This window comes from Paroedura picta, chromosome 9, assembly GCF_049243985.1.
Source record: "Paroedura picta isolate Pp20150507F chromosome 9, Ppicta_v3.0, whole genome shotgun sequence".
Lineage (NCBI taxonomy): Eukaryota > Metazoa > Chordata > Lepidosauria > Squamata > Gekkonidae > Paroedura > Paroedura picta.
The window spans coordinates 35985867-36057955 of record NC_135377.1 but is presented as its reverse complement, the minus strand read 5'-3'; the positions used below and the strand labels follow the sequence as shown (position 1 = coordinate 36057955).

At 41.3% G+C, this 72089-nt stretch overlaps 2 protein-coding genes across 4 annotated transcripts; one reads left to right on the top strand and one right to left on the bottom strand.

Annotated features, from left to right (window-relative positions):
- Positions 1-21827: 21827 nt before the first annotated feature.
- On the top strand, positions 21828-46054 carry UBXN2B (UBX domain protein 2B). 3 transcript variants are annotated; one of them, XM_077352341.1, is made up of 10 exons: positions 21828-21845; positions 31380-32063; positions 34279-34379; positions 34755-34826; positions 35767-35929; positions 37529-37615; positions 38057-38166; positions 38724-38861; positions 40938-41099; positions 41446-46054. In XM_077352341.1, exons 2-10 carry the CDS (start codon positions 31941-31943, stop codon positions 41456-41458), a joined length of 969 nt encoding a protein of 322 aa, XP_077208456.1. In that variant the 5' UTR covers positions 21828-21845; positions 31380-31940; the 3' UTR covers positions 41459-46054. The 3 variants fall into 3 exon arrangements, with proteins under 3 accessions (XP_077208456.1, XP_077208454.1, XP_077208455.1); XM_077352339.1 differs by lacking the exon at positions 21828-21845 and having other exon boundaries at positions 41357-46054; XM_077352340.1 differs by lacking the exons at positions 21828-21845; positions 34755-34826 and having other exon boundaries at positions 41357-46054.
- A 10699-nt stretch (positions 46055-56753) lies between these two features.
- On the bottom strand, positions 56754-64854 carry CYP7A1 (cytochrome P450 family 7 subfamily A member 1). Its single transcript, XM_077351199.1, has 6 exons — positions 64766-64854; positions 62225-62465; positions 60386-60996; positions 59369-59499; positions 58498-58673; positions 56754-57571 (listed from the first exon to the last, which is right to left on the bottom strand). The coding sequence occupies exons 1-6, from the start codon at positions 64852-64854 to the stop codon at positions 57272-57274; spliced, it is 1548 nt and encodes a 515-aa protein (XP_077207314.1). The 3' UTR covers positions 56754-57271.
- Positions 64855-72089: the final 7235 nt, after the last annotated feature.

Sequence of the window (72089 nt, the reverse complement as noted above, 5' to 3'; positions counted from 1 at the left end):
AGAAGTTTCCCAAACTGGAACTGTCAACCCTAGCCTTCCATCTGCCCCAGTGACCAGGGGAGACATCGCATCCCTAATTTATTCCATATGTAGTTTTTGAGGCAAGCAGCTAAGTAAGCAGTGCAATATGGAACTGGAGATCCCTGGAATTATAGCTCCTTTCTATATCCAGGGATTTAGATACCACAATATTAATCTTGGTATCCTTCATTAATCTTGAAGGACATGTGGAAATATGTGGAAATGTTTTTACATGCAATTATTAAGGCAACATCTGTTTATTTATTTATTTATTTATAATTATATTTACAAGAATATAATTTATATATTCCCCAACAATACCCTTAAAATATAACAATATAACATCACTAAAACAAGATGGCAAACGATAAAACCTTCCCCTTCTGTTCAGCACGTAGGTCAAGAAACTGGGAACGACGATCCTAGCTGATCTTCATTGGTGGATATCTCAGATGGTAACACTAGGGATACTGCCCTAACCTCAACCATATGCCTCGTGGAAGAGCTCTGTCTTGCAATCCCTGTGGAAAGCTGACAACTCTGATAGGGCCCTTAGCTCTTCAGGCGGCAGTAGCCGGGAGCCCTCACAGGAGAGCGTGTTTGTTTGTGGGGGGGGGGAGGCAGCAGAGCCCATAAGGTGCACAGACCAGTGGGGTGGAGTGGGGTGAGAAAAAACCTTACGTGTGCAGCCACTAATGTTGCTAAGGTCAACACTTTCTCACTATAGCTAACTTGGGGCAATTGGCTGCTCAAATGTATGCATTTAAGAAAAAATTAGCGAGCATCGGTGGACCTGACTCATTGAGAAAGGGGATTGGCTTCCTGGCATGATTGACAGGCAGAAGTGAGTTGCGTGTAAAGCGCGTTGTCCTCTTCCACCATTTCCAGCAGCACTTGTGGAGGGGGAGAAATGCAAAATGGCAGCAGATAAAAGTGAGACAGCAAAAAGGTGAGTAGGAGCCGGGAGGCATGATTATATTTAGCGTTACACCATTCAGCTGGCATAACATTATTCTTAACGATGTGTGGAAATGCCCCCAGATTCTAGCAATAAAATCTGTTTCCCTGTATTCAGTTTGGCTACTGAGGGTTCATCTGTCCATCTGAGGAATTTTTGGAGATCTTGGAGTTTGAACAGAGTAAATGATAAGGGAAACAAGAATCGACTGAACTATCTACAAAACTTCAGGTCATAGTCGAAATGTTCACTTTTCTAGAGTTGCCTCTTTGTAACTTGAAGGGTACTCCTGTGATCTTCAATAGCTTTGTGTTCTCCTTAGTCCTTCTGTGGCATTAGCTTTGTCTCTTTCTGCCACATTCTTGCAATCATGGAGAAAGACACTTGTGACACCTGCACTAAACCCAGTATTGCCAGTCTCTTGCTGCAGTACAGAACTTAGTAGGTGAGTAGTGGCTGTTGTGGGATTTCATCCTTTGGAAAGGAAACCCGCAGAAAACATGGGAAACAATTATACTATCTAACTGTCAGTAGGAAAAGTTTGGAGAAGTTTTCACCTAACTGGACCCAGGCCCTTGTCAGCAGTCTTTAGACTGTAGGATGCAAAGTTGTTCCAAGTAGCCTTTCTGCACTCTCCATCTTAGAGTGCCTAAATTAAAGAGATTGGCTTTTATCTTTTTTTAAACAGTCAGTGTCAAAGGCAGCAAGTTCTGAACAAGTAAAGCAGCTCCAGGAAGCAAAACAGCCAAGTTGATGCTTTTCACTAGGAAAAAGGAAATAAATCAATAACAATGGAATGCTTACAAAGGGTGTCATCTCACTGGACAAGGCAGTGTAAAGTAGTGTTATATTTAGAACTGCTGCTCGCTGATAATACTGGGAATTGACACAATATAGAAAACAAAGAATTTCGGTGTAAGATCAAAATTCACAAATTCACAGGACCCCAGCAATTGTAAACAACCCTGGTCTTTGGGATAAATAAAGAGTCCCCTGAAGATCTATAAATTGACATAAGGTGAGCAAACTAATGATACCAGATAGCAAAAGACTTTTGATCTAATTTAATGCCCTAAAATAAACATAATGAAAAAATAATATTCTTGAATATGCTAGGTAAGAAGAGCACAAAAACTGGGTATTAAAAAGTAAAACATTTTTCAGATAACGTGTTGCTGTGTTGAGACAGCCATGCATAATTTGAGTTATCAATATATCTAATATATATTACTATGTTACTAAATCTGGATTCTTCAATCATGAGACTGGAACTGTGACCAGAAAATACATATCTTCAAGCCTGAAAAGATCCCAGGTCTGCAGGTTCAAATGTCCAGTGTGCCATGGAAGGTCACATAGACTAATTTACCTCACAGTGTTACTGAGATGATAAAAGGGAGAAGTGTGGTGTAACTGTTTTGGGTTCCTATTATAGAGAGATGCATGGTATAAAGTAAGATGAAGATAAATACAGATGAAAATGGGAGGCAGATAAAAGATAGGGTTGTGGGTAGGGTGGAAGGAAAGAAGGAAGCAGGGGAAGGTGAGGATATAGAGATTGACAAGAATATGAAAATAGCATGAAGTAGGAGATACTGGGAGAAAGGAGTTAAGGCTGTAACCCACCCTGAGCACTGGAAGGGCAGGATATAAATACAAATGTATTATTTTATTATTATCTTACCCAAGTCCTTTTAGGTTCCTCATCATGCAACTGGACTCAGCCCTGAGGCTACTTCTTCCAGGCATAGGGAAAGAGAAACAACTGAAAGCAGTGAAGTATATTATGGTAGGTTTGCTAGTGGATGGGAAGGAGAGGAGGCAGGACATGTGGAGAGTCTATAAGTGCTTTCAGGAAAGGGGAAGAGGCAATAGTGGGGCAGTGGAGAAATGAGATTCCCCCCCCCCTAATCCTTACATGTCCTCATATGTTCTTTTCTAAATATAGGCTGAGGGGAGTAGCTTAGTTATCACTGGTAACTTCATTCACTCTATTATGAGTGTCCAGGACTTTATTGGCTATACTAGCCTTTTCAACCTTTTGACTGTGGGGGTACCTCTGAAATATTTGTCAGGATCTGAGGTATCAGGAAGTCATGTCAGCTGGATATGCTTCCCTGCCACATCCCACTGAAGTGAGAGGAACCTTAGCCAGCAAAGGTTTCACTTCCCATCCCTACCCTCTCCAGGCCCTTAATTGGACACTTTTGGGAGGGGGGGTGGATCAACCTGCCCATGCCACAGTACAATTGAGGGGACTTCACAGTAGCATATGGTACCATGGTACTAGGCGATACTATTGAGAATTAGTTTAAAGCTTTTTTAGACTAAAGACCACTGCAGGAATTTTAAAATCAAAGTTTTATAATTCAATCAGTGGTGATCATCTGCAGGTTTCAGAATCTGTGACAAAAAAAAGGAGATTGTAAGGTATGAAATCAGATTTCCATCTGCTTATCCTCCTCTACAAGTGCCTCATCCAGGTGCCACCTCAGCATTGGTGGAAGGGGGCTTGGAGACATCATGTTTCCCTCATAATATTTAATTACATGTAGTGTTCTTAGATTGGCTTCTTTTAACAACTGTTTAGAACTCAAAGCTGAATAGCAGCTGCACACTATAATGTTTGCCAAATACACAGTCCTACTTCATCTGTGGAACAAGGAACCTATTCAAATGTTCAAAGTCTCACAGGGATCATTATGTTACTGCTAAGCATAGGAAATGTATTTATGACAAAGCACATTGAAGCACAATAAAGAATGCCCTCACTCTACAGAAATTTACATTTTGTTAATCCTGGAAGTCTGTATAAACTGTTATTATTTGTCAGATTAGGAGATGCTTTTTCTTAAAGCTTCTAGCAGTGCAATCCTTTACAGAATTACTCTGGTCTAAGCATATAGATTTCAATGAGCTTAGACTGGAGTAATTCTGCAGAAGATTCCACTATTAGTGACCCTCAGTCTTAATAAGACTTTAAAAATACACCTATTGAGATATGTGAATTTCAGAAATAAGTCATATTTCCCAGTGATCAAATTGTGGGATCTGCATGTATTTCTCTAAATGATGGACTCAATTGCTGTTTAAGCACTCAGGGCTTGTAACATGTAACATATGTAGCAACATTATGTATATATTAACACAGTGGTCCCCAACCCCCGGTCCGGAGACTGGTCCATAGATCAGTCAGTACCGGGCTGCGGCTCCTCCCCATCCTCCTCCCCAGCTGCTGCCTCGGGGGCTGCCCTGCCACTCTGCTGCTGACTTACCTTTGGTGCTCTCCAGCGGCTGCCATGGCTGGGGCTCCACCTTGGCGTAACACTGCACAGCTGCTGCTGGCAGCGCGCCCCAGTGGGAGGCGGGAAGTCAGGGGCACCGGTGGGAAAGCAAGTGGAGTAGGGGCTCAGGCGGCGATGGTGACGTCCCTCGGCAAAAGACTACCCCCCCCCCGGGCCTCAGTAAAATTGTCAAGCGCTGACCGGTCCCTGTTGCTAAAAAGGTTAAGGACTACTGTATTAACATATTCAACATATGTAGCAACATCATTGCTATAGAAAATAAAATTACTTCTTTTAAATTCAACTGCTATAGTTACAGAATTTTACAGAAGCCCTGGCAGAGCCCATTCTGATGTAAACGTGAGTGATTGGTTCAGCATAACCATAAATAATCAATTTTGGGTATTTATAGTTATATAAACAAGTCTTTTTGTTGTTACTAGTCTGTGAACACCTAAAATGTGTTGTGGTCTATTTACTGCTGGAGGCAGTGGGTATATCCAACTGGCTTTTCTGCTAATGAAAGAAGGAGAAAAGATTCCCTTTGATTATCAAAAAAGAACATGGGGCTTTCACGTACCAAAGCAATGTGAGATGGAAATTATGGAAAGGCATAGGAATGTCCACCAAGAAAAAAATTGGTACAGTTTTGATTTAGATGGATTTGTGAATACCCAAATCACATTATTGGTATAAGGATTTAGATTTGGGTTATTCGTCTACAGCCAAATCCTTTGGTTTCAACCTGACAAACAGCTGATCCACAGAGATAAAGCCTTCTCCATGAAGCAGCTGTTTGGGATATTTAAATGCCTCTACCCCCCAGTGCAAAGGTGAGAGAAAAAGCATTTAAATGAACATAGGACAGTTTAAATGCTCCCCCCCCTCCTCAGTGCAGGATGTGATAAAAGGCTGAGGATCAGTTGGGAGGGGAGGCTTTTTGGTGGGTATTTTCCCCCAGCTGTGTCTGAAGCTGTGAAGAGCCTGTTCTTTGCAGCTTCAGAGGGGGTCTGCTGGAGACACATTTAAAGGCCCCACCAAACAGCAGATCCTCGGGAACAGTTGTTAGACAGAATCTTTCTCCTCAGCAGACTCCATCTGGGGCTTTGCACAGCCTGTTCTTCGCTGCTTCAGAGGGGTTCACTGGGAAGACATTTAAAAACCTCTGAGGATCAGCTGTTTGGCAGGGTCTTTCTCAATCAGCCAAATCACAAACTAGACACTGACCTGAGTATTTTCTGTCTTAACCAAGTCAAATCCCTAGTAAAGAACAGAACTGGGTGAAATTGAGTGAAATAGCTGGCAGAATCCATCTCAATAAATTGTTCATTTTTGTATTGCTAATTTATTTGCTTTTCCCTATTATCTCCTTTTGAGCTGAATGGAAGGGGAAATACTAGTAAGGATAACTTTAGTTCTCTGTCTATTTATTGTTGTAAGAGGTATTTTATGGAGTTTTACTGTATTGTTACTGTTTTTATCTTGTGTAAACCACTGCAAGACCACTGGAAGAACGGCAGTATAAAAATCAATCAATCGGTAAGTATGTAAGTAAGTAAGTAAGTAAATAAATAAAGGATGAGCACAAACTGGCCATGAGCCATGTCATGAGCCAAAATTTGGCATGAACATGTGCTGGTTTGGAGCAGAGGAACCAATGTTCAGGAAAGGTACTTTCCCAGAACACTTACCCAACTTTTGGCTGGTTAGGTTCAGCTGTTAAATGGTGCCAGCCATTTAAACCTAACAACAAAACAGCACCATTCAGCTGTTAAGTTAAAATGGCTGGCAGTGAGCCAATTAAACCTAACCGCTCAGTGGCAGACTGGCTGAGCTGTTAGACTGAAATGGCTGTGATCCATTTAGGCCTTTGATTCTGCTCCCCTCCCTCCATTCAGAGGAGATAAAACAGAGAGAAAATGACTGGTTCAAGCTTATTCACTGAACTTCTAGCCAGAGTAGGAACTGGAACCTGGGCCTCCCCATTCTTAGTCTACTATTAAATTACAATTGGTCACTTCAGTAGAAAAATACTGACAGCATGAGTTGCCTTTGAACTACAGTCCTTTTAAACAGAGAAATTGTTGTATTATACTGGAACAATGCATACTAAATAAAAATGATTGTGCTTTCAATCCTTGGCACTTCAGTTTAATAGTTCCCAGGATGAATAGCCAGCAATGACACAAAAATGATTTATTTTTCCAGAGTTGAAAGTAACTTTGCAAATAGTACACACTGCAATCTGGAATTTTATTAATTATGAAATCATGTTTTCATTGGTGCAATAAAAGTAAATAATAAATGACCCAAATAATCTTTTTGCTCTTTAAACGATGCAGATTTTTTAAAAGTTCAAAGTAATAATAAACCAAAACCAATCTTCCAAGCAAGGTAATGGCAAAGTAATGTATTATGCACTTTTGAAGTTCAATTCTGAAAGTCTATCAGCATTTTAATGTTTTTAGTAGGTTTTTATGGTTGCATGATTATGATAATTGAAACTGGGTTACAAAAAGTTTATTTGTCTAGGTCACAGCAGAAAAGAAAATACTGTATCTGAATGTTTTCTGTTTCATGCAGCAACTATGAACGCACAAATGAGCCAGAAGGTACTAGAGATAACTAGATGTGATGGGTGGGCCTGTGCTTCCTATTTAAGGGGCAACAAAGAGTGGTGAGAGTGATAATAGCAGACTGGATTAAGGCAGCAATCAAGAACTGTGAATTGATATAAATAAGCATATAAATACAATTAACTATTTTACTGCAAAGAAATTTCAGAAAGCAACTGGGATAGGACACTGCTGAATTATTACAACATTCAGGACAATCGAAGCCTCTGGGCTTAACTGGGAGATCAGCTTCTTATCTCACTACAGGTGCTCTCAGTTCTCACATATCCAGAAATTGAAGTAGGTTTTTGTGGTGGGGAGGGCACTGGCTCAAACTTAGTTCTCACATCTGTTGACTTTTTCCTTATCATCTGTATGACAATTTCCTGCTATTTACATATCATACAAATGTGCCATTTCAATTTTAGCTGCATTGAGCCCCTCTTTGCAATTAATCCTGTGTACCTATATGTAATATTTAAGGAAATTTGTTCTAGCATAACTGAAGGACTGTACATCTGCACATAACTTGTCCTGCTGGTACCCAGAGTTGACCTCGGTTGACCCCAAACATCTTCTCATGTCAGTGGTCCCCAACCTTTCTGAGGTTGGGGACCGGCAGGGCATTGGGGCGCGGCCCGAGGCCCGCGGCCCGCGGGCGCGCGGGCCACGCCCACGCATTGGGCCGCGCCCCCGCATCGGGCCGCGCCCGGGGCGCGCCCGCGAGCCGCACCCCCGCATCGGCCGCGGCCCGGCCCCAATTCCCTCTCCCCGCCCTCCCGCAGTAAGAAGCTTCCCGGGCCGCAAGCTTGCGGCCTGGGAAGTTTTTTACTGTGGGGGGGGCGGGGAGAGGGAGCCGCGGCCCGGCGCCATGGCCTTTGCGGCCCGACACCGGGCCGCGGGCCGCAGGTTGGGGACCACTGTGTTAGTTGATGTTTGTATTTGTATGTTTATTTATGGCAGTTCACAGGTCTTGATTACTGCCTTAATGCAGTCTCAACTCTTATGCATCCTTACTTTACAATTAACCTGCCACCCTCACCGCTGCCCTCTCTCTACTTATGTGTAATGGTTGAGGATATTTTGTTCCACTGTATTTGACAAAGTTTGCATGCACACAAAAGTATGACTTAAATAAAACTTTGTTAGTTTCCAACATTTTAAAATCTTATGTCATCTTACTTCTTTGCAGTGATTGTTTGAATGCACAGTAGGAATGCTAAGGAACTGTATGTAACTCAGGACCATAATCCTGATTGTTTGTAGTTCTATAACTTGGAAAGTAAGATTTCACAGACACACACACAAAAATCCTGTAAAATAGTGAATTATGCCATCCTAAGCCTTACACCCTTCTAAGCCCATTGACTTCAGTAAATTACACGGCTAGTCCACCAGTAAACAATGACCATGTGTAAAAGTAGGTTAGAAGAATACTGTTTCTGGGGGACAATAATAGGAACAGTTTTAACCCTTGTGTGGGCTTTCTGGGGTTGTCTGGTTGGCCACTGTGTGAAACAGGATGCTGTACTAAAGGAAGGAGCCAGCCTTAGTCTCATCCAGCAGGAGTTCTATCCAATGGCGACCTTATGAAAAACAAACAAACACCAGTGCTTCAGTTATCTCATAAATACAAGATAGGGAGGTAAATGTGCAAAAACGATTGCTGTACTGCCTTTAGAAATTATATTCATATTGAGTATAATAATTGTATCTGAGAAGATAACGACATAAGCACCTTAAACGGTAACGGTATCCCCTGTGCAAGCACTGAGTCATGTCTGACCCTTGGGGTGACGCCCTCTAGCGTTTTCATGGCAGACTCAATACGGGGTGGTTTGCCAGTGCCTTCCCCAGTCATTACCATTTACCCCCCAGCAGCAAGCTGGGTACTCATTTTACCGACCTCAGAAGGATGGAAGGCTGAGTCAACCTTGAGCCGGCTGCTGGGATTGAACTCCCAGCCTCATGGGCAAAGCTTTCAGATGGCTGCCTTACCACTCTGTACCACAAGAGGCTCTTATAAGCACCTTAGGAGAGTTTGTATCACCAATTTCTGGTTTAAACCATATTCCTATTATTAAGAAAATGTAGTTTATGAAATAATTTTTTGAAATTAGTTTTCCTAGGAACATTCTAAGGACTTTGAGTATTTCAGAAAAATTTCCTCTCCAAACCTTTTGGCAGATACTGGCTGCTCCTTTCATTTGCAGACAAGCTCTATCATTGGCCTGTATCAATGGATTTAAAGACATGACACTGATTGCATTACAGCTTTGTTCCCCACAGCGCAAGAGAGTCTAACCCAAAGACTGTTAAACTGGCCAGCATAGTTCAGGCTTTTGACAGATTTCCACTCTTACAAATTGTAATATTTATTCCTGTTCCCCCATCCTATCCTCTACATTATTATACCTCCCCCTCCCATTAGTCCCCCCAATTTTGCATAACAATGATTTTGAAAAGCTGCAATTACAGAGGTTACAAATAATGTAAATCAACACAGCTGGTCCTGGAACGTTCCTAGCACATAATCACCTGTCGTGTGTGCTAATTCCTGCTATGATTAAGGGCCATTATTTCTGGGAGGGTTGGACAGCTCCATTGTCAAAAATGTCATCCTTGAACACAGCAGACTTGGTCTTGTCTGAGCCTGGCTTGCAAGGTTTATTAGTTTCTGCTTCAATTAAGAGGAAACAGAGGGTGTTAATACTTTGAAGGATAGCTTTTTCCTTGTCCTGGGCCAGCATTGTTTATTGGAAACTGAGGTAAATGTTATTATTCCAAATGCAATATAGTTGAAGTAGCTGTGACAAAAAATAATCCAGGCCAAACGCCGAACCCAGACTGCGTAAAGCATTAAAGGTCAGTACCAGCACCTTGAACCTGACCAGCAGTTTAGTTATTGAGTTCTCTCCCCCACTCCACGCTTCTCAGGAACTTCCTCTGAATCTCTAGGACTTTCCCAAGGTTGGCATCCCCAATCAGAATCCTAACAAAAATGTGGCCTACAACATGGGAAGATATGCAAACATGTACTGTACACTTTGAAAGGGAAAATTATGAAAATTTATCCTTGTGTGGGCAAAAGTGCCTTTAATTCATGGAGGGGCACCTTAGGATCTAACCTAGTACTAGTTTATCACTGTGTATACCTGGTGAATTTATATCCTGTGCTTGGGTCTTAGGCCTTAGAATTTTCTGACCAAGTTCCAAAACTATTATTCCTTCCTTGTATTTAGTTTTTGCTGCTTCTTGCTATGTCAATGGAGGCCTTCATGGTCATTTTAAATGCACAATTAACGTATGCCGGGGACTTTTAAAGTGCAGAAATACGTACACCTTAGCATTATGCTATTTTGTTAACAATGAGGGTTTTTTTGTGGGAATGATATTTAGACAATTACTTGATATGGAAATGACTGCATGATCTTTGGGTGCAAAGACATGCTGACAACTGACAAGCATCATAATCATCATAATCGTAACTGAAAATAAAATGTAAAATTCAGGAAAAGGATCATCCTGAAACTTGCTGCCTTATGTTCATTTCCATGTATATATATTTAAAAATCACCTTTGATGAAGTATTTAAGGAAACCTGTTTATTTCTTTTGCTGACTTTTGACACGTAAAAAAGAAATGAACAGAAGTCTTATGACACCTGATAGACAACTAAGTTTTTGTTCTAACAAAGGTTTGAGTACTAGAGTCTACTTTGATGACTGTATTGGATACTCAGTAGGCACATATATCCACACACACAAACAAAATTATGAAGAAAATATTAAATAACAAGATCAAAGGACGATGAAATAAAAGAAATACAAGGTGAGATGCAATGAGGAAAAGTATAGTGACCATATACAGTAATTAGCAACTAGTGATCATACAGTCTTCCTAGATTCAACAACCTGGTTAACGTCTCTTATGAAAAATTCCAAATACTTGTTATGTCCTTAAGAAGAATGTGTCAGACTTGTTAATGAATTCTAATTTAGCTGTTTCCCTCTGGAATCTCCTTTGCAAGTTCTGTTGCCAGAAGATGGTGAATTTTAGATTAGATTAGTATATCCTTGAAAATTTTATGTTATGTATTCACACTATTGGAATGCTGTTCTTTTCTGTGCCATTTTCCTTCCATTTTTCCCTCACAGTCCTCAGCCTCACTGACATTTAACTCAATTGGCTGGCCAGTGAGCCACATGATTTTGCTAAAGGTGTCATAACACGATATTTGACATGATGTCCTGGGTGCCTATATAGACAAATGGATATAGATCGCTACAGAAAATGGTTCTAAATGGCAGTGTGTTAACATGAGGCAGAGACAAAACAAGGAGAATGGCATGGCAAAGAAACAAATCCAGAGAGTTACTGGAGAAAATATCTCTGTTGAACATTCAGAGAAATTTCCCAATTCTAAGAGCAGTTGAAGGATGAAATAAATTAACTAGAGGCAATGTAAGCTCTCCATCTCAGGGGAAGTTCTCAGCAGAGACTAGAAAATTCTCTCTCTGGAAAGCTAGGCCTGGATATCCTGTGCTGGTGTTGGCCTACGAGAAGAACTCTTTTCTAGGGATCTTCTAGGAAGAAATGTTTACTGAAGTTCTTTCTCATTAAAGTTTGAGTCAGGTGTGCTAAATTAGAGGAAAATGTTGAAATTGGGGAATATTCAGTATAGCATTTTAAATGAATAAATGAAGGTAGAAAAACTGAATGCAAGATAAACTAGTGACAATTAACAACTGAAGGGCAAACTTAACATGAATGAAATATACATGTTGTATTTTCAGAAATGATTCTGTACAATGTTTACTGTGATTCTGATTTATTTTTCTTGGAAGGAGTGGAATGAATGGATAGATTTTCATTTGTACAACTGAATAAAGGTAAAGGTAAAGGTATCCCCTGTGCAAGCACCGAGTCATGTCTGACCCTTGGGGTGACACCCTTTAGCGTTTTCATGGCAGACTCAATACGGGGAGGTTTGCCAGTGCCTTCCCCAGTCATTACCGTTTATTTATTATTTATTGATTTTATTTATCATACTTATATACCGCCCTCCCCGGAGGCTCAGGGCGGTTTACCCCCCAGCAAGCTGGGTACTCATTTTACCAACCTCCTGACTCAACCTTGAGCCAGCTGCTGGGATTTAACTCCCAGCCCCATGGGCAGAGCTTCAGACTGCATGTCTGCTGCCTTACCACTCTGAGCCACAAGAGGCTCTACAACTGAATAGAATAATGAAGAAACGTGCTTTATCAACAAAAGGGAAATTCAACAAATGTATGAAGTTTTACCTTCTGAGCACTAGAATACAGGCAATATGTGAGTATACTCTTACTGAGTTATGTTGACATTAATATTTTTTTACATAGGAAACTTTCATTATAGATTTCAGTAATTCAAATACATTTATTAGAAGTCTGCCTGTTACAACAGTCAGTGGGAATATGGAGATGCAGAGATCCTCCTGGTTATCTTAATTAGTTTCCTTCTCATCCCCTGTTCTTGACAACTAAACTCTGAGGGAGTAGAAATTATATAATAAAAAAACCTGGAATGTGCTGATGTAAATGCTTCATATAAGGGAATTTTGTACTGTCCAATGTTGATGAGTAAGTTGCTTAGGTGAGAGCTTTCTTTAAGTAAAGAGGGAGTTGGCAATACTATTTATTTTAATGAAATAGGTGAAGTTAGGAGTGTTGTTAATATGCCTCATAAACTGTTCAATGTTTAGTAATAGTCCTTAGTTTCTAACATAAGCAGCCTCCTTTCAAAGTGGGCTTTAGGACAAAGGGAGGGATGTAAATAGGTGTGCCTCAATAGCTGTAATTTGAAACAAGAAGGCTCTAACAATCCCGTAGTTATTCTCTCTAAACCAGTGGTTCTCAACCTTTTTGGAGCCGCAACCCCAACTTCAGCTGTGGCGGAATACACGTGAGCAGTGTGCGCGGGCACACGCATGTCCGCAGGCGTCCGCAAACAGTTCATTCATGAACTGAATCAGTTCATGGACCTGCAAAAGCTATTGAAATGGGTTTGTAGAAAGCCTGAAAACCAGATGTTTCAGGCTGTCTTGTGCAGTCTCTTTAAAATGTAAAGAAAGTGTACAAGAAAGCCTGCTCCTATTCCTCAGTTGTTTTGGACTGCTTTGTACAGTCCATTTAAAAAGGACTATACAATACAGCCTGAAACAGTTCAGCAGTGAGGCTTCTCCCCAAATATTTTTGGGGCTTTCACAGGCTGTCTTGTGCAGTCCCTTTAAAGTATACAATAGTCCAAAAATGATTAAGTGGTGGTGGAACAGCTCTGCAGCTGAGCTGTTTTTCAGTCCGAAAATAGCCAAGCAAAAGGGAAAAGATACTCTCAAGCATTCAGCATTTGTGAGAGCTTTCTTGTGAACTGCCTTTAAACTTTAAAGAAACTGCACGAGACAGCTTGAAACAGCCTAGCAGTGAGGAATACATGCTCCCTGCTACTCAGCCATTTTAGGGTTGTTCATATGTTGCCTTGTGCAGTCCCTTTAAACTTAAGGCACAAGGCACCAGCAAACAGCCCAAAACAATTGTACAAGACAGCCCAAAGCAAGCTTCTCCCCCCATCCACCCAGCTGTTTTCTGCATCTTACTTTCCTGTTCTGAAATACACCAGATGTCAAATGATGGCTTTTCTTGTCCCTGTTGATTTGACAAAGAAAAGAAAGCCATTTCTGCCAGCATTAGCACTCAGTGTCCTTTTTCATTAGCTTTGATTGTTATTCTCAGAAATGAATGCTAAGATGTACTTTCAGAAACTGCAACCTAATCCAGTTAACAACTTTATGACTACCTCTCCAGATAGAAAGGAAAGTCCCAAACTACTATTCCATAGTTTCAAGTTATTATATATTTGGTTGGAAATCCAGCTAGTGAGCTTAAATGTTACACCAGCATACTCAGCTGAGAATGTAAAACTGGTAGGTTTCATTGATCTAGCCATCTACATATAAAAGAAATGCAAAGAAATAGGTAACAGATAGAAATATCAGGTTCAGATGTAAGAAATGCCAAGAAACTCATTTGGCAGTCTATACAGTCTGTTGAGAATAGAACTCAAGGAATCCTGGGCAGCACAACCCAAGTGGTTTTTGGGCAGCATATTTTAAGTGGACATTGACACCATACATAGACTCGAACTGCCCTTTTCAGGCCAATGGCAGTGATGAAAACCATTTGGATGGTTGGGTTCTATGCATTTTCCTTAAACAATTGGGTGGGGGTGAGAGATGTTAATAAGCGTGTGCAGATTAAGTTATGGCCACCTTACATTTTAATGTAGGATTTCTGATCATTTTAACCATTTAATCAGCAGCAAAAGAAATTAACATATCAAAGGAGAAGACAGTGGAATACCTGAATACTATGAATTCCATTAGACTGTTTATGCGCTAGAGATTTCATGCCAGGCTGCAAGCTGGAGTTTTAGTCGTGGCAGGTTGCTTCACCTCTACCTGCATCCACACGGGGGAGCATTTGGCCCAGTGCACCTCATCCACTCCCAATTTGTGCTCCTGCACGGGAGCTGGGGCAGTGAAGTTCCCAGTGCATAAACGGTCTTAGCGAGTAATCACTCCTTGTTATTTTAAGAATCACACTCCAGTTGAAAGATCTAATTGTCGATGCAGTATCACAGCAAGAGAAGACTGCTTTGAGGGTCAAGTAAGAGTAAAAACAAATCTCACAAAAGCAGAGTGCTTAGCCATTTAATACTCCACATGTGCCCCATACACTTAAATGCACTTACAATGTGTATCAGACCATTTACATGTAATGTTAACATGCAGTAATTGGCATCCCCAAAGGGTCCAGCTCTGCTGTACCGCTGCTATGAATAAGCCAGTGCAAGTGAAAATGCATTGTAACAGGCCTACAGAAAATGTTTACATTGGTATTTTATTCATGGTCCATGTCATGTCTGTTGGTCTTAAATCCTGTGCTCTCAGCATCGATGAGTACTTAGAGTAAATTGGAACCGCCACCCAAGCTGTTGCTCCCTATAGAGATGCCAGTGCCAGATCGTAAAGTCCTTTAAGATTTACCTCTAACACATCTTAGTTTCCTTTATTTGCTGTCTTGCTCAGAACTGAAATAATTTACTGGGTGCAGGAAAGGGAAGGTTACTAGAATTCCTCCAGCCCAGACCTCCAGCATGCTGAGTGCCTTTGCTGCATTAGCAAATCTCATCCAAAGAAGTGGGAACGGCAAAAAAAAAAAAAAAAAAAAGTCACAGAATGGCATGGAGAATTATACTTTTGATTTTTAACATAGACCAGAGTTACTCGGAATTACTCAGCATTACTGCTGGAGAAGAAAGTTCATTCAACAGCAAAAACCAACCACATTTAGCCTGGATCATGGCCATACTATAACGACCTCGGGACTATTGCAATGCATTCTACAAGGCCTACTCTTTTGCATGGGATTTTGCTGATTTTTTAGTTTTTGTTATTAATTCCAAATGTATGTTTTGTTGTTGTTTCAGATTCATACTAATTATGATGATAATTATGAAAGGCCCTATTTTTGTAAATATTTTAATTAATAATGAAATAATTGCACAGGTTTAGTCTGGCCCTTGGAGCCCACTCAGAAACATTGTTGCAGCTTGATTTCTGTCAGAAACTCAGAAAAGTATGCATAATACAGTCACTTCAGTGGCCACCCACAATGCTTCTCATGGTCTTGGACCTACATATCTGCAGGACCATCTCACAATGACAGCTTTGCTTCTCTGAGCAAAGCTTCTGAAAGTGTCAACAAGCATATCAGCATAGTAGATGGGTATTTCCTGTTGTGGCTTCCACCTTGTGCCTGAGGACAGTAGAAAGGCTCCCACACTTCTAATATTCCTCAATTTTATAAAAGGGATAAGATAGTATAATGGAATGCCTGCTGGGGGGAGTTTTCAGGATGGCAAGCCCAGAGGCTCCACATTGATGTCCTCCATCACTGTGCATTTCCCTTCCCACCTGAAGACTAGAGCTGGACAACAGGGCCCCCACTGAGTATGACACTTCCCCTTCCACACAGGCCTGGCCTGGGACAAGCCCCATTGGCACCTGTGGTGGCAAAATAGAACATGGAAATATTCACATTCCCTTGCAATGGAGGGCCTAAAGTGGGCCAGATCCAGGCTGGTGCCAGGTCAGCCTCAACATCATATAAAAATAGGGATTAGCCCCACTGCCATACAAGAACCAGCCTGGCCTTTTCCCCCTGTGCGGAAAAGGTCTTACGTCCATGTGGATTCACTGGTTTACCTCCGGTATTCAGGTTGAGGAAGGATTCCAATTAGGGTTGGGCATTTCAGCATCCGAAGCGGCCGTTTACACCCAAAGCAGCCAGCGCCACAGTGCAGGGGGGGAGGGGAGTCAGGGCCCTTCAGGCGTGAATGGCTGCTTTGGATGCTGAAGCACCCAACCCTAGTTCCAGTAGATCAGTGGTCCCCAACCCCCAGTCCACGGCCTGGTGCTGGGCCGCGAGAGCTTCAGCAGTCTTGCTGCAGGAGGGGGGAAGAGGGAAGCGCAGCCGGCAGAACGCCGGGAGCGCAAACGCGCAGGTGTGGCACCCCCACATGCGCAAAACAGTTGCGCGTGCATTTGCGCCCCCGCCGGGCAGAAATGCGCATGCGTGGCAGGTCCACACATGTGTGGCAGGTCCGCGCATGCACATTTGTGCAGGGCTGCCACGCATGCACAGGGGCCCTGGGTCGCCCTCTCCCCCCACCCCTTGGCAACGGGCCGCAACCTGAAAAAGGTTGCAGACCGCTGCAGTAGATGACAGGCAGATCACCTGATGCCTGAATTTGTGCCCACTGGCTGTGGCCTGTTTTAGTTCTGGTTTTCAGAATGTTTTTTTTTTGTGCCTCTCTTCTGTCTCCCTGGTTGCAAATTCCAGATTTGAATTTGATTACTGAAGGAAGGAGTTGAGGGAACAGTCTTATATTCTGAATGGTAGGGAACATATTTCAAGCAGGAATGCATGGGAGGCAGGCTCTGTGGGGAGCCTTTTGTCTGCTCAGGTGGCTCTTTTCACACTAGAAGGGATTGTGCCATTAGTGTTTAGTTTTTAATTTCCTAACAGAGGCATCACAGTCAGTACCACAAGATCCCTTAATGCCACAGAAAACTATTTGTCAAAAATGGATTCCAAAATAAACTCCAAATGACCCTATTACTTTCTTGAGGTTTCACTGAAGGGCAACTGCAACAACAAGTTTTTCAGAGCCTGTATTTTATTTTCTCTTATAAAATTTTATTCTAAGGGAGATGCAAGTAGACCAATAGCTCTGCAGGAATATACTCTTAATTTTTATTATGATTATTGAAATTGGGATGACAGTTATTGAAGAAATAATTAAATAACTGACATTTCACATATATATGTTAAGAATTCCTATTATATCACAGTAGAAAAATAACAGCATTTACTATCTGATTCTCTAATTCCTAAAAATTAACATTATATTGAAATCATGTTACTTTTGTGACAGTGAACCTTTTGATACACATCTGATAAAGCCATCAAAACCCCTACTATTATGTATTGTAGTTGCCCCTGAGAGTATTTGATTAGAACAACTTTCTCAACTTTTCTACCATTGAGAAACCCCTCAAACATTCTTCAGGCTTGGAGAAGTGGCACAATTGCATCAAATATAGTTGGGAAGCATAGTCACCCAGGCTCCTCCCTTCCCACTCCCTTCATGCCCATCATTGGCCGTTTTGGGAGGTCAGGTTGACATGATCACATATGGTCATATCACCTAATAAATATTTAACAAATTTAATATATATATAAAGAATTAATTTACTCCCACCCATTCAGGAAACTCTTCCAGGGCTATCAAGAAACCTCAGGGGTTCACAATATCCTGATTGAGAAAGCCTGGATTAGAGCTTTTGCCCTGACACACAAACTAAAATATATTTTTCTCAAAAGTTTGGAAAGACTTAGGAGATAAAAAGACTGGATGTTATTTCATCCACAAGGCATAAGAAGCTCCATGGATATTATGAAATGGAGCACCTGAAATGTAAATTACATTAATCTGAAAACCACTCTGCAGTATAAATACAAGGCTAAGGGGTGTGAGCGTGGGCTCAGTCCGGGATGGGGGGGCAACGATTGGCCCCTTGGCCCCGCGGGGAGTAGGCCAGGTGGGGGGTCGCACCACAGCCGGCAACTTGCAGGGGAGGGGGGCGGCTGCCCGGGGGAGGCTTCGGCACGAGCCTTGGAGCAGGCCCACCGGGGACTCATGGGAGGCCGGAGGCTTCGGTACGGCCCTCGGAGCAGGCCCGCCGCATCAGGCCTGCTCTGACACCTGCGCTGAAGCCGGAGACTCAGGGGGAAGGGGGGCCCCTGCCCCGGCCCCCTCAAAGCCCGTCCTTATGGACGGGCTTTGAAGCCTAGTATATCATAAATATGTCACCTTGCAGATGACAAATAAATAAATGAATAAATAAATAAATAAATGTCACATGATTAAATGTAGGCCTGCTTTGTTATTTTCTTCTGGACTCAAGTACATTTCCAAGAATAACTCTTGAGTTCAGTGTATTAGTGTCTTGGTAACACTGAACCAGTTCTGGACCATATGGAATTTCCACCAAAGTATTTATTGGGTTGCTGCTGCCACGGTGGGGTCTGGAAGTACCCTGGTATTACAAGTATTCTTCACACTACAGAGATCAATTTTCCAGGAGACAGCTGCTTTGGAGGGTGGACTCTTGTATTGTACCCTGCTGGAATCCCTTCCTTTCCCTCCTCAAACCCTTCCCTCCTCAAACTCTCCCATACTCAGGTATTTCCCAACCCAGGGTTGGCAACCCTATCAAAACAATTTTGCAATGCAGTTTGAAGACTGTAACTCTGTTTTGTATTGCATTGTCTTTCTTAATGTCCAGTCCACTGACCCACAGAAGCTCAGTGGAAAGGGAGCACAGAAGGTTAAAGTCAAATTGGAGTGAATGGGGGTCTCTTCTGGATGGGAAAAGGTATGATAGCACTATTTAGTTCTCAAGCCAATTATTTCTTTAGGCTTTAGGCTTAGTTTAGTTTTACCCAACTCCAAGCCATAACAACTGGCACAAATTTGGATTGACAAGCCCCAACCAAGCCACAAGTATAGCGTAAATAATGAATGAATAATGAGTGCCATTTATCTCAACAGACAGTAGCACTGTTGTTATAGCAACTGAAATGGGTTTTTTTGTTGCCTCTTCTGTAGATGACAGGTGAATCTAACCATAAAGCAACAGTTAATTTGGACTGGGGAGAACAATAGACTATTGCGCATTTGGGTTGTATTGATATGGAGTCTTTCTTTTGCTAAACATTTTAAATATTGCATTTACAAGTTAAAAAGTTGAAATTTTCTGCATAGCAAAATATATTAAATGGCATTGTTCAGTAAAACCTTACAAATTTTAGCAAACAATGCAACCCCTTTGTATTTGTAGTAGACCCCTTGTATTTGATTACCAATAAAATAAAATATTTCTTTGTATTATCTTTGTATAATTTTAATCACCTTTTTAATATCTTTTTAAGATTAAAAATATATCTTCTTTATAATATCTGTCTTGGTGATCATCAAAATTTTTTGGGGTGCTACTTAGGCTTACAATCGATGGGAGAGGGCAAGACATGAGGAATGATGTTGTACTGTTGGTCCACTCCATGAGTGAGGCTTGGGGTAATTGCCCTCCCCCTCCCCCTTTAAAAGAGCTTTACTGATCGTAGGGTAAGCATATCAGCTGCTAGGAGGAGCCTGGACATCTCCCAGAATTGCAGTTTATCTTTAGTCGACAGTGATCAGTTCCAATGGAGAAAATGGATACTTTGTAGGCTGGATACTATGGCATTACATCAAGTCACCCCCCACCCAAAATCCTACGTTTCCCAGAGACACCTCTAAAGCTCCAGGAATTTCCTGACCAGTTCTTGGCAACCCTACTGCAATACCAAATGATTGCAACTGTGGGAGATTGGGACACACAATGCCAAACATTTATTTGTTGGTGCAATAAGTTTTAGAACAGCTTATTAGCCATTTTTATATGTGTAAAATTTGTTTTGTATGTTTTATGGTTTTAATAAAAATATTGGATTTTATAGCTATCATAAATCAGATTGAAGTTCTTTGAACCTAAGAATTGTATAACACAATTTAAGTAAAGAAAACTAAAACAAGCCTTTACACTGCTCTCAGATTGTTGGAACAATACATTAAAAACCCAAACCAGGTACTGTTGAATTGAGATCTGGGATATGGCTTGTCAAATGATGCTTTATAAAAATTCCAAGAATCAGTTTGTCACAGATGATGTGGAACACATAATCTATGACAATCTGGCCCCCACTGGCGACTGTGGCACCAGGGCACGTGAGGGATACATGGAGCGGCAGCTAGAGGATAGGAGAGGGCTCCATGGCACAGGTGCAGCCACTGGCTTGGCCTATTCCACTGTCTACCTCCCTGCCTCTTCTGGTGCACTCCCTGGGGTGGGACAATGGATGTCACATCTGTTCCCATCTCACGCCCAGGAGGCACGCCAGAAGATGTGTTCCACATCAAAAACAATTACTGGATTCTACCATTGTGATGTTTTGCTTTTACTTTTGTTTTAAGTAGCCAAAGCTTTAGAAAGTGCTACACTATTAATCTGTTTTAACAGCAACCCTTTGTATTAGTCTTTTGAATAAAGCTTCCCTTTGGATTTCACCCTGTGGTCTCAGGGACTGACTTTTGCAAGGACTTGACTCGGGTGTCTTCTGCCTGGTTCCTGACAATTTGGTTATTTGGTATTGCTTGGTTATTTGGTATTGCTTGGATGTTGTGTTTGTGCTTACTAAATCTATTCAGTTCATATATCTTTTAATCACTAGTGTGTGGGATTCCTCTCTGTTCTAAACAGAATCCTAAAAGAACTTGTCAGCCTCAAAAAACAAACAAACAGGTTGCCTTGTTGCACAGAACGAGGCCAATGGCAGCAACATTGTTATATTTCCTTTTCATCCATACAAATGGCAAATGTACAATGCAATCTCCAAGTTCTGTTGTTAGGAAATGATTTAGTTTGTCCTGATATTGCTGAGATCAATAAATGTAAGTTGCTTGAGAAGCATCCAATGAAGTCCATTACATCTGGCAGGCCCTTTACTTATTTATATACATTTTAAAAAAGAAAACCAGCCACTTCATATGTTTGGCAAAGTGACTTTACTCTATCTTTATCAACATTACTGGCAATTTTGGATAAAACTTGCAATGTGACTGCAATGTACAAGTAGTGATTTCATCATCCTGTCTTACTCCAAATGTTTTCTATCTGCTAATACTGTTTGCCCAACAGAACTAATGATAACATTTTTTTTTGCTGTCATCTCTGCAGAGTCTGCTCCATTGCACACATTGCTTGTTCAGTATATAAAACTCTCTGACATATTCTTGGAATGGAGCAGAATAGATTACTGTAGATCTTTTCTTCCTCTGGTGAATGAGGATATGAATATTTAAATGCAGAAAATCAAACAGAAAGCTGGCCAGAATTCCAGTGATGCTTGCTTTTGCCTCAAATACCCGTAAACATGTGAATATTGAAAATTGTAGGAAAGGGAGATCAAGTTACAATTGTCAGTTAGCTAAGTTGGTTAGATATTTACTTATCTCTTTGCATCCTGTCCGCTGTTGCCGACTGCTGGGTGAACACAATGCACTGATCTATGCAGAGTTCCATGTGGCTGGTGGTTCTGTTTATATTGCTCTTAATCTCTTGTAGGCTTCATACAGAGGAATCATGGTATACACCTGGAGCTGGAACTGTCCACAGCAAATACGAGGCCACCTAAAGCTCTGAAGAAATCAGCATTGATATCTTCACTGCCTTTCTTCTCCCTGATGTCACATGAGTCAGCCCAGGTAAGTCAACACCAGGTGCCAAATTACCTCTGTTTGTGTCCAGGACTCGGGTGACAGGGCCTGCAGTGACAACATCGTCCCTTTCCCCTCTGATGAGGGAACTCAGTGGTATCCCCACCCGGACAGTTATTTTATTGCAGTGTTTCATCATAATATTTCTTAATGGCAATTTGTCAGAAAAACAGCTAACATTTTAGGGATAGCTGGTATTCACTAAATCTGAGACTAAAATCTTACTGAAAATTATAGATGTTTTCACTATTGACACTACAGAGCTATACAGCCAACTTGCCTTGGGAAGACCTATTATCTAATGGCTGATTTTATTATTGTATAACACTATCATATCTTTTGTCTGAGCATGGTTTCTATGGAAAGGTATCATAAAAGTGGCCTAAAAATATAAATATGCTAAAGGAAATAATGGGAGAACTGTTAATAATCCTGGTATAATATATGTGTTTGAAAACATATTTGTTACACTTACATTTTTCATTTATTGGACATACTTAAAGTATCTTAAATGAAATATGTTGGTACCAGAAGTGTTCAGAGTACCTGTGTAAAACTCTGGTACTTACTCCCTGCTTTCCTAGATTTCTGTATTGATTAAATTCTGTCTATTCTTGAAATGAGCACAGAGTTGGGCAATACTTCAAGGAGGGGCTAGATCTGCAAACAGTGAGGGAAACAATGTTTTAATCTTTATTGAACAAGTAAAATTAACAAAAGGGAACGTATGCAAGTTGGAGAATTACTGAAATACCAATAACTAGATGCTATACAAAAACCACATCAGCAAATCAACCATTCCTAATGGAAGAGATTCCTATTGGAAATGCCCTGTTACACTAGATATTCCTCCCTCAGGCTGGTCCAAAAAGTTATAACCCACTGTCCTTGTTGCTATGAGTATATCATGTCCTGGCCGGGGGGGGGGGGGAGAATGGGGTAAAATGGCAGAAAGTCAAGTTGCAGGTTGTCTCTGAGCAGCACATTAGTGATGATGAAGTGGTACCTTTATGCCGGTTTTCTCTACCCGGAGAATCAAAACACCTTACATTTGCCTTCCATTTCCTCACCCCGCAACAGACACCCTGTGAGGGAGGTGAAGCTGAGAGAGCCCTGATATTACTGCTTGGTCAGAACAGCTGTAACAGTGCTGTGGTGAGCCCAAGGTCACCCAGCTGGCTGCATGTGGGGGAGTGCAGAATGAAATCCAGCTTGCCAGATTAAAAGTCTGCGCTCCTAACCACTACACCAAACATTGAAACTTGGAGGAAAGGAAGAATAAGATGCTTAGAGAAGCATAACAGAAAGTTTCATGGTGCCTTATCCAGAATTCCTAATGCAGTTGAAGAAGTTCCAAAGAAGCAAGGAGGTCCACATGGAAGGAGGGGCTCCATCCAGTGAGCACATTCTAACCACCCTTTCAGATCAATCATTTTCAAATGGCAGCTGTACTTCTCCAGACTGTTTTTTAAAAGTGGCCTTTCACGTTACTTAAGTATTACACAAAATCCAAATAAAGTAGATAAGTAGTTGGAATCTATAATCCAACCATCACAGTAAATCCCTTGTTTTATTGTGTCTTAGAAAATGGGTTCTTTGATAGGGTTATTCAATATTGAACATGCTAACGCAAGTCCAGGAGCCCACTGAATAGCTGATGAATGTCCCAAGCACTATTCAGAGCTGTACTCAGACATGTTTTACTTAATCATTCACCAATATACAAGTTCAGCATTGTTGGGTTCCCCCCTTCTTCTATTAAGGTTATTTATTTTTCTTGCATAGAGTGAATACAACCGGGAGACCAAATTGTTTAAATTATATTATAATTCTTAAATGCCTCACTTTTGCCCTTCATGCTTCCCACTTACACAAGCATAATGAATGTCTGAATTCTTTAATTTATTCAGCTTTAGAGCACTGCTTTACAGAAAATGTTCTAACCATATATTAGTTTAGTTTGGCACTCCTAGACCATAGTGGAATTCATTTCTATTCTACTTTGAAATTTAACTGAATGGTTTTTGCATGAAAAAAATTCTCAATGCTTAACATTTATTTAAATTTTATTCATCACAAGTAACCTTACTTCAATTTCTTCAAAATGCCATAAAAGGTTAAAAATGCATTCCATTTCGCCCATCAAGAAATGCAAAGTTTATGTGACTCCTCTGGATGTTTGAATTATAACTCTCAACAAACTTGAGCCACTGAAATCAACAAGACAAACGTAACCAAGAAATATATGGTTCCTATTTATTTCTGTTCTACTCAAAGAACAAAACGTCCATCTATAAATAAAAACAATTGGTTTAGAAGTCACACGGTTGCAACAAATGTGCACTGTATAAAACACTGCAAACTGAATTTGGGCAGCAATGTTGCCAAGAAAGCTAATATGAATGTAAGATCCCTCCGAATAGTTTATGCCAGCTGCTGTGGCTGTGGTGTGGTTGTAAGATGAACAAAACAGGCTCCCTCTATAAAAGTCTGGTAAAACCAGTCAGGATATATGGCACAATCAATTTATCAGTCATCATAACTGATCATGGTTTTCCCAATATATATTGAACTGATATATAACTTGATATATAACATCCCTTTGTATATCTATAACTGATTTTGTATCCCCCCTTATATTGAGCTGATATATAACATCCCTATGTATATCTATAGAGCCTCTTGTGGCGCAGAGTGGTAAGGCAGCCGTCTGAAAGCTTTGCCCATAAGGCTAGGAGTTCAATCCCAGCAGCCGGCTCAAGGTTGACTCAGCCTTCCATCCTTCCAAGGTCGGTAAAATGAGTACCCAGCTTGCTGGGGGGTAAACGGTCATGACTGGGGAAGGCACTGGCAAACCACCCCGTATTGAATCTGCCATGAAAACGCTAGAGGGCGTCACCCCAAGGGTCAGACATGACTCGGTGCTTGCACAGGGGATACCTTTACCTTTTATGTATATCTATAACTGATTTGGTTTCCCCCTTATATATTTGCTTTTCCTGACCCTTTATGCATGGTGGCAGCTACTCCGTGCTGCTGCCATGTTGTTGCGGTGGGGCAGGATGCCCTGCTGTTCCCCCTGTACGCACGGGGACAGGTCATGCAGGGCTGCTCCAGCGTAGCGCGTGCACGTTTTGAGCCGGGGCCAGCCAAGTTAAGCAGCAGCGGCCAGGGTAAAGTGGGGGGGTCCAGGCCCCCTCCACATGCTCTGGCAGGGCAGGGGGTTGCCCCTGCCAGCTCTGTGACTCCGCGGAGCCCGCAGGGGCATGAGGTGTCCCTACAGGGATACTGTAGGTCGGGGTCGAGCAGGCTGAAAGGACTGGCGCTGTCAATTATGCACAGCGACGGCCCACCCCAGGCTCTGCTGCCGCCCGGTGTAACCAGAAAACTGCGGAAGTTCCTGCGTTTCCTTAACCCGGGCCTTCCGTAGCCCTGGGCCAGGACACAATGCATTGGCGGCGGCGGCAAGCGTTATCGGGGATTTTCCCTGAAGCCCTGCCCCCGCCAGCGCGGGCTTTCTGGCCCGTTCATAATGGGTCCCTGTGATTCTAGCTTTACTGGAAGCTCAGCTGGGAGTTATGGCATGTATTGTCACTGGTGTTACTATTGTTCTTATATTTCAGTCCTTCTTTATATTTGAATGTTGCAACTTTGCTCCAAATACCACAGATGAACAGGGGGCTCTTTACCAAGGTGGCTTTGGAACAGAGAACACTGACTGATCAGATTCTTTAGTGCCTCAAGCCCTAGTTGGTTTGCACAGAGCTAATTTACAGGATTAAATGAGTTTCCAAACAATTTGCCACACACTGCTGACTTAATCCAGGGATAGTTTTCTGTTCCTAAACAGAAGACAAAGACATGCAATCTAGAGCAGTGGCCCCCAACCTTTTTATCACCGAGGACCGGTCAACGCTTGACAATTTTACTGAGGCCCAGGGGGAGGAGGGTAGTCTTTTGCCGAGGGATGTTGCCGCTGTCGCCTGAGCCCCTGCTCCGCTTGCTTTTCCGCCGGTGCCCCTGACTTCCCGCTGCCCACTGGGGGTGCTGCCAGCAGCAGCTGCGCAGTGCCATGCTGAAGGGGAGCCCCAGCATGGCGGCGGCTGGAGAGCACCAAAGGTGAGCACCAAAGGTGAGCCGGCAGCAGAGTGGCAGGGCAGCCCCCAAGGCAGCAGCCGGGGAGGAGGACGAGGAGGAGCCACAGCCCGGTACCAACTGATCCACGGACCAGTCCCGCTCCCTGGACCGGGGTTTGGGGACCACTGATCTAGAGGACACTGCAAGTTGAAGACAGTGGCCAATAATCAAAGATGATGATGATGGGCCAACTTTAGCTGCAGTAGGTGGTTCTAAGGGGATTTTTTAAAAAGAGGAAGATTATGACATTAAGATGGGCATTGGGAGTGACAGTGACAGGGGAACAAGGTTTTCTTGCCCTATTTGTGCCACATGGCTATTAATATGGCAGCAGAAATCAACTGTGATGTTTCACCATTTTAAGTTCTATATCCATAGCACAGAACTTGTGAAAATGTCCCTGGGATAGGTATAGCCATTACTTACAATATTGTTTCAGCATAGATAATAAGTTCTGAATGCCAGAACTTCTATTTGTGGTTAACTGTACATAGTCTAATAGGCCATTGTCCCAGACAACTTTAAACTAAAACAATTCCACAGGACCTGCAAGACAGAGTTGTTCCGCTGGGCCTATGGTTGAGGCTCTAAAATCCACCAATATGTTGGTCTCACTATGCATCTGTATATATATACAAATCACCAAAACTACTTCTAAACATTTGTTTTCACTTTGTCTCCACTCCCACTGTTAAAGGGCTGCTCCTGAGCAGTAAAGCACAGACAACAAGCAGCATTTATTTTAACTACTAACTTCAAAGACCGTTTCTAAGAACAGGCCTTGAAAGGGCCCCCTCCCCTGGCCCCCAGCCAGGCTGCTTAAGGTGGCTTTGGGCCGCTCAGACTCCAGAGCAGCTCACAGCCGGATCAAGTGGGGTGGGCGAGGGCTGGCCAGTTTGTTAGCAGGCCCGGGGCAGAGCTCCTTAGCAGGCAGTCAGCAGGCCATGAGGCCCTTGTTAGCAGGCCCAGCCTAGCAGGCCAAGAGGCCCTCGGTAGCAGGCCCTCCACCATGACCCTTTGCCCAGGGCCCTCTCACCTTACCTGCTGCTGGCTCCAGGCACTGTGGTGTGTCTAAGAGCAAAGAGGTTAGAGTCCAGGGACAGAGGGTGGGAACTGCAGGGGCAGGGCCTGCACACTGATTGGCCATATTCCAACTTGGACAGCCAGACACGTTCCACCCCCAAGGCTGGAACCATGGATAAGGATTTATTATTTTTAGATTCATCTATTTAATTGTGGTAATTTTTAAATTTACTTGAAACTGTATTGGTTTTACCATGGCATAAACCTCCCTGAGCTTTTGGAAGGGCAGCATAAGAACGCAATAATAAATAAATACTAACATGGTTGACATTCTTGCTTACAAGAGAATGTGAAGTGTTGGGTATCAGTTATAGTGCCAGGCTGATACTGAAAACTTCTAAGTTCAAATCCCCATTCACCCATGAAGCCCTTCTTCCCAAAAACTCAGGAACAAGGTACATAGATTTCCCCTCCTCCATTTTATCCCCCAAGCTATATGATGTAGTGTAGGTTAGAAGAAAGTGACCATTCCAAGTTCTCCAGTAAACTTTCAACCATCTGTATTTCCAGGGATGTTCAGGCTCCTCCGGTGAAGGGAAACATCTGTATTAAGATTTACTCATGTAATCTTTTTATTCCTGAAAGGATAACAGCTGTTGACAGCTGTCCTCTTGGTCTCAATATCAGCTACCCCCGTGCTTACCAATGTAGCAATATGGGAGTATAACTTTAACTGGAAAATCATGGGAAAGGAATGCAGAAGAAAGCCCCACGTCAGTTGCTGTTGTACTACTGTACTTGTCTGAGGTGTAGCAGTGGTAGAAATATTTTTTATGCTTTCAGAAATATTTTTTATGCTTTCAAACACTCCTGTCATCTTTGTTTTTGGAGATGAAACCAAGAAAAGAGAATAAGTAGGAAGCTGTATGAACAGTGAACCTTGACCTAAAGCTGATGTTTTTTAATTTGCTGAAGCACTGCGGTATGTGAAGTCAGTAAGTGAGGATTCTTAGCTTCTATGCCTCACACCAGACTTTTGTATTTATCAAGGCTAAATTCTTCATCTAGCTTATCTGAGCAAGGCAGGTAAAAAAGATGTGAGTAAAAGTTTAACAAAAGCAGGGTGCTTTTTAAAAAAAATATGTAAGTCATTGCACTTATGAATACTTATTTATAAAGAACAAATGTGGCTTAGACATTGATGAGAGCCTTTGGCATCATTTTCCCAACCAAATACAGCCCGGGGGGATTTATCTACATGCAGAAGAGTTGGTTTTTATACTCTGCTTTTTTCTATCTTAAGGAGTCTTAAAGCAGCTTCCAATGAACTTCCTTCCTCTCCCCACAATAGACACCACGTGGGGTAGGTTAGGCTGAGACAGTTCTTGCAGAATTGTGACTAGCCCAAAGTTGCCCAGTGGGCTGCATGTGGAAGAGTGTGGAATCGAACCAGACCTTCAGATTAGAATATGCTGTTTTTAACTACTAAACTACACAGGATCTGTGTATAGGCCACAAAGGTGTAAATAATGTCCCCATGGGCAGTTAAAGGATGTTTATTCTTCCCAAATGAATGGTAAAGCAATGAGATAAATTTGTTCTTGGCAGGAAGTGACATTACATGAGGTTCAGAAGAGACTCTGCAAAGTATGGGTTTCTATTGAGCCTTCCTAAGAAACAGTTACCCTTCCTGAAGGTAAAATTATTAAGTTGCAAAGGGGCAATGAGTAGAGCAAATACACCCCTGAATACAAGGGGATCTGACAAACTAACACTAAAATGGTGCTTTCTGATCTCCTGATCTAGAGATCTTAAAGGTTATCAACTTTATTGAGGGAAAGCTGTTTTTCACTTTGGTTTGCATTCTGAATTCTTCAAATCTAAACTTTGCTTCCTTCACTGTTTATCTGTCATTTTTGCGTTGGTAACTTCTATATTATATTACTAATATAAGCTTAATGGCTACTTGCTGATGACTGGGAAAATGCAATCACTACACAATGTGCTAACTGACTGCTAACTGGAATGTTTCTGCAAATATGGTCGAGGAGGGACAGACCAGAACCAATGGGATGAAATTAATTCAAAAGACATTCCATCTAAACATCAGGAAGAAGTTCCTGACAGTTAGATCAGTTTCTCAGTGGAACAGGCTTCCTCGGGAGGTGGTAGGTTCTCCATCTTTGGAAATGTTTAAACAGTGGCTGGATAACCATCTGACAGAGAGGCTGATTCTGTGAAGGCTTAAGGGGGTGGCAGGTTACAGTGGATGAGCGATAGGGTTGTGAGTCCTGCATAGTGCAGGGGGTTGGATTAGATGACCCATGAGGTCTCTTCCAACTCTATGATTCTATGATTCTATGGTACATCTAAGATAACTACACTAGTTCCAGAGGGTAGCTGTGCTGGTTTGCAGTAGAATTGCTACTGGACTTGAATCTAGCAGTTACAGTGGTCCCCATTTTATTCTCATGCCTAATACGGTATTCTGAAGAAAGAAAATGAAGAGTTTGTTCTTATATGCTGCTTTTTCTCTACCCGAAGGAGTCTCGAAGCGGCTTACAGTCGCCTTCACTTTCCTCTCCCCATAGCAGACAACCTGTGAGGTAGGTGAGGCTAAGAGAGCCCTGGTATCAGTACTGTGGCGAGTCCAAGGTCACCCAGCTGGCTGCATATGGGGGAGCGCAGAATCGAACCCGGCTTGCAAAATTAGATGTCCGCACTCCTAACCCCTACACCAAACCGGTATAAGGCTGTGAAATTAGAGTTGTATCTATTACTTTTTTCTGTTATAACCATTAGAGAACAATTTTAAAGAGGTCTATTCATAAGTAAGTCCCATTTTATTCATGGGCTTATTCCCAGGGAAGACTTTCTTAGGAATTCAGCATAGAGCCACAATGAAATCAAATTAATTTCAAAACTTTTGTCTAATAATTCCAATAAGTGCCAATAAATGCCTTCTCTAGAGAAAAGAGCAACTCCAAAGGAAAAGACCTTAAACTATGCAAAACAATGCTATCAGTATCAAACTTCCATAAATGTATCACAAATCACTAGCATATATGTTAAATAACTTTCAACAATAAAAACTGATATAGGAAGGATAAGAGTAAAATCGCCTTTCTAGCTTCAGCAACTGACTTTTATAACTTGAGCATCATCTAGTGGCAAAGATAATTTATGTACAGAATTTATTCTTAAAATGGAATATCTTTGAAATTTTTTGTTACACTTTATTTGCAGTGCACAAAGAACTGATTGAGGGAAGTAGTGTTCTAGTTCCTGAACAATAGTAAATTCATGAATTGCTAAACAGATATGTTCTAGAATAGCAGCCATGAACAGCTCTCAGGAGAGTGGTATGAGTGTCAGCTTGTGGGTTCCATCTGCTCTCCTCTTCCCACCCCCCCCCCCTGTAGATTTTTATTGGGGGAAATTAGAGTTTTTCTGCCGTATCTTTTTTTGTTATTTTGATTGGTTGAGTTTGTGTTATGTTTTTATGTCTGGGGGTTTTACTGGGATTTTATTCAGACGATTGTAACCCATCATGAGCCGTTTGGGAGTGGCAGGCAGTAAATTGAAATAATAACAACAACTGAATTTTCTAGCATCTGAAACTTCCAAATTTCTTTCAACAAATCTGCTACCTACAATGATGTAACAGACAATGTTAGGTGTGGTACAGTAATATGCAGAGCACAAACATGTACAGAATGCCATCAAAGGACTACCAGAACTATTCAATGTTAGTTTAATATTTATTACAACCAGTAACCACTGGTGATGACCAGGAATAGCAAGATGGGACACATGAACAAATACCTAAACAGTGCTTCAATTGCTATGCTCTGGTTGAGAGCCAACATTACACACCAAGCTGGAGATAATTTTTTTAAATCCAGTAAGTATCAAATGTAATATTCCATACTTTCAACTAAAGAAGCACCACAGAAAAGTCAGATAATAGCAACATATGCCTTTTGAAAACATTTTTTAAAAACCTGTAGAAATTACAGAATTTTAAAACTCTGGAATGGTGGTGGGACAAAATGTGTAGTAAAATTAGTAAATCCTGACATGGGACCAAATCTTCACACTACCAAGCCACTAAGGCTGATCCACTAAGGTTGGCTGCCATTAATTTTTCCCTTCCCAAATTTATCACAATTGCATAGAGATGATCTCGTATATTCAGGTAAGTAGCTTTCCAAGTATATTCTGCTTCCATACCATTCGTTTCTGTAGGGGTCATATCGCTTCCTTTAAAAATGCACAGGGTTTTTTTTTTTTTAATCTCATCTTCCCCGCCCTTTGTGTGAATCCCAGATGCCACACTCCATCTTTTCTTTTATATTCCAGCCCACCATTTGAAAGTGATTGTCAGAAGATTCTGGAAAGCCCATCCATCGCAGACTGCACTGTTAAATGTAGAACATGACTACCTCTAAGAACTTGGAATAAATCCTATCGATCAGACTCGGGCCTGGAACAGTCGGGATGAGGGCACTCTGGCCCCTAAGGAGGACTCCATGCGGGTTGATAACCTGGAGCACCCAGTACCAGCTGAAAAAGAGGGGCGGTCCTTTTGGCAAAGGGACGGGACTGTCTGGGCAGGCCCGGCGTGGCAAAGAGGGGAGCTGCCCTGCCCTGCCGCCTCGGCCAGGCATCTCCCGCTCTGGGCGCGGGGGTCCGGCCCTCCTTTAGGAGCGCTAGGTCGGCGTCCCTTCTCACCCCACCCAACCCCAGTTGGGATTTGGAACGGTCCGAAGTGGTCCAGCGGCTCGGATCCCGTTGCTATGACAGCCGTCGCTGCCGGAAGAACTCCTCACTGATCCCGCCCCTCCTCCACAGCACAGCGCTCGAGGGCAGGGAGCGGCTCTTTCCCTCCTGCTGCAGCGGCGGCGGCGGCGGCGGCTGAAGATGGCGGACGAGGGAGCACCCACCGGGCAGCAAGAGGAGGAAGCAGCCGTCGGGGCGAGCGAGCCACGGCGCGAGAAAGGGCCCCGCGGGGGAGGGCGGCCCCCCACCGTCCGGGACTTGCAGGTGTGGAAGGCAGGCGGGGAGACGAGCTCGGAGGCGGAGGAAGGGAGGGGAAGGGAAGCGCTGAGGTGGCGTCGCCTCCCCTTCCTGATTGTCGCTCCGCCTCACGTGAAAAGGGAAGTGCCGTGTGGGGTTATTTCAGTGGGGAAAGTCTGCAAGGACGCCTGTTCCCTAAAATGAGCTGCTTGTTTTTAAAAGGACTTGTTGTTTTAGTCTAACTGGTATATATGCTAATAAAAGCATCTTGTTTTTTGAGTAATGTATATTCGTCTTTGCATGCCAGCTTGGTATATAGTGTTGGAAACCGCATCTTTATGGAAATTCAGAATAAAATCACCTACACGAACTGATCCCGGAAACGTTACTGATAAACGTTTCAGTTTGATATATTTCATTTAATTTTTTCCATTCCTGGATACTTGATTTTCTTGCTAAAGTTACTTAAACTGGTTTCCAAATGCAAGGGAGGGTTTTTCTCCACAATGAAGGCAATCATAATTCTTATAATCAAAGTGTTATTGATTTCTATAAAGTTAATAACAGATTTCACTGTAATGTTTGTTATTTTTAATTCCTGTTACTCTAGAAGTATAGATTAGCATAAGAACTGAAGAGCCCTGCTGGATCAGTCCATCTAGTCCACCATCATGTCACTGCCGGCCAGTTTGTTTGGATGGCCAACTACAGGGCACAGCCTTCCCCAGATGTTGCCTCCTGACTCTGGGATTTAGACAATTAGTGTCTCTGAATGTGAAGGTTCCCATCAGTAGTAGCCATTGATAGGCTTATTCTCTTAGAATCAATCAACCCCCCCCCTTTAAAACTGTTTATTACTGTGGCTGGCACTACATTCTCTGGCAGTGAAATCCACATTTTGATCATTCTCTGCGTAAAACAGTATTTCTGAAACTACTGCCCATCAGCTTCACTAGATGCCCTCTAGTTATAGAATTTTGGGAGAGAGATAAAAATTTCTCTTTGTCAACTCTACCTTGTACATAATTTTATAAATGTATAATGCCCCATCTCAAGTCATCTGTTTAATAAACTGAAAAGTCTCAGAGTCTTCCACATAGCGAAGGTGCTCCAACTCAATAATCTTAGTTGCCCTCTTTTGTACTTTTTCCAGCTCCGCAATGTGCTTTTGGAGTGTCAACCATGTAAGAATCACTGCTGTTCGTAATACTTTTTGTTTTTTGAAGGAAGAAACAAAGCACATAGCAATACTCTTTTTAGCTCATCAATTGCAGGAGTTCATGCTGTGCATTAGATGTGGCACAAAAGAAAAACAGCTGTTGTGGCACAAAGCTTACAAGAAAAGGAAGGAATTGGTCTAGATGCCCTGTCATGTAGGTACAGTAGAAGTTGCACAGACACAGCTTTAGTTCCGCTATATCATTGCCAAATATCTCCTGATCTAGACCCTTCAGACTATTGTGGATAACGTAGAAAACAATATACCATGCACAAAAACACAGAAATCTTTTTAAAGTGTATGTTTGAAGACTAAACTAGACATGGAAAAGCCAGATGTATTTATAAAGCTCTTAAATGTAAATGTGAGAGGGGGAGGGGTTAGCAGGGCAGAAGGAGTTGGAGACAAAAAGTGAGTTCACAGCTAAAAGGAACTGAACCATCTTAGCTTGTGGAGCTTTTTCCCCCCTTAGCCTAGTATACTACTAGAAGTGAATCAAGCTGGAACAAAGGTACTAAAGGCATGAAAGCAGGAATGTTAGTGTGGTTTAGTTAAAAAATAATAGCCTCTTCCTATCCTTCTGCTTTGGACAAGAACGCATAGGTCTCCCCTGCAGTATCTCATTTGGGCCTTACTAACAGCAAGGTTGACAGTTTGACACCATTTAGGCCTACAATTTGTAAAGATCATTCATCTAGTATATATGAGGTATCTCGTAACATTTCTGTTAAGTTTTTTCTTTAAAAGTTAATATTTCTAATTGTTCAGTTTCCTATATCCATCCTTAATGTATTTCTTACTGATGATGATAAAATAGACTCTAGTATCATTATGGAGATGAATTATTTAGCTGATGTGTTAGTCTTTTATGGCTCTTGAACAATTCATTTAGCTGTTCTTTCAACATAATTTGAATAAAAAATAGTTCTCATACACCCAAGATTGTGTTTGAATGGTATGGCAGAACTTGAGTTGCTTATTTCTTCTATTTGTATTGCCTAACACATCTAATATTTCATATAGCTTGCACTGGCTGGATTATATGAAGATGAAATCAAAAGGCAACCGCATTCTGATAAACCAACAACTAGAGTGACCAGTCAGCCAAGATTACCAGTCCAAAGGTAAGAAGACATATTTATTAAATTCATGGTGGAACAACACTTGTAAATGGGGCATAAGGTTTCTTAATGTACAGGTGCATATTAGTAGATTACTGAATGATCGTATTTCATTAAAAGGCCAATGAGGCCACAATGAAACATCTATATAAGCTTGTAAAAATCCTGAACAATTGGTATATTTGGTGATTAAGATGTTGATTTGTGATAGTCTTATTTTTGTTATTATGTTGGGTTTGTCAGGCTTGTATGTACCTGTTATAAGTTATATAAATTACATAAGGGTTGAGATATCCCAGAGTTCCTGGCAATATAATTTAACAGAAGACTGGTGGTGTTATAAAATAAATGGAATGTTACATAACTATTTCTTGGCAGTCTTAAAATTGACTCCTTCAGAAGTTTGAGAAAACCAGAAAGAAGTATGAGTGATGACAAGGATAACCAAAGGTATTGTAAATGAACAAGCTTTAATTGATATAAATCATTCATAACTAACATGTTTATGCATTATTTTTCCTCTGTGACTTTCTTTTGTTTTGTTGTTGTCAAAGTAATTTCTGTGCAAATGGGAGCATTTATTATATTGCTTTGATGAATTGCCTAGATAAGTTTCCAATTTAAGATGCAAATTTTAGTTATTTGTTTGTATTGTGCCTTGGTTCTTTACATAATAATGTGGTATAATTTTTCTTAGTATCTTTTGTGTGCATATATGTGTACATTTTTGCCATTTGGAATGGTTTCTCAAAAGTTTTTTTCTTGTCATTTGCATTCTGCTACCTGCTCAGTGGCAAATACCTGTGCCCCTGTATTATGCAACCACAGAAATAAGGGTTCTATCAAGCACACTGGGTTCTGCAAGATGTTCCACATAATTGCTATAACTTATGTTTGACAAGCTTATGCTGGCACATCTGCAACTACTGTATCTGAAACTACATTTAGTTGAAAGTTACTGCAAATTCAATTATATTTTCCATTATGAAATCTTGATTTTATGGGGGCTAATGATGAATATACCTTTTAAACAATTTCCAGTTGTTTAAATAGCCTGATTTTGGGTTCTCACATGACTTACTCTTTAGTAAAGCAATCTAAAATGTTCGGTCAAAGTGAGCTAAGCCTTTTGCTGAACTAAAGATTTATTTGGCCTTACAGTTTAAATTCTGGCAACAGATCATTTTTCAATACTGCTGTGGTAATCTGTAGTATGAATAATACCGTGTATTATAGTTCTTTAAAAAAAAAGAACTTGAGAACTTCCTTGGAGAATTGCTGAGTGTTAAAAAAATGCTTGGTGTTTTGTTAGCAATATTTTGGGTGGAATGTGGTTATCTTTCAATATTACTGAAAAACTGTCACTGATTAATACTTTCTGTGTTTAAAGATATTATTCAGGTGATTCAGAATATAGGGGGCTCCAGGTAGTTGGATCATCCAATATAACGCCCAGCAAAATTGTTGATGAACTTTTCAAGGAAGCAAGAGAACATGGGGCAGTCCCTTTGGATGAAGTATCGAGAGCTTCGGGGGATTGTCATAAAGCTAAAGTGCGTATGTGCACTGATTTTAATTGGGGAGAAGCAGACATTTCAATTCAGTGTTTTACTTAGCAAATACCTATGTCATTCTTAAAAGTAGGCTATTTGATTTTCTGATTCTAAATAATTGGGCTTAAATGGGTTCATCATAAAACATGAACTGAATTTGCAGAGGGAAGCATGCTTCCATTTAAATGATTATATTTTGTTGCTAAGATCCTGATTTTTATTAATGGTAGAGATTAGGAGGACGGAACTCTCTTCCTTTCAAGTGGTATGTAGCAGTAGGTTTGCCTAGTTATTTCCACTTTTTTAAAAATTAAAATTGCAGTGCCGTCCTAAACAAAGATGTTGAGAGGTCAGTACTTTATGTCAGTACATGAGGACTAATATAGATAAATTATGGCCGTGGAAACTGCTTGTACTAGACATATCCGTGCAGGAAGGACCTGTGGCCAATTAGCAGATCATTGTCACATTTGGGTCACCAAAACATCCTTTGTCCTAACTATAGCTTAGAACAGAAATCTGCAGTTTCAAAGTCTAACTGTACAAGTAAGCCAAAGTTTAAATCTCTTTTTCTAGTTTTGTTTTCTGTAAACTTGGAACTCAGTTTAGTAAATTCCAGCTCTGAAGTGTCATGTTAATTCAGATGTTGTGCCAGTTCGCAGGTTGCAAATCTATTTCAAACTGGCTTCTCTTTCTGGTTTCATTGCAAACCTATGATACAGTGTGATGTGCCTATTACAGGAATCTTGGAGAGCCAGCTTGGTGTAGTGGTTAGGAGTGGGAACTTCTAATTGGGTTTGATTCCACATTCCCCCACATGTAACCAGCTGGGTGACCTTGGGCTCGCCACAGCACTGATAAAGCTGTTCTGACCAAGCAATAATATCAGGGCTCTCTCAGCCTCACCCACCTCACAGGGTGTCTGTTATAGGGAGAGGAAAGGGAAGGCAACTGTAAGCTGCCTTGAGACTCCTTAGGGTAGAGAAAACTGGCATATAAGAACAAACTCTTCTTCTTCTAACCTAGCTGCCATGTTAAATGACTTACGTTCAAGCCAATGTGCTCACTATGACCATTTATGCACTGGGAACTTCATTGTCCCAGCTTCCGTGCAGGAGTACAAATGGAGGGGTGGATGAAGTGAACCAGGCCAAATAATCCCCCATGTGGGCACAGGAAGAGGTGGGGCAACCTGTTGCAACTGAAACTCCAGCCTACAGCCTGGCATAAAACCTCCAGTGCGTAAATGGTTTTTGAGGAGCATAGGCAAATGTCACCAAGTCTGAAAACCCTACTTACTTAATTATATCATTTAATCATGTTTGCAGTTAAGTCTGGTGTTATTGAGTTTTTGCCAGCTCTGTCAATTCCAACTGCTGAAAATACAAAATATTCATGTGGTGAAATAGAAATCAAGTATTTAATTAATTGACTCATTAGGAATTGTATAAACCAGTATTTTTCTTTGTTAACTGCATAGTAGAAGGACATATGCTTTGATTAATAATGACAGTGATCCTGTGCATAAATTGTAACTGTTAAGTGAGTGTAAGTCAGTATTGTTTCTAATGCAGATTTATATTTTAAATATTTTATTAGTCATTTTCTGGTGGTGGATACAGATTGGGTAATTCGTCTCGAAAACGTTCTGAATACATATATGGAGAAAATCAGCATGGGCAAGATGTAAGTTACCTTCTGGAATTCCCTACCAGAAATGCTACTATCAAAGAAACTCCCCTTAAAATCCATCTCTACATAAAGGGTAGTTACAGAAACTCACAGCTGTGTACAAGATGGGTTTCTTTTGGGTAGCACTTAATACTGATGATATAAATTTTACAGTATCACTTTATACAACCATTGATAATAGCTCCAGTGCAAGTTTTTGAACTCTTAGCATGAAGAAATGTAAATTCTTTTACAACTTTTAATGTGAAGAAAAATATCTTAATGGAGATAGTAAGGGTACAATTTGGAGAAAAGGAATAAGGAATATGGGTTTTAGATGTAGTTAGAATGTAATTGTTGAGACGTGCTTATGATTATTTATATAATAAACATACAAAAGTCTTATCTGTTTGATATATTATGTACAGTTTCAAAATTCATCTGATTTATTGATAGGTGCAGATATTGCTAAAACTATGGAGGAACGGTTTCAGTTTAGATGATGGAGAGCTGAGATCGTACTCTGATCCAGTAAATGCTGAGTTTCTTGAATCTGTTAAAAGAGGGTAAGTTTATGGTGCCAGTTTTGTGACACATAACATTAAAATGTATTTTCATAATTTTTATTAATACATATAGAACTGAAGAAATACCAGTCCAGATTACTAGACTTCCATGGACAGCAGATCAAGGCTGTTAGAATTATATTCCCAACAGTAACAATCCTGTGCAAAGTTTAACATCTTTTCAGCAAAAACTGCATATATAGTTCTTCTTTCTCCTACCCCTCTCATTGACTTTACTCATTATAGTTCCATCATACTGATAATTGAAAAAACTTTCACTAGCTGCTTCCTTTTTTTGTGGGGTGCATATGAAAAAAATGTTACATCTAATATATAAAGGATGTGATCCAGATAGTTGATCACTTCAACTCATTGTTAAAGCAATGGGAAAAGTTTTTTTCACTATTTTAAAATGTGGATAATTTAAGATTGGACATACTCTCTTGAATTATATATGTAATTATACTTGGCAGTAAAATAAGGGTTATAGCATCTCACTCTGTATTCTATGTTTGTGTCTAATATTGATTGTTACTGGTTTTTCTTTTGTCATCCAGAGAGATTCCTGTAGAACTTCAACGATTGGTGCATGGAGGCCAAGTAAATTTAGATATGGAAGATCATCAGGAACAAGAATATGTAAGGCCTAGACTGAGATTCAAAGCTTTCAGTGGAGAAGGCCAGAAGCTTGGAAGGTTACTCTTTTTAATCTTTAATTTTTTAAAAGTACGGTATGTCATACTTTCCAGTTTACAATAGATACTGGCAGTAGACATCACCATAGACCATTCTGTCCAAGAAAATATCAGGAGACGCATTTCACCTTTGCACATACAGACCTCACCAGCTTGTAAAATAAGATTTGGGGTTAGTTTATTTTTAGTTAATACAAAAGGTGGTATTCCATTTCTGTTGATGATGCTCACTTTCTTTAAGCTGCTTTTAAACTTTCCTTTTTAGTAGTATTAGTATTAATAATGATTAGTAGTATTAATACTACTCTCTTGTTAGTAGTATTAAAATATGGTCCACTGTGTATTAAATACTATGTGAGTTAATTTACACAGCCTGGACTTCTTTTATTACCAATGAAGACTCCTAGGTCAGGCTGCAGTCAATAAAATAAGACTGAAAGAAGATTATTTCCATGATTGTTGAAGTTTAGACTAACTGGTACAGTCTGTATAAATAGCAATTCATCTGTTTAGCCAGAGACTTTCTTAAGGTGGATTTTTCTTCTTGGTTTTAGATCTATCTAATCTTTCTAATCTTTCTAATCTTTCTTCCTACCTACCTACCTACCTACCTACCTACCTACCTACCTACCTACCTACCTACCTACCTACCTACCTACCTACCTACCTACCTACCTACCTACCTACCTACCTACCTATCTATCTATCTATCTATCTATCTATCTATCTATCTATCTATCTATCTATCTATCTATCTATCTATCTATCTATCTATCTATCTATCTATCTAATATGCTGCCCTCCCCAAAGTCTCAGGGTGGTTTACATGATCAAGAAATGATACACGTAACTCAAAGTGATAACAACAATAACATTAACATAATAACAATAACATTAAAGAATGGTGGAAACTGCAAAGAGCATCAGTTCAACTCATACTGAGGCCCAGTGGGCTGGGTAGTAATCATTATAGGACGAAGGCTTGGGGGCCAATGGGAAGTAGTGGTTTAGGTCAACCTCAACTAAATGCCTGGTGGAGGAGCTCCCTTTTGCAGGCCTTGCAGAACAAGTTCTGTCAGGGCTGTGATCTCCTCTAGGAGCTCGTTCCACCGGGGGGGGGGCAGGATGGAGAAAGTTCTGGCCCTGGTTGAGGTCAAGCGGGCTCCTTCGGGCCAGGGACCACCAGGAGGTTGGAAGTGGTAGAGTGCAAGGCTCTTTGAGGGGTGTAGGTGGAGAAGCGATCCCTAAGGTGTCCTGGGCCCAGACCACATGTGGCCTTAAGGGTGATAACCAAAATCTTAAGCCTGATGGCTGGTGTGTAGCCTTCTTATATTACAGGGAGCTTTTCCTTTAATAAAACTTACAAATAGATCAGTCTTATGTAATGGAATCAAAATTATTCTATTAGAATAGATGCTAGAACAAAGCCAGATGGAATTCTAAGCTTCTTTGACAGAAGGCTAGGAACAAGATCCTACAGGGCACATTGATCGAGGAAGATACAGTATTTGCTGGCGTATAAGACTACTTTTCCCCCCTGAAAAACATGCCTCCAAGTGGGGGGGGGGGTCGTCCTATACGCCGGGTGCACTTCAGTTGGGATAGACATAGCTGCCCATAGTGGCCCATAGTACTGTAATGTAATGTAACAAACTATATTTTGAGTGGAAATGTTGGGGGGTCGTCTTATACGCCCAGTCGTCTTATACGCTGGCAAATACGGTATATAATTTGTATATTTAGATAAGAACATCCTAGTATTTTCAAATAATCTCCTCATGATTGGTGTCCTGATTGGTTCATTTGGAGACTTCCTGCTCCATTGAGCACATTTCCTCCCTGATTGCCTCCAGGGCACTAGAGATGGATAGTTTGCTTGTTGGCCTAGGAACATTTCCGTATGCAGTGTCTTCAAGGTACAAAATGTGGATATTAAAATACAAGTGACAGTTGGTTCCAGACTAATTCTAAGTATATTTCATTGCAGGTCATTCCTGTTTATTTCAGTATAACATACTTGTATACATGTTTTATATTGTCCTTCAGTTAAATAATTATTTGCTTCAATTGCTTAAGCCTTACTCCTGAGATTGTCAGCACACCTTCTTCACCTGAAGAAGAAGAAAAATCATTTCTTGATACTGTTGTTTTGGTTGATGACTCCATGCCAACAACTAAAATTCAGATTAGGCTTGCAGATGGAAGTCGTTTAATACAAAGATTTAATCAAACACACAGGTAAGCCAATGTATAACTGTTTAACTTTTTACTGTTTCAGTAGATCTTAGTTCAGTAGATCTTATCCACTCTTGTCATGCAAAGGGCATCATTGGTGTTTACAGCAAAAATCATTTTATGCTTTTTCAATGTAAACCTGGTAAAGGTATACAATAGATTTAATTACTGATTGCAACTAATTATATAGGGTCAAAAGCTGAAAATTAAATTCTTAGATTCAAGGGCTAAAATTTAAATTCTTCTGTGCTTGCCAACAGGATTTTAGATATTCGAAATTTTATTATCCAGTCTCGTCCTTCATTTGCAACCACTGACTTTGTTCTTCTGACTACATTTCCCCATAAAGAACTTACAGATGAAAGCCTGACGCTAGAGGAAGCTGATATCCTGAACACTGTGATTCTTCAACAATTAAAGTAACTTTTGAGTGCAATATAGCTTCTGGAAATGGATAATGTGCCATATTGTTCTATGCCAATTCTTCCACTAAGGTGGGGGGACAGGGGGAGAGCAAGAACAAATCCAATAGTTTTGTCAGCTAGAGAGCTGTCAGCTTTTAATACTGTTCTGTCTTCCAGTGACTGCTTGTCTGAATTGAATTCCAGGGAGCTTTCTTGAAGCATATTAATTTATTTTGTATTCTTCCCAAACCAGGTTTGCATAAACTGGTGTGAATTTCAGTATTTATTTGGGTCATGGGATGGGGGAGAGAACACTTTTTATTTTCAGACTTTTTTAAAGGATGTAAATGCAATTTTGAAGCAAGAGGGCTTTTTTCTTCAGACTTGGTAAGACTTGAACTACAGAAGAACTTCATGCTGCATTAGCTAATAGCCATTTTTTTAAAGAACCTTATTTATGTCCCATTATGTAGTTTGAAAATAGTGTGTTCACATGTTGACTTCTTTCCACTTATATAGCATGATCTTAACACTTTCTATAATGCCGTGCTAGTAAAATATTTGGCTCATTCAAGCATTCCCATTTAATCTCATGGATTATTATTTCAATTGAAAATCTGATTGCTGAATAGATACAGGATTAGAGTAAGAACAATTTAGATGACAAATTCATGTTGCAAAGATGAATCCTAGCTTTTGTAAAAGAAACACGAACCATGGTAGCATAACAGATTTTTAAAAATAAGCATCTCAGGGTCAACTGTTAATGTTTCAAGATAAATTTGTGGTTATATGAATCACTTGCAATTGAGGGCTAATTTATACTACCCTACCAGTCCAATGTTAATGGAGCATAAGCTCTATTACACACATACCCAGTCATTTCAGTGAAAAGAGCCTGTCTACACATTTGTTTTTAAAGCCATGGATGGCTTCCTTCCTCCTGGATATGTGGAGAAGTTAATGTACCTAAAGGTCCCATTGCAAAGTACCTAACCCCCCTCCCCCCCAAAAAAAAAACGTTGTGGGAGATATTTGTGTGGCTAGTTGCTGTTTTATCATTCTGGATTTGCCATTTCCTGTGGTGATCAGATCACATGAATTATTAAGACTGTATTTGTTGGATCAAGATCATAATTTGTTTTGTGATTAATAAGTGATGGCCACTCACAAAGGGATTATGTATGGCAGCTCAAGAGTTGCTTGTCCTGAAGTCTAGGTCACCTTCCTGAGATCTCCAAGAACTGTGGGGGGAAAATAAGGAAAACATTCACTGTAGGCTGCATTTACCTTGAAAAAAGGAGAACTGTCTTTTGGTATATGCAGGAAGATTGTGGGAAGGGAGGAATATCTTCAGCCAATTCTTAATGTGCTTTGAGGAAAGAAAGAAGTGGCAGGAGAAATTTAGGGTCCACCACAAATAATAGCTGGCTGCTGTCAAATAAATATCTGTAAGTATTGGGGTGCATATATAACAATGTTCCCAATTCCACTGTATAATCCCACTGTGTAGAAATCTGCTGGCTTAGATCCATTGTCCTGTGAAATGCACCTTTGTCTTCTGTTCCAACCAGAGAACATCATTTGGGCTGCAATAGAATGGGGAAATAAGGAAAAATCGCACTATTTGAGCAGAAAATCCTTGCATCTGCATAAATGCTGTGGTGGTTACCTAGTTTGAGAACTAGATTGTACAAGGGACACAATTAAAACTATGTAGCTGTGTATTCAAATGGTATCTTATTGTCAGACCATCATGTGTTAAAAATTGCCCTATGGTTTATTACAGAGTAACATTGAGATAATTTAACCTATGTTAAGTAAAGTTGGCTAGTTTTGCATCTTGAGGAGCTACTGGGAAGGAGACCTGTTGAAAGAGACGGCACCTGTTGTATAACTTGTGTTCCATGTTGATTCAAAATACAAGATAACTTCTTTGAAAGTACACCTTTATTTTCAAAGGAAAACATGGAACAAGTGATCTGTCTTCATGTCCTTTATGAATAGTGTCTATAGTCCTTTCTGTGCATTTTGATCAATAATTTTGCAGTGTGGATAGCTTTTGTTTGAGTCAGTAATTTATTTTAGCATTTCCCCCATTAATGTTGGTACTTGTATCCATAACTTTCAGAGATACATACCTTTTAAAGGCATCATTGAAAAGTTTTCTTTGAAATCAAAGTCCATTGTCTGCATGTTTTAACCAATTCCAAATTCTTCATAAAGTTTTTGTTGAGAGTGGTTAAATACCTTTTAATAAAAAACTGAAAAAAATGGTTGAATCCAGCTTTGTTTATTTATTACTTATTTATTACTGTATTTTTATAAGGCCCTTCCAAGGAGCTCATGGTGGTTTACATCATAGTAAAATAACACAGATTCAAAGCAATTAAAATATTCCATAATATAAACATAATAAGTAGTTAAAATCACTATTACTTATTGCCTGTACCTTACTGCTCAGGAGTAACCCTTCTTCCTCGACAGTTTGTGGGGAGAAGAGGAGAAAGTATTAATATTTAAATTTGTTTTGGCATTACAGATGTATATGCCATGCTTAAGGAGGCCAGTTCACCGGTGGAAATTTGGGCCTCAAACATAGGCTCGGCAGAACTAGTCTGGCCCTGCTTTGTGGTTTGTCTGCAAGCAGAAATTTGAAGAACATGCTGAGTCATGAACAGTTAACGAATTTCATTTCAGTTAATACATTTTTGCCCAGCTTACTTCGTCCGTAGAAAACAGCAGATCATATAGATCTAAATATGTCAGTCCAACAGACTTGGGCAGGAAGTGCTAGAAGGCATTGAAACAATGGTGCTTTGTTGTTTTTTTTAAGTACCTTCTGTCTAACACAGGGGTAGTCAAACTGCAGCCCTCCAGATGTCCATGGACTATAATTCCCATGGGCTCATGGGAATTGTAGCCCATGGACATCTGGAGGACCACAGGTTGACTACCCCTGGTTTAGAGCTTCAGCTCTTTCCTTGTTTTCCTTTCTCTGAGAAGTTGCAGTTATAATTCTACAGTATATACTTTCAGGTGGCTTCTTGCCAATCATTTTGCTGTGTCCTGACTTATGTCAATCAATCCATGACGTGAGTATTGGCACAGCTGAGGCTGCCTTGCAGCTCCTGCTGATAATGTGGCTTTCTGCTGTTGCTGATAAAAACGTATTTATGTATAACTGCTGCTTAACAGATATCAGTTATTTAGTTATTGTCGTTAAGTATTGCTTAAATGATTCTTTGGTTGGTATCAGATGAACCAGTTCTTGGAAAAACCTTTTGCAGGTTTATATAATATATATTGTGGGTATGTTTCCTTAAGAGTAGACACACTAATACATATTCCAAGGCGGGGAGTGACAAGGACTCAGGGCCTAAGTTTTTATCTATCTGATGTCATTTTCTCAGGTGGGGGATGATTGGAGATGCAGTGAGAAAAATATTACTTAGCAGATGTGCATGACAGGAATGCTGTCCAACCAGAACATTTTACCAATGAGAATAATGGGACTCTGTGTACATAAGAACAAGAATGACACTGCAGGATCTGACCACATACACATCTAGTACAGCATCTGGTCTTACACAGTGGCCAACCAATTCCTCTGGCAGTCTAGTGAACAGGCAAAGAGGCTAAAGCCTTTCCTGGCCTTGGTATTCAGAGGTTTGTTGCCTCTGAATGTGGTTGTTCCCTTTAGTTAACATATAGTAGATAATAATTGACCTACCCTCTATTAACCTAATCCCCTTTAAAAAAAACTATCTTACTCTATGGCCATCGCTAAATATTCCCTTAATATAATGGTTTTGAAAAATAGTAGCATGCCTGGCTCCTCACCTTCAAAAATAATTTTTTCACTATGAGAGTGCTGGTTAAGAGGTTCTCATCCCCTTTTGTGTTAGGGGATTTATCTCTGTTAGATGGATGGTGATCTGGCAATAGAATTATTAACAGTTCCTCCTCTTAATTCAGGAAACTTAAGCAAAACAAGGCATGCACCAGATTCTTGTTGCTTACTTTTAACTGATTTTTGTATGAATATGTGATTGCATATCTTGCCTATGGAGAGAAATTGCCTGTGGAATTTGTATTTTGAAGAAGGAGGACCTATACAACGGGAAGTGTTTTGAATATATTGATAAAAGTTGATTTAACAAAAGGACAGTGCCTTCTGACTTTTACTAAAATGATTCTGTCTGTGAACTTTCTAAGTTGTTTGATGCAGTGTGCACTTTAATAATCTTTTGGGACTTGAGAATGTATTTAGAGAGCCCATGTATTAAAATTGTGAGGCACCTAGTGCATACGATCTGCCTGGATGGGGTGCGACTGTCATCTGTACCACAAGCCAGGAATTTGGGAGTGATTTTTGATGCCTCCCTATCCTACTTGTCCCCAGAACACCTGACTACTGTGACCAATACAACTTCCAGGCTGGATTTCTGTAACTCACCCTACGCGGGCCTACCCTTGTCCCTGACCCGGAAATCGCAATTGGTACAAAATGCAGCAGAATGGGTCTTTACCAGGTCTTCCTGGAGGGCTCATGTTCAGCTTCTACTTAAACAACTTCATTGGTTACCAGTTTCCTTCCGGATCGTTCAAGGTATTGGTTTTGACCTTGCTTGTTTGTTTTATGAGTATATCATCTAGCTTGATGGCAAGGCTGACCTAATTCTACAATTGCTAATACTGACCTCTTTCTGAAAAATACTAAAAACCAATCCCTAAATCAGACGTTTCTGGAAGTAAAATTTTAAATATGATCCTCATCTGTTTGATACAAAATAATTTATGAAATAACCTTTAGATTTATAATTCCATGTGTCAAACTGTTTTATGTATATAGTTTATTATTAGCATGATGTATCTCATGGACTTGATTATGCATGGGCAGGAAAGGCTGGGCCAACCTTTGCATGGCAGGGGAGCTAATTCCTGCTTATGCATGCCGTCTGCACTGGCCTGGCCCCCTCCTTGCTTTAGAGCCTCTGATGGTCCATGGCAAGGGTCCGCAGCAAGGCCCAGCTCCTCCCCATGCTAAGGTGGCTCAAAAAGGCCCCACTCGGCTCTGCGGTACTTTGCAGCACTATGGGATCAAATGGGGTGGTTATTTTTGTTATTTTGCAGGATGATGGGTATGCATTCTCATGTAATACCACCTTCCTACAACCCCCCCACACTGCCCCCCATGCAGTGGAACCTTTTCACCATGGCTGTGTTTCCTGGGGGGGACACATTTTGGCAGCAGAGCTGCTCTGGGGACGCAGGAAGTGGTGGACCAGTTCCACTGCTGAAATGTGTCTCCTGTGGGGAGACAAGAAATGGCGGAGCATGATGCTCTGCCACAACACATTGGCAGCAGCCCAGCATGGCAATTGTCATGCATAATGTGTCATAGTGATGCTTTATCATGTGCCATAATCCAATAGACAATATTTCACCCATGTAAGTTTATTTGATATAAATCTCAGAATCATTTCATGTAATTTTATTCATTTTTTAATTCAGCATAAAAAGTACATATTCTTAATAAAAGCTTTGCACCCTTAAGCCTCAGTCTTGTCAATACCGTTATTATGGGTTTGCAGCTAGCATATCAAATAGCATATCAATGTCTTTTGTCTTTAAGGTGTTGCTTATATTTTTCTCTGTGTTAGCATAACGTGTTTTTCATCATGACATTTCTGAGTATTATTTAATGGAAATTGTTTCAGTTGTTCAAAGGTTCAAGGGTAATTGGTGGTGCAGTTTACCATACTGGTAATTAAAGATAGCTGTAGTATTGAAAGGCCTTGACTAGCACTGTTCAAGGCTATATATTCAAGGATATGTATATATATCAGCAAATAGTTATATGCCTTATCTGGTAGATTGTAAAAGACAAGCATTTCTGTAATGATTGCTCTAGTCTGGAGCTCAAACTACACATGATGCTGGAATATGTGTTTTACCCCTAGATTTGATACTATTTATGTAGGAAACAAGAGTAAGGAAGATAGTTTAAATAGCAAAATGAACAAGTAAATGGAGTACTAACCCCATCACTTGGCTAGTGTTCCTGAGCTGAGTCCAGTCCCCTAAAGTCCTTTTTTCAGCTGACCTCTGCTATCAAAGGTAATCCTAAGTAGGGCCATGATTTGAAGCTTGCTATCCTTATACCCTACCATCATCACATCTGTATTCCACTTTTCAATCTTAGGGAATCTCCCAAAAGAATTATACAAAGTTAGATAAACTAAAGCTCTAGAAATAAACACATTTTTAAGTTTCTGAAATATAAATATAAAGAGACCTCATGGCAGAACATGGAGCTAAATAACAACAAATTAAGTTTCCAGCATTTAGCTTGAAAGAACAACTAGAGCTATGTCTGCCACCCCCCCCCCCAACACCATCCCATATGGCTACCCCAGCCCGAAGCAAAGGATGACCCTCAAACCAGTTCCCAAGGGGGCTAGTGCATTTTGCCACCACCAAGCTGGCTGCCAAGGGGGTGAGAGCTTGTGACTGTGGGTGTAGTTCATCATTCTTTTTCCAATAGAGGCTTTGGGGAACTCAAGAGCCAGCTTGGTGTAGTGGTTAGGTGTGGACTTCTAATCTGGCAAGCCAGGTTTGATTCTGTGCTCCCCCACATACAACCAGCTGGGTGACCTTGGGCTCACCACAGCACTGATAAAGCTGTTCTGACTGAGCAGTAATATCAGGACTCTCTCAGCCTTACCTACCTTACAGGATGTCTGTTGTGGAGAGAGGAAAGGGAAGGTGACTTTAAACCCCTTTGAGACTCCTTTGGGTAGAGAAAAGCGGCATATAAGAACCAACTCTTCTGAAGTCAAAAGCCACAAGACTAAAAAACCTGTAGGAGAACACTTCAACCTTCCAGAACACTTCAAACTTCCAGGGCATTCTATAAGGGACCAAACGGTGCAAACGGACATGCGCAGACCTGCTTCTCTCTCTCCCCCCCCCCCCAAAACGAAGCTTGCCGGGCCGCAAGCTAATCAGACGCTTTTGGGAAGTTTCTTACTGCGGGGAGAGGGAGTCACGGCCCGGTGGTTGGGGACCACCGGTATGAAGCAAGCAACATATGGGGAGGTGATAGCCTTTGATCTCTAATAGCAGCATTTTGGTCACTCTTTCTAAAGTACACTGAATTCTAGGGGACTGATTGGCTGTTTTGACAAAGGATTATCATTGGCTGTATTTGGTTGTGACACAGATGTAACAATTGATTTTTGCTATATATTCCCTGTCATATAAGAAGATCATAGTCTGACGAAGGGTGCTTGCACTCGAAAGCTCAGGCCTTGAATAAATCTTTGTTGGTCTTAAAGGTGCTACTTTAGACCAACACGGCTACTCATTTGAATCTATTCTGGAAATGTAAAAGCCTTTCAGCCACTGAAATGGTCCATTTCTGAGCCACTCTGAAAATCCCTTATCTGTTCTTGCCTGTTTGGGGCAAAAGAACCTTGTAAGCTGAAGTTATTACAGGTTATGTCAATAAGAAAGCAGAATGGGTATTTCAAATGATGTAAATCAGATTTGTTTTTACTGACTTCAGTGAAAGAGAGCCAGGAAACTTGAGGTTACTATTGTCTATTGACCTTAAAAGTGAGGTAATGTGTGACCTAAATAAAAAACCAATGAGTTTTCCTAATACTTGCTATAGCAGTGTTTTTAGAAACATGGCTTTCTTAAGGGGGGGGTGTTTGTTTTTTATATAAAGGAATAACTTCCCAGTAAAACTGGACCAATCTTGCTACGTTTGCAAAGAAATCAACACCCTCCCATCCCATGTCCAGTTCCAAAAGCTCCAGGCATACTTTTGGTCCTTTGTTCAACTTAACTAATGATGTGCAATTGGAGCTTCACAAATCAAAATTTGATCCAGACTACATATACTCTTTAACATTATAATTGCAGTGTACCAAATCAGGAACAGTTGGAAATCTTCCGATCTGAATGCTAGTTTGATTTCTGATGTTTAGTTTCATTTTCAGAGAGAAGGGAGTTGGATTTTTATACTCCGTTTTTCTCTACCAGAAGGAATCTCAAAGCAATATACAGGGCCATTCCGCACTCGTCCAAAATAGCACAATGGTTACAAATTGAAATCGCTACAGTTCTGCCATTACGCACAACGTCGTTGACAATCTGCAACACTCCTGAAACCGATCCGCAAAAAGCGCTTCGTTGTAGGGCTTTCAGGAAAATCCCAAAAAGTGGATTCACCCTCCGGAAAGCGCTACACTCTTGCAACCAATCAGCAACACTAGTGAAAAAGTTCTGCAGTCTCTGCAAAGTCCCGCCCCCTATCTCTCTCCTCTGATCTTCCGGCGAAGCGATCGCCTTTTTTTTTCTCCGAGCAAGCGGAGATCAACGCACCGGCAAGCCTTCGTTTACCCAGCGAGGCTTCCCTGGCTGCAGTTTAAGTCACCAAGAACGAAACAATACACAGCCCCGTTTGCTGGTTTATTTTCCCTTTATTTTTTACTGTATTTTCGGCCGAAAATTGTGCCGTGCCGGGGGGGTATTTTTTTTCACTTGGGGGGAGCGTGGCAACGATGAAACGGCAGCTCAAACACCACCTGCTACCTAGATGGGTCTCTCCACTGCAACGAATCAACGCAGATTCGTTGCAACGTGTTTTTTTTAACTTCCTTAAAGGGAAAGGGGCTTTTTGGGATCCTGATAACGGCCGCCCATTGGCTGCTTGATGGCAATATCGCTTCCTGGCTAGCGATTTTTGCAGAGACCGGAAACCTGTGAGAAATGATAGAAGCGCAACTGGATTCTACTACAAAGCCAGGTATGCATAACGACAAATTCCACTATTTAAAATGCCGTTTTTTCGTCCCGCAACCAATTTGCCACATACATCCTGGTGCGGAATGGCCCACAATCTCCTTCCTTTCCTCTCCCCACAATAGATACTCTGTGAAGTAGGTATGGCTGAGAGAGCCCTGATATTTATTCATTACATTATTCATTACATTTATATCCCGCCACTCCCACAAGGGCTTGTGGTGGCTTACAATAAACCCCCCCAATAAAACACAATTTATAACCGACTAGCCCATCAACAAAAAACTAACAAACTAGCGGACTTTGCAAAGATGGCCAAACTGACACTGATAGTTAATGGAAAAACAGAAGAGGTGTTTCAAGAACAATGGGGCCCTTCTCTGAATTATTTAAGAAGATAAACAAAAAGGGGATACTAAAATGGGATATAAGTGTAACAAATGAAGATCATAATAGGAGATCAATAGGAGAGAAAACATCAGGCCGCCGGCAACTTACTTGTGGAGTCCCACAAGGAGCGGTCCTCTCTCCTATCCTATTCAACATCTTCATGCGCCCTCTCGCACAGCTGGTACGGAAGTTTGGGCTGGGTTGCCATCAATATGCAGATGACACCCAGCTCTTCCTCCTGATGGATGGCCGCCCTGACTCTCCCCCAGAAGCATTAGCCAGCTGCCTGAAAGCAGTGACGAGATGGCTCAAGCAGAGTTGTCTGAAGCTCAATCCTTCAAAGACGGAGGTCCTGTGGCTAGGTAGGAAGGGCCCTTGTGAGGAAGCGTGCCTGCCTACCCTGGATGGCGTGCAGCTCTCCACGGCTCACTCCGCCAGGAACCTAGGCGTGATTCTGGACGCCTCCCTCACAATGGAGGCCCAGGTCACAAAGGTAGCGCGGCTGGCATTCTGCCATCTCCGCCAAGCCAAACTACTAGCGCCCTACCTGGCCCCGGAACACCTAGCCACAGTGATCCATGCGACGGTCACCTCTAGACTGGACTTTTGTAACTCGCTCTACGCAGGCCTGCCCTTAACCCTGACCCGGAAACTACAACTAGTTCAAAATGCAGCAGCCAGGATCCTCACGGCAACACCGTGGAGGTCCCATATCCGGCCTATTCTCCATCAGCTGCAATGGTTACCAGTTGAATTCCGGATCAGACTAAAGGTCCTGGTAATTACCTTCAAGGCCATACGCAGTCAGGGCCCAGTGTACCTGAGGGACCGTCTCCCTGCCTATGCCCCCAAAAGAGCTCTACGCTCTACCGCTTCCAATCAGCTAAGGATCCCTGGCCCTAAAGAAGTCCGTCTGGTCTCGACCAGGGCCAGAGCATTCTCTGTTCTGGCCCCTACCTGGTGGAACGAGCTCCCAGAGGAGATCATGGCCCTGACGGAGCTTAAACAGTTCCGCAAGGCCTGCGAAAAGGAGCTCCTCCACCAGGCATTTGGCCGAGACCAGACGTAATCTACAGCGACCAAGGGCCCCTGCTCCCCCCCACCCCTCCCTCAGAATTCAATCAATAAGCCACCCCCCTCAGAATCCCATCAACAAGCCCTGGACCTATTTGTATCACAACTGTTTACTGTTATACTGTGTTGTGTTGGTTGCAATTGTTGGTTATCAATGTACATGTTCTACAGACTGTTTTATGTAAGGTTCTCTGTTATAATGTAAACCACCCTGAGCCTCCGGGGAGGGTGGTATAGAAGTATGATAAATAAATAAATAATCTATTTTTCTTTGTATTAACCACTTATATTATCTGTTCTGTTTCTATATTTTTATATTTATGAAAAAAACCCTAAAAACTAAGGCAAAACACCTAATCATTTGGCGGCAAAACCCCACACTAATACTATTAGGACCTCAGGATGGACAAAGGGGCTGATCTCTCCCTTTAATCCGCTCTTAATAGACCCAGAAAAAGGAGGGGGGGGGGTCCAGACCTTCCTTTGCACGCCGGCCTCAGCGATAGACCTGGTGGAAGAGCTCCATCTTGCAGGCCCTGTGGAATGCTGGGAGCTCCCACAGAGCTGTAGCTCTTCCGGGAGCTAATTCCACCAGGTAGGGGCCAGGATCGAAAAGGCCCTGGTCCTGGTCAAGGCCAGGCCCCCTTCTCTGGGGCCGGGAATGACCAACAGATTTGTCCCCGCAGAGCGCAAGGCCCTGCTGGGAACATAGGACAAAAGGCGGTCCCTCAGGTATGTGGGTCCCAGACCACGGAGGGTCTTGAAAGTAAGAACTAGCACCTTAAACCGGATCTGGGCAGCAACCAGTAACCATTATTATTGCTCTGTGAAAACACTATCAGAGCTGTGATGAGCCCAAGGTCACCCATTTGGCGGCATGTGGAGGAGCAGGGAATCAAACCCAGCTCAGCAGATTAGAAGCTGCTACTCTTAATCACTATACCAAAATGTGATGTTTTCCCAACCAGAATACATTAGCCCATTTGCTTACCTAGAATAATAAGGAAACTCTGTGTACATAAGAAGAGCCTGCTGGATCAGACCAGTGGTCTATCTAGTCCGGCATCCTATCTCATACAATGGCCAACCAGTTCCTCTGGAGGCCCAATGAACAGGGCATAGATACTGACCTTCTCCTGATGTTGCCTCCAGGCCCTGGGATTCAGAGGTGAACTGTCTCTGAACATGGAGGTTGCCTTCAGTCACCATGGCTAGTAGTCGCCATCCATGAATCTATCTAATTCTCTGTCTGGCTATCCATGCCTGTGGCTGTCATCCTCTGACAGCAAATTCCACATTTCAATCACTCTCTGTATAAAGAAGTATTTCCTTTTGTCTTTCCTGAATCTACTGTCCATCAGGTTCATTGGATGCCCTCAAGTTCTCGTATTCGGTGAAAGGGAGAAAAGGTTCGCTTTGCCAACTCTCTCTACTCCAGGCACAATTTTATAAACTGCAATCGTGTCTTGTCCCTCATTAGCCTCCTCTCTCCTAAACTCTTTGCGGCTCTTCATCCTTTTCTCATAGTGAAGGTACTCCAGCCCCACAGTTGCCCTCTTTCTGCACTTTTCTCAGCTCTAGGATGTCCTTTTGGATATACTGAGACCAGGACTGTACACAGATTCAGGTGGGTAGAAGAAGCAGAACAAAAATTAAGTCCAATGTCACCTTTAATACCAACAAAATTTTATTCAAGGTGTGATGGGGGGGGGAACCCCCTGCCTGTTAAGAGTAGGGTTCTTTAGCTTGGAGAAATAACGACTGAGGGGTGACATGATAGAAATTTACAAAATTATGCTTAGGATAGAGAAGGAAGAGAAAGGAGTACTTTTTCCATTTCTCACAGTATAAGATCTTGTAGAACTTGTGGGCACTTAATGAAATTAATGAGCAGTACGTTTAGAACAAGTACATCTCCACCCAAAGAGTAATTAATACATGGAATTTAGTGTCACAAAAGTGGAGGCAGCTACAAGCATAGACAGCTTCGGGGGGGGGGAGTATTAGATTAATATAGAGCAGAGGTTCACCAGTAGTTATTACTTATAAGGTATAGACAGAACAGTATATCTGGGACAGGGATGTTCTCTATTCTGGGTGTTTGGAGGGCAACAGAGTGAGAGCATCTGGAGTTCTGGCCCCACTGGTGGACTGCCTGATGGCAGTTTTGGCTACTGTTTGACAGATAGTGTTGTACTACATAGGCCATTGGCCTGATCCAGCATGGCTTCTCTTATGTTCTTATGATCTTAGTTCAATGTTACTCTTCAGGCAATACTGATGTGGATCCAGGTATTGAGCTCTTAGTCTTTATGTCTCTTTACTGTCACCTAAACACTCTGCCTCTTGTAGCGCAGAGTGGTAAGCAGCAGAAATCCTGTCTGAAGCGATGTCCAGGAGGTTCAGAGTTTGATCCCAGCAGCTGGCTCAAGGTTGACTCAGCCTTCTATCCTTCCGAGGTCGGTAAAATGAGTACCCAGCTTGCTGCTGGGGGGGTAAAATGGTAATGACTGGGGAAGGCACTGGCAAGGCCACCCCGTATTGAGTCTGCCATGAAAATCCTGGAGGGCGTCACCCTAAGGGTCAGACATGACTTGGTGCTTGCACAGGGGATACCTTTACCGCAGTGACCCAGCAGGCCTCAGGTGTCTCAAAGCATTTTCCAATCGTCTTCCCTTTCTCTCCCCATAGCAGACTCCCCATGAGGGAGGTGGGGTAGCGAGCCTCGCAGGGAAGCTGGCAACCCTAAGAGGAAGACTTTCTGTGCACAGCAGTCTTGACCTTAGTAAGGTTTTTTTATACTGTTTTTTTATTTGCAAGGCCAAGGTTATTTGCCAGGCCAATAAGTCATTCAGTTACCATGTACTTGTACTTGTTCTCTATTTACAGTTTTAGGCTGTAAATATTTATTTAGATCTTCCTGCACTTTCCAAACTCACAGGACTGATGCTGGTCTGCCTGTCTGCACCCCAGAATACAAACAGTTGCTGGTAAGGGCTGGCCATAATCCATAGGCCAGGAGGGACAGGCCTTCACCACTCCCTACCAACTGCAGGCAAAAATGGCTCCTTTGAAGGCTGGACTCTGAGGCATTGTACAATTTTGAAGTCCCACCTCCAAACCTCCAGGAATATTTCCAACCCAGGGGTAGCTAACCTCCAGGTGGGGCCTGGAGAGCTTTTGGAATTACAGCTCACATGCAGAGTATAAAGATCAGCTCCCCAGGCAGAAAGGGCTACTTTGGCCAGGGTTGTGGTAGAGAAGAAACACACAGGTTGTTGTTGAATTGAAATACTTGAGGCCTACTGCACAGGGTTGTTGTGCAGATGAAACAGGAAACAAAAGAGCCAGTTTCTTCTGCAGAATAATGCTGTGCAGTGACCTCAAATCTGCAGAAAGTTCCAAAGAAGAAAGACACATGGCTTGGCTGTGTCTAACCTCTGAGCAGAGCAGTATTTTAAGTGAGAAGGGGCTTGTCTGTGACCTCCCTGTCAGGCAATTGTTTGGCAGAAGGGGAAAGTCACCCCCCTTCAAAAGGAAGGCCCTCAGACTACCCTGCGTTGTTCTCTGAAGGAAAATGCCTCCCTCCCCTCAGTCAGGGCCTGTCAGAGGTTCCTTCGCAGCAGGCCTGAGGGGGGGGAGGGGGATCACTTTGCAGCCTCCTGCCAGCTCTGTCAGGGTTCTGAGGCAACTTGAAGTTGGACATGACAGTTAGGACAGCCTTGGGGCAAAAAGGGCTGGCACAGCCTCTGTTCTCATCCCCCTCGGCAGCCCTGCTGACCTCCTGTCCCTGTGGTGGTCAGGAGAAGACTGGCAGCCAGACTGGGCTGGGTGAATGGAATTTTGGTCCGTCCTGATGAGGGGCCAATTGGAAGGCATTTCGTGCACCTCCCCATTGGCCGCTTGGCCCTTGAGTGGCACTTGGAGGGGCGAATCAGGAGCCGCTTTGCAGCTCCTGATTACCCCCTCCAAGTTTTTAGCATGGACAGAGCCTGCCCTAACTCCTCCCCAATAGCCCTTAGGGCTTTATTTAACCGCAGGAGCGGTTAAATATTATTGTTATTGTTATTGTTATTGTTATTGTTATTGTTATTGTTATTGTTATTGTTATTGTTATTGTTATTGTTATTGTTATTGTTATTGTTATTGTTATTGTTATTGTTATTGTTATTATAAAAATACTCCAGTTACCCATCTACTACTTGGGCTTTTCAGGAAAGAAGGAAAAGGAAAAAACTTTTTCACATGCAATTTCTTTAAGGGTTTTTGTTAGTTTTACAGAAACAGAAGATGGCAGGTGACATTGGAGAAGAGTTGCTTTTATATTATGGAAAAGAAAGGCATTCTTTTAGTTGGCACTAACTCATTGGTCCAAATATAAAGTGTTCAGTTTTGTCATTATTGTTTATTTATATGCAAATGTATGCAGATTTACTCAATGAACAATTAAAACACCTATGATTAATCAACTAAATTATTTCAATCAGGCAGCAGCCCTCAATATTATTCAAGCACAATGATGCCTGAAGATTAAATTGAAGCCACTGTATCCGTACAATCATTTTTAACATATAGCTTTGTGAAGTCTTAGTTATATATTGGAATCTGTGTGTGTGCGCGTGCACAGACATTTTTTAAACATATCTTCTCTTTGTGCTCTGGACAATTCTCCCTCAGACAGTTTAGGCATGCCTACAGTACTCAGTTTGTGTTGAGAGATTCCTAAATGCATTTGAAATTCTTATGTCTATAGGGTGCCTATTAATGTTCCCTTATAACATTTTTTAAGCTGCACATTAATAATACTTTTAACATTACTCAGTGGAACAGAGTGATAACTGGCTGATAACTGACCATTTACAAAAATCACATTAATTTGAGAGAGGGAAAATTCCTTTCATAGAACAAAATTTATTTATTGACAATATTTCTAAGATGATCATTACAAGGAGATCAAAGATTTTTCTGTTTAATGAAAGTGGCTTGTATGCACACACATATAAATATTCTCTAAAGTTATCAACAATACAATTTATCAACTCCCACCGAGGAAATCCACGTTGAAAGGCTGCTGAACGGCCACAAAGCAGAGGGCTTGTGTGCAGAATCCTTCAGCTGGCATTCTATTGATGTGATGATTAACCAATGTTATGCAAACAATTGCTCTCAGTCCCAACCCCTGATCTCACGTTTGTCTGTATGGCTGGTTTGCACAAACATAAAGAGCAGCAGCATAGGAAGGGTTTCTACCTGAAGGAGGAATCCTTGATCTACTGCAAGCTATACACTTACACATAAAGTGCTCTATTGTAGAAGAATATTTAGTGGACTGAAGTATACCTCCTACTGTCTGAGAGCCTGTAAAAATGTAGTCCTCAATTAGATTTCCAAAGGAAAGAATTTCCTTCACAAATCATTTAAAGTGTTATTAGTAGTTGCTTCAGACTCATTATTCTTGGCACATCTGAGCAAATCTTTTGTTGCATGCATTCAAAGAGGTTTTAATCTGTACTTGAATTCAACATCAGTTGTTGGTTGTAAAATTCCAAGTCCAGCACGTGACTGGTCTAATGAAGGACATTTCACATTTTTGTCCACAAACTCCACCTCAAAGCAGGAAAGCAACAGAGTCAAAAATTGTTTAATTTCATGAACTGCAAATAATCTTCCAGGGCATTTGGCACGCCCTATTCCAAATGGCATGTAGTAATATTTTAACTTCTGACCATTGCGATAAAAAATTGTCTTTTCTTCTCCATTTTTGCTAAGATAACGGTCATACTTGAATGCCTGTTAACAAAGCCCAAAATAACATAATTAATTCAGAAACTCAATTATAAGTACATTTTTTAGGTTTCACACAAGTAGATATAAAATTTAAATTGCTTTTCTGGATTCCTCATCCCCAACCTGATTCTTCTCACTTGTACACCATCAGTAAGAGAGGAATTGAAAAGAACTAAGTTCGCCAAGACCGATTTCACACAGGCAGAAAAGGTCAGGAATGCAGTCATATGGCAGTGGGGAGAATCCCTATTTCCATATGATGTCACCATTGGGGCGGGCCTCTCCTGGGCCTCATGCGCTTTAAGGCACCGTTGGCCTGAGTTAAGGGAATATGGATATTTTCCATGTTCCCTTAGCCACGCTGGGAGCCAATGGGGCCTCTCCAACAGCAAGCCTGGAGAGGGCTGAAAATACCACACTTGGCTTTGCGGAGCTTCACTGCATTATGGGGCTGAATGGGCATTTCCCCCCTCCCCAGGAAGGTGGGATTGCACCTTCCTGCAAAACAGCTCCCCACTTCCCATGGCTTAACCTTCCACCGTAGGTGCATCCCCCACAGGGACACATTTCAGCAGCAGATATGCTCCAGTCTTCTGCCACAATGCACCAGTGGCAGCCTGGAGCAGCGCTGCCAGTGCAGAATTGATCCAAGTGAATTTGACCTTAGGTACAAAGCTACCAATTTTTTAAAGACTATTTAATTTTTATTAAAATTGCAGCTTGCTTGGCATGTACTTGTTACACATTTATTTTTCCTTGCACCCCAATGCATCTTGAGAAAGTTCTCATAAGTTCACTGTTTTTCTACCAAAAGCATAGAATCTGTGAGTTACAGAAGAATAACAGCATTGACACCAAATGCTTTATTGTAGACAAAGACACCATCTCTTTAATTTGTGCAATTATTATCTGAAGCTTTAATTACTCACCAAGGGATCAGAATAAATTTCTGGATCAAAATGTAACAGCTGAGGATAAAGGGCTATGATGTCATCTTTGCGGATATTGTAGGAGCCAGTGCTTAGCTGCAAAGAGAAATCTTCCTTAGCAACTCTGATTGTCATAGATGCACTGGAGAGTCGTATTGCTTCTTTGATAATACTATCTGTGTAAAAAAAGATAGAGGGTCATTAACACAGACACATTTTGAAGATGATGACAAGAATAAAATTCCTTGGATTGTTATTATTTACAACCGAATGCTGTTACGGCTATGTTGAAAGCACATATGTTGTAGTGTGACCATGAACAAGAATACTATAAAACTGGTGTTTCTTAATGTTTAATGGTTTCTAAATATCAGCAGGAAGGGAAGACGGGGAAAGCCACATGGTAAAGCCCAGTCTCAAAAGATCTTGGAAGATAAGCAGGGTTGTTTCTTGGACAGGAAGATTCTGCAGAGAAAGGCACTGGTAAACTATCTCTGCTTCCCACTTGCCTTGAAAAGCCTTGACTGAGGTTGTCAGAAGGTGACTGCGGTGTGATGGTGCTTTACGCACACAGAAATATCAGCAGTTCATTGATCATTAGTGGAGCAATACAGGAAAGTGGTGGAAGTTCCAGGTACTTTATTACTTACTAAACAAGTCTTAACCTGGATGTCTAAACTAGCCTGATCTCATCAGATCTCTGAAGCTAGGCAGGGTCAGCCCTGTATTTGGAAAGAGACCACCAAGGGATATTAGGGCCACGATGCAGAGGCAGGCAATGGCAAACCACCTCTGAGCAGCTTTTGCCTTGAAAACATTGTTGCCATAAGTCAACTGACACTTGATAGCAAAGAAATCAAACCAAGCATACCTAATACAGGCATGTTATCCAGCTGTTTTTGATTCAACCAAACATGCTTCCTATTCAAGCCCATTTTTTCACCAGCATTTTCCAGCACCTGTTGTATCTCTTTTACAGCTGCTTCCATTGCTTTTGGATTCCTGAAACAGAGAAGCTGGTCACAATGCAAAGAGTGGCTATGACCTTATGCATGGGCACCAGGAAGAGAAGATACGTAGTTGCTAGTCACAGTCTCTGCTAAGTGGATGAGAGTAGCAGGCCTTTGTGAAAGAAAAGATGGAACCCAAAGCCTCCTGAAGATCAAGTAACAACCCTCTATTTCCTCCCAGGATGAAATGTTCCTAGCCCACCACAACTATTAAAGTCATATTTACAGATGGCCATGGGAAAGAACAACCTGAATAGCCCAGATTAGCTCAATCTCATCAGGTCTTGGGAGCTAAACAGGATTGGCCGTGGTCTGGTTAGTATGTGGGTAGATGACCACCATGGAAGATGGAAGTTATGCAGATGAATGCAATTGCAAACTATGTCTCTTCTTGCCTTGAAAACCACATGAGAGGTAGCTATGAGCTGGCTGAGTTGGTTGAGACCTGAAATGTAACCGATGCATGTAAAGCTTATACCCAGTATTAAACTGGACCCAAACATTGTTTTATTGCTTCAGACCAACACGGCTGAATTTATTATCATTATGATTATTGAAATATAGGTTGAACAAACATATTTTAAATGATGTGAAATCTAGTTTCTGCAATGGAGAGAATATAAAAGGTAAAGTTTTACTGAGACAACTAACTACCATTTCTGAATATCCTGCGTATTATGGTCTCAGATAGTTTGTGACTTTTTCTATAAATTAGATGAGAAATCTGAGGTGTGGTTCAATTCTTTTCATCTTTTGGCAGGACAACACAGAAGACCAGTTTGCCAAATACTATGCATACTGTGGCATAATCCAGAGCAGAATTTGGCTGCACAGATGAAATTTCTATTTCTTATAGTATGGCTTGTGTAGCTACTTACTTAATAAGATAGAATGAGCTCCAAAATGTAGCTGGAATTGTGTTTGCTTGTGAAGCCCACAGAACTGCAAGATGGGTCTTTGCTTTTTCCTCATCATCAAAAGTTGAGAGTGTGTCATTCAAGAACATGCGGAGAGAAATAAGTTCAGAAATGTTCTCCCTTTTTTGAAGATTCTCATGGAGTAGAGATTCAGCCAGCTTCTCACGTGCCCTGTGGGCACCTTTGAATATATAGATAGGTAGGCCTGCCACAAGAGCTGGAAAAATTTGGTCAAATTCTTTAAAATTCTCTAGAGAGGATAGAATAAGAGATTTTTGGTCTTCTTGGTTAGAATGAATCTTGTCATTGTTTGTGTTAATCTCTGTACCAAAAAGTGTTAAAAACCCAGATCCAAACATCACACGGCAACAGAATTCATAAAGCTTATCTGTTACCCAGTCACTGGAATTCAGTTTTGATGCAGTTGATTCCAGCATAACACAGGAAAGGTTTTTCATCATAGCTTCATTGAGAAAATTCAGGGCTTTACCCTGCAATGTTTTCATGAAGGTCTGGTGCATATTTTCAGTGGTGTTACCATCCTTTGGATCAATACTTCCATGTCCAAAAGCCTGTCATCAAATATGGCAAAAATTAAGAAAAGCTGATTACAACCTATAGCTGGGATCCATCCTCTTCACCTCTTTCTGGCCACAAACATGCACTCTGGGAAGCTCTTTGAATCTCATGGCCAGAAAGCCAAATATGCTAGGAGAACATTGAACAGTATGGAGAGGGGGGGGAGTATTAGGAGCCCTATACAGCAGCAGAACATGGCCCACAAAGCGAATGAATGTACAATGAAAAACCACAAGCAAGTGATTTTATCCATAATTTAAACCAGTGATATAGAATAAGAGCACAGATTATTAATTATAGCCTACTGATAATGATAAATAAAGTATGATTACTTAGGACCTTAATTCCAGTTCAGCTGAAAAGAGATTTTCATTGTCTCCTGCCAAAGTAGCGAGTAGACTCTGATTTTTCCAGAGTAGACGGAAATGATAGCTTGTACTGAATATGAGTGTTATCCTCAGGCCTTTCTTCCATTTTACACCTTCATGTGTTTGGTTAGAAAAGGTTGCACTTGAAAGCGTGAAACATAAGGTTTTTATTTTAGAATTGAAACTGATTGTAGAAACCTGCTGGCACTAAAGCTCAACCGAATGCGATTAGATGGACTGGGGAGTTTCACGGACTGCGTGATTAGTGTTTGTTTGTTTGTTTGTTTGTTAAACATCCAGGGTACAAAAAACTGGTTTACAGTTTCCACCCACACAATTTTCCTGATCAGAAACCATGTTCTTCTATGCACTCAGACTGCGGAAAAGGTACAATGAAAAAACTTAAACTCTCTATACTTGTGTCCTGGTCCCGATATGAGCTGAAACTGCCAATGTCATGTGTATGGAGCCAGGCATCCCATGTTGATATATAGAAGATACCTGTTTCACAGTAGCAGTCAATGACATACGACATGAACATCTAAATGACAACCTGCAGCATGGAAATCCATGACAACAGTTTCTGATAAATTTGTTACAAAATGCCTTTAATGTGAACATTATAATTTGAGAGAACTACACAGTATATCAGGATATATTCTGCTAAACTGTGATTTACGAGTTTTAAATGAATCTATCCTGATCTCTAAAGAAAATCTGTTTCTATATAACTAAGTTTTTGAACAAAGATGCTGGTACATTTTTAGGATTTCCACCATTCTAAATTTAAAAAAAAACAACTTCAAATACATTGTATTATTTCTGAAGCATTCTCATTTTCTGAATGTGCTACCTTTGCTGAGGCTGTGAAATGGAACTTTTTCCAGTCCAGATATCTTCCTTGTTGCATCACAGAGTGATAGGAAAAAGGGTCTGTGAGAAAATGAACATATTTTCCTGCCAACCTGCAAGTGAAAATGGAGCCATATTTCCTTTGTCTTTCTCTGAGGAATTTGAGAGGATTAGAGCCAAACCGTAAAGCACAGCCCAGATATGGCACCATCCCATTCTCCAAGGGTGGCTCATTCAGACGTCTGCAAAAGGCAACAGGGACATGGCATAGATTAGGATCATAAATTCAGATTTGACCTTCAAGTCTGCCATGGAAGCTTCTATTTACAACGCACAATTTCCATTGTTGCTAGAAGGAATTGCCCTCATCTGAGCAATAAATCCACTAAGGAGGTACTAGATAACTAGCAAATAATAACTTGAGCACAATACAGAAGCTTGTTACAGCCTCAGTCATGAAAATGCACCAAGTGCAGTAAATCAAATTCAATGCAATTTATCTTCTGTTCTAAACATATCACTACTTTCTCATTCACTCTTCGTTATCACCAATAATTTTTAACATAAATAGAATTCAAAATATGTTTGCCAAGATACATTTTATTATCTTATGAATACTGTAGAACAGAATTGGAGAAGGGTTTTTTTCTATTTGAGTAAAATAAGCTACATTTGGGTGAACCCTGGCAATCTCCCAGGGTTTGCTGTCTGGTGAAATGAACAGAAAATCTGTTTGGCTTAACTTTGGGTGGCTCATGTATACAACATGATTGCTAGCATTGCTGATACATGCCTTTTTCTTTTACAAATATTTTAAAATACATGTTTTTTTTTCTATTTACCATCTGCCCAAAAAGTCCACAGGTGAATAACTGCCTTAATATACCACTGAAGAGGAATGTGACAAACCCTTTCACATAAGTTGCCAAGACCAATATATATATACATGCATTTATAACCCAACCCAACTACACTGAACTGTTCTTCCAATTAAACAGAGTTAAAGGTAAAGGTATCCCCTGTGCAAGCACCGAGTCCTGTCTGACCTTGGGGTGACGCCTTCTAGCGTTTTCATGGCAGACTCAATACGGGGTGGTTTGCCAGTGCCTTCCCCAGTCATTACCGTTTACCCCCCAGCAAGCTGGGTACTCATTTTACCAACCTCGGAAGGATGGAAGGCTGAGTCAACCTTGAGCCGGCTGCTGGGATTGAACTCCCAGCCTCATGGGCAGAGCTTTCAGACTGCATGTCTGCTGCCGTATCCACTCTGCGCCACAAGAGGCTCTTTCTAAATCCATAGAAGTCATCAAAAGGGAAAAAAAACTCTACTCAGGGTTTCATTACAAGTTTCACTGAATTAATTGGTTGCATTTTTTACATGAACCTAAGTGTGCACTTCTGATCAAAGCTACCAATTGCTATAATGTTAATAAGAGAGGGTGGGTTGGGGTGGTGAGGCTGCCAGGGGGGGGGAAGCTTGCAAGGGGGGTTGGGGGTGGCTTGTTTGTATAATTGTTTCAAGACTCTCTTTTTTTTGAGGTCCATGTAAATTGTGATTATGTGATATAGCCACTGAAAAACTGAAAAATCCTAAAGTAAACTGTAGATCAAGTAATCTTTGAAAGCATAGTGAACTTATGCAAAATGGGGGGGGATCAGATATGTATAATTACAAAATATCTAAGATGACAATACTATGGAATGTTAATTAAATTGATGGGCAGAGATCAAATAATTTACTGTCGTTTACATTTCCAGATCACATTAGTGACTTATTATTAACAGCTTTCAGACTTTGGGCTTTCCTCCTGAAGCAAGTGAGGTTTTCCTATATGTGTGCTATGAGCACACAAAAGCAAATACATGTTTAGTGGACACACTAAATTGCTATATATTTGCATGCATTGCTTTGTTTGAATATTTGTAACATATTACTATATAATGCTGCATTTCCTTATCACTTAACAAATGGTACACATAAATCACTTTTATCACTTTTTATCTTCTGTGTTATAAAAGCAAGACACTAAAAGAGAAACAAGACAAAAACCATACAGAGAAATGTCAACATGTGTATTCATTTGTTTCCTAGAGAACTAAAACCTTTTAATCAATTTTATTTTAATTATTAGTAAATCAAATGATTAACCTATGAAAAGTAATTACAGATCTAATTAGAAAATATCTGTAATATAGAAAAGGAGATTCTTAAATATATTTCAAAGACCATGTTACTGGCTGACTTCACCTGAACTTCAATGCCAATCATTTCTGAAAATCTCAGAAACACAAATCATATAATTTAGTCAATCCTACATGTAATTTAACTCGTGAAATTTGTGCCAGTGTTTCAAAAGGTCTGTCTACTAATTCTTCATGCATGCCCACTTGGAAAGTGAGTCATTACAGTTAACTTACTTTTACCAATGGCTATTTTATTAAGCATACCAGGGTTTTTTAAAAAAAAAACATATTCAAATATAGTGATATAAAAGGGGAAAGTACAGATGTCATCAAAATATGTATTAAAAATCATTCTTACCTCCTTCTTATCCCTATAACCAATAACAAATTACAGCACAAAATAATCACTATTTCCCATAAGAAAAGCAATGCAGATATTGCAGACATTTCAAGCAACTGTCGTAAATTTACAGGAGTTTACACCCAAGCCTGAAAATGTTTCAGAAGATGTGAAAGTGCCACTTTTTATATTCAGTATAGGAGTGCCCATTCATTGAACTGAAATAACCTAAGTAAGCTATTAATTAACCATTTCTGGACAAAACTTCTGTGCCTCCAGACCAAAATCCCTGCAAAAACCAGGACAAAGTTGTATTAGATACTTGAAGCGGTGGCCTTGAACTGATTAACACTTATCAGTGAAGGCTGAAAGTAATCAAAGGGCTGTAATAACTGATAATGTAAAGGTCTCTCAGACATATTGTGATGTAACCAGCAGATTGACCAAGCTCAGTTTATAGTTCAATTGTATCTTTGTCATACTGTGACGTGACTTCTACTGGGGATGCCAACTTCTAATTTCAAGAATGCAGGTGTGGTGCCAGGAGAGGGAGAAAAGGCAGCCTGACATGTAGGAAATGCAGTCTGGGCTAGGGACAAAACTGAGTGGAGCCAATGTTGAATTTAAGTGTGATACAATTAAAAATTGCATTCCTTTCTTCATTACTTGTTTTAGATGGAACTATAGTACCAGTTCAAATTGACATGTAGTGAAAGGGATCTTTAAGTCCTGTAAGATCCTAGGAAATGCTTGGGTAGAAGTGACAGGCAATAATTTAATGTTAAGATTCGATGGCAATGTGTTTATTATCAAACATTATGAATAAAAGAAGAGTTGGTTTTTATACCCTGCTTTTCACTACCCAAAGGAGTTGCAAAGGGACTTGCAAACACCTTCCTTTCTTCTCCCCATAATAGAAACCCTGTAAAGTAGGTGTGGGTGAGAGAGTTCTCAGAATTGTGACTATCCCAAGGTCACCCAGCTAGCTGCATGTGAAGGAGTGGGGACTCTATCCTGGTACTCTATCCAGGCCACCACTCTTAATACTACACCAAATTGGCTCTCTTGGCTGCTTGTACGTTTATAAGCACTTGGCTGCTTGTACGTTTATTAAGTCACCAAGCCTTCTGTTCTTTCTGGTTTTCTTCTTACTTGGTGCATGAATGTTGGTGGGTAGGAGATAAAGTGTAAGTGCGGTCCCGGTGGCAGGCAGAGGAGAGGATGGTTCCACACAATACTAGCCACTTCCTAACTAGTTCCTCACAGTTCCTCTGCCCAAAAGCACAATCTGGTTCTTCTGGATCCGCTCAAGAACAACAGTGCATTTGTTTATCAGTTTACTCAGAAAATCCACATAACCAAATGAGGGACAGATCTGTCTGTCTGTCTGTCTATCAAAATACTCATTTGGGAAACAAAACCACATGAACACATCTTGTATAGCACAGTGGAAAGGGTAGACTGGGCACTAGCTCACAGTATTATTATTCCACTATGCAACTTAAAAATTTATTACCATGGACAGAAATAGAGTGTACAAAGTCCTCAGTTAAAACAACCTAATACAGAATTCCAGCCCTTTAGATGGAGAATTTTTATATCAAATTCAAGTATGCATAGCATGTAGAAAGAATGTCTGTTCCTGTTTCCATAACTTGAGAAGTCAGATCACTCAGTTAACATTATTTAGTGGTACATTCGGCACAGTACTTTTTCATACAAAATACCATCAGTTAATGGAAGTTGCTGCCATAAATGATGACCGCTGGATTTGTTGGCTTATTTATTTACTTCCTACAGTTTTTATCTTGCCCCTCCTCCAAGAAGCTTTGAGTAGGGTTCAATTTTGCCTCTTCCATTTTACTCTCACAACAACTCTGTGTGGAAAGTTAGGTGGGTGTCTGTGACTGGCCTAAGGATTATGGCAGCAAGCATCATGGCAGAGTGGGGATTTGAGCCTTGGTCTTCCATACCCTAAGCCAAATATTTTAATCCCTATATTTGACAAGTTAAAGGGTGATTAGTTAGCAGTGGTTATTAGCCATTAAACTCAGTTGAATTTACAGGTTCATAGTAGAATAATACCAATAAACAATTGGTAGAGGGCTGCAAGAAAGAATCATAGAATCATAGAGTTGGAAAGTACCTCCCAGGTCATCTAGTCCAACCCCCTGCACCATGCAGGACACCCACAAGCCTATCGCTGACGCTGTAACCTGCCACCCCCTTGAATCTTCACAGAATCAGCCTCTCTGTCAAATGGCTATCCAGCCTCTGTTTAAAAATTTTCAAAGATGGAGAACCTACCACCTCCCAAGGAAGTCTGTTCCACTGAGAAACCGCTATAACTGTCAGGAACGTCTTCCGGATGTTTAGATGAAATTTCTTTTAAATTTCTTTTAAATTAATTTCTTTTAAATTAATTTCTTTTAATTTCTTTTAAATTAATTTCATCTCATTGGATCTGGTCCATCCCTCCAGGGAAAACAACTCACTATCTTTGTTGCCCTCCTCTGAAACGCTCCAGTTTGTCTACATTCCTCTTCAACTTGGTGCCCAAAACTTAACACAGTACTCCAAGTGAGGCTGAACCAGAGCAGAGTAAAGGGGTACCATCACCTCCCATGATCTGGTCACGATATTCCGTTTGATACAGCCCAAAATACCATTTGCCTTTTTAGCCACCGAGTCATACTGTTGACTCATGTTCAATGTATGGTCTACTAAGACTTCTAGATCCCATTTGCAGATACTACTGTCAAGTCTCCCCCATCCTATATTGTTGTATATCATTTTTCCTACCTAAATGCAGAACTTTACATTTGTCCCTATTGAATTTCATTTTATTCATTTTAGACCAGTTCTCGAGCCTATCAAGATCATTCTGTATTCTGATTCTGTCTTCTGTTGCTTATGTTACCCCTCCCAGTTTAGTATCATCTGCAAATTGAATAAGTATCTCCTCTAATACCTCATCCCAATCATTTATAAATATATTAAACAACACAGGCCCAGGACAGATCCACTTGTTACTCTTCTCCAAGAAAGACCTATTGTCTTCACAGTCTACATCTGCTTAGCCACCATGGGCAAAATGTTAATGAATTGATGACCTTCTGGTCAATGACCTAATGTTATTTAAATCTCACAGTTTCTTGGTGCATTTCATCATAGACCAATGCTGGAATAAATGGAGAAAGCATCAGTCCTTGTGGTTTTCAATGTGTATTAAGCATAAAATTAATGTGAGCATGGCCAATATGTATTTCTTTTCATACATCTGCTTTGTTCACATATTAAGTGGAGATTGACCACTCTAACTTTAACTGTAAAGGAGAATTCAGCAGAGCAATATGGAACCCTTCCCTTTTCTGTATCCTTATTTATCTTCAGTACAATTTATTTTACTTCACTACATTTTCCTTCATGACAGAGTGGTTTCTCAGTGGAACAGGATTCCTTGGGAGGTGGTGGGTACTCCATCCTTGGAAATGTTTAAACAGTGGCTGAATAGCCATCTGACAGAGAGGCTGATTCTGTGAAGGTTCAAGGGGGTGGCAGGTTGCAGTGGATGAGCGATAGGGTTGTGAGTGTCCTGCATAATGCAGGGGGTTGGACTAGATGACCCAGGAGGTCCCTTCCAACAATATGATTCTATGATTCTGCTTTCTCCCCAAGATGTAAGCTGCTTCGGATCCACACTATGGTGAAAAGTAAGCTTTAAATAAAGTAAGTAATTAAGATAGCTGAAGATGGAAGCTTATAAAAGGTAGCTTTATTGATTGTGTGAGGGAGAGAAGGAAGGAGAGTACGAGGGTTGATAGAAGGAAAGAGGGAAAGGGTTACAGGGGGAACCTTGTGAGTTCCTCACCCTAGAACAGGGCCAAGTCCAGCAGCCAGCACTACGTACCTGAGCCCAGCCCACTTGAGCACCACTTGAATAGGCAATAATTTTGAGAGGTAGAAGCTACCAAGGGGGAAGGAAGAAGGGGAAAGTCAAGACAAGCAGATAAAGGTAGGTTGGTGGATAGAAAGTAGAGAAGGAAGCAGGAAGTGGCCATAAGGCAGCCTTTTTCAACCCTTTGACCTTGGAGTAACCCCTGAAATATTCAGGTTTCAAGTAATCCCACAAATGATGACAGCAGGCCTCGACTCCCTGCCATGCCCCTGGAAGTCACATGTTTGCAGTGTGCATGGCATCATTATCATTATAATAAAATGCTTGTTAAATTAGAAGCTAGTTTCATTTGCCTAAGCAAAACAAAGAAGCATTCATCTCAGTGCTCATAAAGCCCACCTGTAACTTTGAGAGATCTCCAGGCACAACCAGGAGGTTGGCAATCCTAGCAGGATCTGGGAATATATTTTACTAGGATCAGACATGGCTGCCAGGGCAAGGGCAAACCTAGGAAAAAAGGCTGTGCCCAGTCCTTGTACTGGATCCAGGCAGAGTTGCTCTCAGCTACAGATTCCAGCCTCTAGGGCAGTGGTCCCCAACCTGCGGCCCGCAGCCCGGTGCTGGGCCGCGAAGGCTATGCCGTCGGGCCGCGGTTCCCTCTCCCCGCCCTCGCGCAGTAAAAACTTCCCAGGCTGCAAGCTTGCGGCCCGGGAAGCTTCTTACTGCGGGAGGGGGGGAGAGGGAATCGGGGCCGCGCCCATGCATTGCGCATGTGCGGCCGCGCCGCGCCTGCACACATGCGCCATGTGCGGCCGAAATCGTGCATGCGCAGCACTTTCGCGCATGCATGCATGCATGCGCAAAAGTGCCACGCATGCGCGATTTAGGCTGCACATGACACATGCGTGGCCCGGCCGCGCATGCACGGTGCACGGGCGGGGCAGTTGCCCTGCCGGTCCCCAGGCTAAAAAAGGTTGGGGACCACTGCTCTAGGGGATCCCCTGTAATTACAACTCATCTCCTGACTACAGAGATTCGTTTCCCTGCAGAAAATGGCTTCTTTGGAGAGTAGACTCTGTGGCAGAGGAAACAATCCTCTCCTGTTTAAATATATAAATCCCTTTGCTTATAACAGCCTTTTTACAACCATTTTCTGCAAGTAATATGCGAGTATTATGCAAAGTGGCTATTTTGCCCTGAGTGGTAGCATTTTGAAGTCACAAGATCTGGGCTCCCTGGGTTCATCTGAATGATCTGAATGCCTGACTCCCATATTAGCAACCTGATGTCCCTCGGCTACCATGGGGTGGTTTGGGGGGGGGGGCTTAGTGGGGTTAGTTAGTGCTCGTCTGTTGCCTGGTTTTAATGGTTTTAACTATGGGTTTTATTGCACTTTTTATCTTGTAAACCGCCGTGAGCCTAAGGGAATGCCGGTATAAAAGTTAAATAAATAAATAAATAAATAAATAAAATAAACAAAGTATATAAGAAAACTGTCAGATGTCAGTCCGATCCAGTAATCAAGGCCTTTTGTGCCCTGGTAGTTTCCTGCACTTTTGGAGTGCATGTCTGTTGTTTTGGGGGCTTTTCTGTCTGGATTTCTCCTCACTTTTACTCTGAGCCCCCGTTGGGTTTTATTTGTCATTCTGCATGGCTTCTCCTCCTTTCCGCACTCAGTTTTATTTCTAGTCACTGTTTCTTCAGGGTTTCTGAGAGTGCTTTTATGATGCTTCCCCCCCTTGCTTCATGCTAAAGCTGAAGGTATTTCTAAAAATCATCAAGATTCCATCAACTCCCCTACAGACACTCTTCTGCCACCACTCAGAGGCCCCTCCTCTTCCACCCACATTGAGTTCTTTCCTCCCACTGCACCTTCTGCTGTTCCTCATCACTTTGTTCAGTAATAAAGCATCATTGCACAGTCATTTTTTTAAATGAATAGGCTTAGTCTAGTGCTCCTATGATTTTTCACTGAAGGGGAAAGGCTGGTAAAGAAAAATTAGTGTCACAGAGGGTTTTAAAAATGTGTGTGTGAGAGAGTGGGTGTTGTTTAAATTTAAAAGAGAGATGTGTGCTCTGGAAGAGGTGCCAGGGGCAGGTTGAGCAGGGTTGGGCTCTGCAAAATGACCCCCTTTCTCCTCCCCTGCAGCCAATCCTTCTTGAAGTCACGGAAGGAATGTGCCCTTCCCTGAAGGAAGGCACTTCTTTTCTTTAAGTTTAAACAGCACTCACAAACACACACAAAGTGTGTAAAACCCTCACTGTCACCAATTTTTTTGACCAGTCATCCACCTTCAGCAAAAAACTGTAGCAATCCTAGACTTATTACACTCTACCCCCACCCCCCAAAAAACACCAGAAATTGGCACAATGGATACACTAATCAAATGTGGATCTGATATATAGATGAAGGAGGGAGAACAACTAGCGTTCTGCTAGAAGGCTACCAGAGAGTACATGCAGCAAGAAGAACCCCTACTTCCCATTTCAAAAAACACACCCAGAACAAAACCAACCAAAAAGGAGAGACCAACCATGTGATACAATTTTTTAAAAAATCAGTGCTCCAACACTACCTGATTTTTTGGGCTGGTATGCAGATCACATACTTTGTGATTCCTAAGATTGTCAGATGGAAAAAAATGTGTGAAGTGCAGTCCCAGGATATGAATTAAAGGTAGACTGACTCCAGTTTAGCGATAATCTGAAGTACTAAGCTGTTTGTGCAGAAAAGGCTAAATTTTTTTGCCATCCAGAAGATGATTTTAGGAGTTCCAGTAGAGGGAGCCATAAGATTTCTTTTCATAGACCCAATTCCCTGTGTGTTCCAGTGATCAAGAAGACTCCATTAAGAAGAAAAATGGAAAATAGAGAATAAAATAAAGAAGAAATTCTGTCTCTAGTACATTGTAAGATGATGTAAATGATCCAGTCAGGATAGGGAGTTAATTCAAGTATGTATGTATGTATGTATGTATGTATGTATGTATGTGTGTGTGTGTGTGTGTGTGTGTGTGTGTGTGTGTGTGTGTGTGTGTGTGTGTGTGTGTGTGTGTGTTTGTGTGTGTACGTACACACACACACACACATATATATAAACATATATACACACATACACACACACATACATACACACACACACACATACACTCTTATAAACACTGTTTTATATACAAGAATACCCCAAATGACACTTCATACCATTTTCTTCAAAGAAGCTCTGGGAGCTCAATGTGGCTCATCCATCTTCCATTTAAGTGTATAGCAACCCTGTGAGGTAGTAGCGTTGCCTACCTCCAGGTGGGGCCTGGAGATCTCCTGGAATTACAGTTGATCTCTAGTTGATCTGTAGATATTCGCAGAGTTCAGTTTCCCTGGACAAAATGGCTGCTTTGGGAGTTGACCTGTATGACATTAGGTTCCACTAAAGGTTCCTCCCCTTCT

Bases quoted from the DNA above. Each gene is read 5' to 3' on its own strand.
- UBXN2B (XM_077352339.1), top strand. From the start codon at position 31,941: ATGGCGGACGAGGGAGCACCCACCGGGCAGCAAGAGGAGGAAGCAGCC. The intron at 37,616-38,056 runs GTAAGTTACCTT...ATTTATTGATAG, and splicing joins AAAATCAGCATGGGCAAGAT to GTGCAGATATTGCTAAAACT. The intron at 38,167-38,723 runs GTAAGTTTATGG...TTTGTCATCCAG, and splicing joins CTTGAATCTGTTAAAAGAGG to AGAGATTCCTGTAGAACTTC.
- CYP7A1 (XM_077351199.1), bottom strand. From the start codon at position 64,854: ATGTCTGCAATATCTGCATTGCTTTTCTTATGGGAAATAGTGATTATT. The intron at 60,997-62,224 runs GTAGCACATTCA...ATTTGATGACAG, and splicing joins ATTTCACAGCCTCAGCAAAG to GCTTTTGGACATGGAAGTAT. The intron at 59,500-60,385 runs GTAAGTAGCTAC...TCTCTGTTTCAG, and splicing joins AGCTCATTCTATCTTATTAA to GAATCCAAAAGCAATGGAAG.